This window comes from Diadema antillarum, unplaced genomic scaffold, assembly GCF_040938485.1.
Source record: "Diadema antillarum isolate AM-2024a unplaced genomic scaffold, OU_Dant_1.0 seq00001808_RagTag, whole genome shotgun sequence".
NCBI lineage: Eukaryota > Metazoa > Echinodermata > Echinoidea > Diadematoida > Diadematidae > Diadema > Diadema antillarum.
The window spans coordinates 286,130-350,341 of record NW_027272483.1 but is presented as its reverse complement, the minus strand read 5'-3'; the positions used below and the strand labels follow the sequence as shown (position 1 = coordinate 350,341).

The window sequence follows — 64,212 nt, the reverse complement described above, 5'->3', positions numbered from 1 at the left end:
CACTGCTTAATGATATGTCAAATGAAGAATTAGACAGAGAGATTGAAATATCGGAAGTTGTCAATCAAATGAAACGACTTAAGAATAAGGCAGCAGGCCTTGATTTGATTTTGAATGAACTTCTGAAGAATAGTTCAAAAAATTTGGTCAAGTTGATAACCAAATTGTTTAATCTTGTATTCGACAGTGGCATTGTCCCAACAGGTTGGGTAAACGGTTTGATAAAACCATTGTATAAAGGGAAGGGCTCACGAGATTGTGTTGACAACTACAGAGGTATTACATTATTGAGCTGTGTTGGGAAGCTATTCACGGCAGTATTAGATGATAGAGTAACTTTGTTTGTAGAATCACAATGCCTGTTAGGAGAGGAACAAGCTGGTTTTAGATGCGGATATTCAACTATGGACTATGTATTTTCATTACATGCTTTTCTTGAGTTTTATTTACAGAGAAGGAAAAGGGTGCATACAGCTTTTGTTGATTACAAAAAAAAAGCTTTCGATTTGGTTGATAGAGCTTCACTGTGGTTTAAATTGTTTGACCATGGAATTAATGGTAAATTACTCCTGGTCGTTAAGGATATCTATAGAAAGTCAAAATCCTGCGTTTTTTTATAACAATTCTAAATCAGATTTTTAAAGAGTAACATAGGTGTAAAACAAGGCGAGAATTTATCACCAATATTATGTTCGTTGTATCTAAACGATTTTTCGTCATTTCTGTCTCAGAGATACCTTGGCCTGGATTCTCTTTCGTCAGGTATCAATGAAACGTGTTCTACCGAAGAAGTGAATATGTTTATTGATTTATTCACATTACTATAATATGCAGATGATACGATTGTGTCGGCTGAAAATGCTGAGGAACTCCACTTAGCTCTTGATGCTTTATTTCATTATTGCCAATTGTGGCATCTGACCGTTAATACTGCTAAGACTAAGATAGTTAGTTTTTCCCGTGGAAAAGTTAGAACAGCTCCTACCTTTCTTTTCAGAGATGACAAAATTTGTGTCTGCGATTGTATGTTTACTTAGGAACGACGTTCAATCATAATAATACTTTTAAGAAAGCTATAAACAAACAAGTAACCCAAACCAAAAGAGCGTTGTATTCCATGAAAAGCAAAATTTTACCTCTCCTCCTTCCAATCGACGTAAAACTATAGAGCTGTTTGAACATTTGATCATGCCTATTTTGCTTTACGGCAGTGAAATTTGGGATTTTGAAGACCTCGCCTAAATTGAAACTTTCTTTTGTAGATATTGTAAGGTACTTCTTGGATTACATAAGCGAACTCCGAATTGTATGGTTTACGGAGAAATAGGTAAAGACAGATTACAAAAAAAAAAAAAACAGTGACCCTTCGGATGTTAATGTTTGGTTTAAACTTGTTAACAGTAGTATGTCAAAGATAGCGCATGTTTTGTATAATTTTCAATATGTTTTATCGGCGAGGCAAGAAAATTCGATGACATGGGTAATTAGGATAAAATAAATATTTAACAACTTAGGTCTAACTGCAATTTGGAACAGCCAAGCATCACATCTCACTTTAGCTGGCTTCAAAAGTTTAGTTAGTACCAAATTAAATGATATTTATAAACAAGAGTGGCATAGTAATGTAGACAAAAATTCTCAATGTTTAAATTATCGAATTTTTAAGCAGGATCTTCATTATGAGAAGTATTTTCGACACCTTAATGATTCACAGGCAAACATTTTATGTAAATTCCGTTGCGCTAATCATAAACTACCAATTGTTTCTGGAAGATACAATCAGAGTCCAAGAAACGAAATATTTTGTATCCATTGTAATGAAGAGAAAATTGGTGATGAATTTCACTACCTTTTTCAGTGTAGACTCTTTAATGAACAACGAAAGAAATACTTAAAAAAATATTACTGGAAATACCCAAACACTATGTAGATGGATCAATTGTTTAATTGTCAAAAGAAAACAGTCCTTTCCAATTTACCAAGTTTTGTAATTATATAATGACACATGTTTAGCTTATTAGTATCTTTTATCCTTTTTGCAAATACTACATGCCTTTTTTTTTTATAGGCTGTGCCTTCTTTACAATTGATATATAACTTATTTGTCTTTTCACCCTCTCCTTCTTTTTTCTTCCATCTCTCTACTTCTTCTTCTTCTCGTTCCCGTCTCCATATTTCCTTCATTCTTGTTCACTTAGCGTATGAATTCATTTCCGTATGTCTTTGCGTTTTTCTTTTTTTTTTTCTATTTTTCTTTTTTTTCCTGAACCAAAAGTCACTCGTATATCTTTTGTTAATTCACCAGTCTTGTGTCCTTCTCACTCTCCCTCTTCACCTCCATATCCCTTCTCTCTCTCTCTCTCCTCTCTCTCTCTCTCTCTCTCGTACATATTTCCCTTTCTTTTTTTCTTTTTTTTCACCATATATCGTGTATATTATATTGTATATTTCTGTACATTTTTTCTCTTTTCATCAATCGCATTTCATTCTTATTCTTTTTGTTATATTTGTTTTGTACACTTTTCAGAGTTATTTGCAATTATTATTTATTGATATTATAATGTGCTATATGTTTTTCATTGGACTCCGATACCCAATGTTTGGGTTGTGAGTAAATAAACTTTCAACTTTCAACTTTCAACCAAAGTGGTTTCACAGAGTGACGATACGAGCAGTGCGCAAAGTCAAAATTGCTTTGTGGCGTCACAAGAAAATACTCGTACATTTCACAAAGTGACTGTATGGCGCTGTGCGCGATGTCAGGATTTTTTTTTTGTGATGTCACAGTTGCTTTGTTAAAAATGTTGCATATCACACCACGACGGTACAAAGCTGCGCACAATTTCAGAATTGCTTTATTGTGACATCCTAGTATACTATTTGCAAAATGTCGTCGTAGAAGTGACGTCATTTCGCAAATATAGGCCTACATGTACATGCAGCTCTTCATGAAGTGTGAAATATGCCAACATTCTGACATAGTAACTGTTGAAAACGCCGAAGCTCCTTGAAAATACCTATAATCACATAAAGCTCTTTCACCCAACCACTATAGAGAATAAGTTTTGACCCAAAATATAATAGTTATTATGCTAATGTTAAAATCATGCAGAATCTAATGTGCTGTTGATAGAATAAGTTTTGGGATACAAAAGAATGTGATGCCTTTAAAGAGTACTGGACTGGTTGATTATGAACATAGATGTTTACTAAGACGAAAGAAAAAATGCAACAATCACCTTGACCTATTGATTTAGCCCATTTTGGTGTGTAGGACATGATGTGTAAGTTGATGCAGTTTTGTTGGACTAAGACTATAACGAACATGGCATTGTAAAAAAGGTGTGTTTCATAATTTATATCTCAATTAATGTCAAATTAAAGCTCGCATTTTACGTTGATTTAAAAGATAGGACTAGTTATTCCTTCTATTTGTGTGATTGTAATCTAACTGAATGCAAAGTCTAAATAAAATAGCATTTTAGTCTGTTGATCATAAATTCTGACAAGACTCTCACATCAAATATCATAACTTTTTTGTTGATCTTGATATATCATTGTAAGTTCATCTCTGAGTTTATATGGAGCACACAGACCTCGATCAAGTACATCACTACATGTATCATCTTTTATATGACGAATGCGCATACAACTGATCAAGTGAATCATTCAAAGTCAATCTTTTCTATTGACGCAATTATTCTGAACAATTAGTTTCAAAATCTATGCATCTTTTGTAGTAGTGTACGTTTTGTTTTCTTAGAATCTGAATCGCCAGCAAACATGTGTTATTGCAAATAACATTTCATTTGAATTGAATTGAATTGAATTGAATTGAATATTATTTCTACTGCTACTGAAAAGTAAGAGTGTGTTATTTAATTTTCCCTTTCTATTTTACAAACAACCAATTCCGGTCTTTTAATCACTGAGTAACGATGTTTTGAGTGTTTTCCTTTAATAAATACTCGCAAAATATGACTTTTGAACAACATATACATTTTTTTTATTTGAAAAAGTTTTTTACGGTGGGAGGGGTGCTGATTATACTCGTATTTCTTTTTTTTTTAATCTTCTTGGCTGCCTTGTTTTATATCGTGGCCTTGTCTGTGCAAATTTTCCACCAACCCGCGTCATTCAACTAAGATTTATATGATAATTATAATAGCATTATCACCTAAGTCATTTTCCCTGATGGTTCCTCCAACGGAAACATTCCTGGGGATAACACGCCTCGGAGAGCTAGAAGCCGTCGTGGCTCAGTCTATAAAACCATGCAGCTGATCTGGAGTCGATCTTGAAGTCCATGCATGCATGATATCATTTGAGTCTGCTCGAGACAGAAGCGGTTGTGAATGTTCCTATAATAGGCCCTTTATCCCCATTGCATGCCCAATCCTTCAGACGGGACTTAATCCGTCAGTCCCATTAATAGACATAGATGGTATACAGCTTTCTATGTCATTCACAAGGGGAAATACGTACATTGAAAATAGTTTTTGTGAAGAAAACAGGAAAGTGAAAGTTTGATTTAAAAAAAATCGATGAAACCCGAGAAAGTGACAATTTTTGAAAATCAAACAAGAATTGGAACTCTGCGACGTCACATGCAAATTCACCCCTTCCTTTTTATCTGTCCATAGACCTAAAGAACAAAAAATCATTTAAAATTCCCAACCGTATATTACTATACATGCATCCTATAAAGGATAATATAGTTTTGGTTGAGATGGGGCTTCAGGTTCCCAACTATTTTGTGAAATAATTAGAAACTTCTTATGAAATACTAAGAGCATATACGATTCTACGAGGAATTTAGTTATTTGATAAAAAAATGGTTTTGATATGGCTGAGCTATCCAAAATACAAAGAGGTCCTATATTAATGTGGGACCCATGCACCTTTTATTACAGGAACACTTTGTTTTACCATTTTTTTTTTTTTGGGGGGGGGGGATATCTCAATCATTTCAAAACAATTTTTTTTCAAATAAACTCTGAATTTCTCGTAGAAATCTATATGTTCTTTTTATATTCATTAGTGGTTTCTAGTTATCTCGCAAAGGTTAAAATCTGAATCCCCCATCTCAACCAAAATTGTATAATTACTTTAATGCGGTCATTTTGATTTTTTTTTTTTTTGGGGGGGGGGGGGGTCAAAAGGGGCCTGATGAGCTTTCGATCCTAGCAGAATCTTTGTCAGAGGCAAAATGAAAAACAGGCAGGGAAAGCAATCACAAGGACTACACACAAAAAGAACAGAAAGGGGAGGGCTAGGGACACAGAACAAAAAAAAAAAGAGAAAAAAAAGGAAGAGTTGGAGGTCATTTTTTTAATACAACTAATTCTGCACGCAATAAAAAGGCCACCAATGACGGGAAAAACTGATATTTTATGGAACTTTATGCACAGGGCGAATGGAAGCTCACATGAGTTCACATGCTATATACACCACGGAGATGCCAATTTGTGCTTAATTGATCACAACTTTAAACATTGATTACAACTTTTAAAAAAATCAAACTTCGAACATTGCTTCACTTTGATCAGAATTTGCTCAAACTTGCGCTGTTCCGTTCCTCTCATTTTTCTGTTTCTATTCACACAAATTAATTTAAAAGGTGGTGAACTTCCCCTTTAAGTGCTTCCTTGCATTGTGGTGGCCACTTAGAAAAGACCTATATCATAAAACACCCAGATCGTTTGACTTTCACGTTGTTTTGTGTATTGCAGCACTGACTCAACTCCTACATAATGTTGAATGCTATATCATGTCATATCACACACTTCCAAAACCTTCATCGCTTTTATTGTATGAGTTAGGATATTTTGCGCCTCTCGGCAATGAATTCAGTTTGGAATCACCTCTCAATAGTTTTTACCAGAAATTGTCAAGACAAAGTATGTATTGTAACAGTTATTTTGGATTTTAAAAAATAAACAAAAGAAGGGGAAAAAATAGGAATCGATAGCTGGCGCTCTATTGGTATCCTACCCAGTGATCCTATAAAAATTGGAAATTGAAGCATGCACGTAGCCGTGGCAGCGTACCCATTTTAGGAGGCAGGCATTCGAATTTTCAGCATAATTATGGCCGCTGAGTACTGGTCAGGGACGGATCCAGGAATTCCGTTAAAGGAGAGGCGCCTTTACAAAATCAGGGCTGCCAGCTCTCACTCATTGAGAGTGAGACTCACTCATTTTGGTCCTTTCTCACTCTAAAACTTTATTTCATTTGCATGCATTTGATCTCACTTATTTTGACTCCTAAATTATAGCATTGGCCTCTGGGAGTCTCACTCTCAACTAGTTTCCAGTGTTGGCAGCCCTGCAAAATTAAAGGGGGGGGGGGGCAACCCCCCGCATTTTTCCTTTTTATTTCTTTTGTTTTTAACAAAAAGTAAAGAGTGCGCCCCCTCTGGATCCGCCACTGCTGCAAGGGTATAGCAGGTTGTTTCAAAAGTGTGTGTGCGCGCGTGTGTGTGTGTGTGGGGGGGGGGGGGTGGGTGGGGTGGGGACACTTCCGGGTTTCTTCGGCTGACAAGCAAAAAAAAAAGATCCTCAGCTCGTCTTTCTCCTCCCACTTCCAGGTTCCAGCTGACAAGCAAAAAAAAAAAAAAAAAAAAAAAAAGTGTGGGGGCCCAAAGTGATGACACCTTTTGTATTCCTTAATGGTGCACAAAAAGTGTGGGGGCCGATCCCCCACGGCCCCCACGGTTCCGCCGGCCATGCATAATTCGTGAAAGTTGATTATTCATCACAAGAGTAGCTGTAACATCATCTTAAAAAGATCTAAAAACAAATAGTGTATAATTTGGAAAATGTCGTCACTAAGAGTGTCGCCATTTTCAACATTACTTCAAGAGTGTCAAACATGGTTATAACATTCTGAAATATTTGAAAGTACACACTCGTAATCGTAATGGCTCTTTCAATCATAACTAGAGGACATTTTTTTTTTCAGAACAGACTGTTTATTTTGGATCAAAAAACTGCATCACTTTAGTGATTCTGTAGTTGAAAGTGTTTCAAGTGATTCATATACTTTGCAGAATTTCGAAGTGACGTTTGGAGGCCCGTAGTTTTAATCAGAAACCCGAAATTAAGCAGAATATTGTTTGTTTTATATTTGCGATCAACAATTTAAACAAAAGAAGGGGGAAATGTGAGGCGAGAAGTCGTGTAACTTTGTGGTGGGCGATGTTGCGTTATGTGAAACAGCGTATCCGGGCAGCGATACCCCCGGCTAAATACTGTTTAGTGGTAAAATTAGAGCAAAGATTCCAAGGGTTAGGGTTACGTTTAAGGTTGAGAGTTTAGGTTAGGGTAAGGATTAGGTTCAGGATTAGAATTAGGATTAGGGCCAGGGGAAGGGTCCGGGGTAATTGCAAAAGGGGTAGTAATTGCCCTAGACCCGTGAAACACCGCGCGACTTTAGAATTGCTTTGTGATGTCACAACTTTTATTGTTACATTTCTCACAGTGACCGTATATGAAGCAGCGCGCGATCAGAATTGCTTTGTGATGCACTATTACTTTGTGACATCATTTTACAGATAGTGCACTATTTGGAAAATTTCATAGGCATTGACGTCATTTTTCAAATAATAAACAATGGAATGTAAAACAGGCCAATATTCTGAAATAGTTTAAAATATCGTAAAGTCAGGTGAAGCTACTCTTTTAACAAATCACGAGAGGATTTTGATCCAAAATATAATTTTCACTATTTTAGAATTTTGGCATGTTTGACACTCCGTAATGATAACAATAATGATAATAATGATATGGAAAATTTATAGCGCTTAAGACAAACATGTTTCGAAGCGCTTTACAATTATCAAAAGAAGGTATAAATCAACTACGAATACAAATAATCGACAATACATTATCATCAGTGTACTGTTCTTGAAATAAATGGGTTTTGAGTTTCTTTTTGAAAATGTCAATGGAGGTGGAGGACTGAATATGACTAGGGAGGTTGTACAAGGGAAAGGAAGCACAAACGGAGAAAGTGCGGTCACCATAATTACAGTAAGAGATCCTAGTTTGAGCTGAGCTGCGTATAGATGATGATCTGAGGTCCATGCGTGCAGCCGGTTTGGGTTTCGATGAGATTAGGTCAGTTAAGTAGGCCCCCTATGAGGGTGAACGGTTATGGATGATGTTGTATAGGTGATGAGGACTTATTTGGAACATGGTTGCCTTTTTACGAATTTAAATGACCGACGAGATTCCGTCGCCGACTTGAAATGAATTTGAATACTCATTTGCTGAAATGCGTGCTCCTGCTATCTAACAATTAATTGCTCCGATAGTGACCGGATTTTGAATTTGATTGCTGATTCAGCGAGCGTGGAATGCGTGAAACTATAATGCTCGGAATAGGAACTTGAATGACAAGATTATGAAATAAATTGACTGGTAAAACCTATACCATTCCTCCTGCCTTCTGAAAGAGGCAAGTCATCTTTATCATAAGAGACAAGTGAAAACAACAGGGGCGGATCCAGAAATTCCGTAGAGGGTGGGGGGGGGGGGCGCACAGCCCCCATTTTTTTTCTTTCTGGATCCGCCACTGAAATGATTATGTTAAATTGTCTTTATATTTCTCTATTTCGTTCTATTCATACGCATGTGACATCATAAGCTGTAGTAGTCTTCTCATCCAGCGATGACGGCACTGAAACTTCAAAAAATCATACATTTGAACGGATTGTCCCACTTTTCTCAAACTGTCACTCGTCTGTGTAGTGATATTGCTGCAATCTCTCAATTGTAATGAAGGTGAACTTGTCCTTTAAAATCATACCGCGAATACTTGCGACATTTATCGTCGCAAATGAGAAACAAATGGTGGTGTGAAAATTATATTTCTTCCTAAGTAGTAACGAAAAATTTTAAACGTTAAGATATATCAAATTTTGTTGTATAGATCACAGATGATTTATTACCCACATGCACTTTTTGAATTATTTCAGAGTGGTCACCATATAAAAACGTAGACTTTCATTCAAACTCTTTGATTTTTCATTGATGTGGTCATATTAAGTGAAACATTTATCATGAGTGATCATGGAATTTCTCAGAGATTTAAAGATTATTTTACGACATGATATATGCTAGGTAAGATGATGATCTCCAAGAATGTGTATCATATAGTGTGAACCATTTTCGTACTTGGATCTAAACCTTTTTTATGGTACAATGACTAACAGATCAGAGACTACGCCATCATACGCAAAGTGGAAATTATACCCAGAATGCAGTGCGCGTATTCCCTGGCAACTGTAAATATGGCGATGCCTCGACGTAAAGTGAATTTCCTGTTATAATCGGACATTACTTTACCATTCCGTTAAATGACATCGTAGATACCCCTAATACTGACGAATTGAAGGCCCAAGTTTTCAAATTTGTAAGTCAGGTCTCTTATGTATTTGAAGATAACTGGAACGATATATTATCGTATATTTGTTGACCGGGTTGCGGAATTGCACCGCGCTGCCCGTCATTTGTACAGCGATAGCTGTCGTCGTGCGGCGCCGGAGCTCTCGGCTTCTTCGCAGCTCAGTGGCCGTGGTGTTGTAGCTGAAAGACGCAGCTGAGCAGTTCTGCCTATCGTACACAACACAAAGTCGGACGAATTTAATGGAGAGGACATATGCGTTTATTGGATTAGAGAACCTATTTGTTGTATCAACGGATCTTCGCATCAATATCGCAATACTTTAGTAGAATCTCTTTTTGGAGATCCAACTCCATTCTGGAATCTACTCCACATCGTCACTCTTCTTCACTTGGCAGTTTACCGCCATCGAGTTTTCCGATCATCCGATGAAACGGTTGATTTGAACTGATTCAATCGGAAGTGTTGAGTATCACAAAGAACAATGACAACTAAATTACAACCCAAACCACCTGTGCCTGTGCCTGTGGTAGGGCACATCATTACGGATGAAGAGATGGGCTTGAAGCAGGTAAGGTTTTGTAGTCTTACTCTTAATAATAGTATAGAGTCTACTAACGTTAGAATCAAGCCGAATGAATAGCTAAATTGTTAAAGTAAACGGTAACCGTAAGTTTAATTGTTTGTAAATTTAGATTAGCTTAGACACTAAAAATGTGATTGTGAATGCATGGTTATATACTATAGTTATGGGCGATATCGCATCCTGAGAGCATCGCAGTGTTACAGTAAATTTAGACCGATTATAAATACTAATATAGAAATTGTTAGCAAGAGTCACTCTAACGTTAGAGTAGACAAGAGAAGTGTCTAGTGCAGATTGTTAACTTTGTACAATGTAGGCCTACTGTATTATGAAGTATGTCAAACTATTTTCTACCCTTGTAAATTTACTGTCTACTCTTGGTAGAGAACCCTGTTATTGTTATTTTGCAGGTTTTGTAAAATATGACTATAAGTATGGTTGGGTGTTCATGATACCGGACACCTAACGTTTTTCTATCAATAGAAACGTGAAAAATCTCACAATTTGACTGAAATTTTACTCATGTGTGGAGAAAATACTCCGGATTCACAAGCGCGCACTGAAAATGCGATCTGAGGTACGCGCTCTTAGATGGCGGCTTCGAACGCGTGGGGTGTCATTTTTTCCGCACTCAGTTGCCCTGCTCATTTCAACCGACCACCCTGACAATGCGTATAAAGGGCACTTAAATGCGTTTTTTCGACAGGCCGCTGTTTTTTTTCTAGCCGTCATTTTTTCCCCAATAATATTTGAATATATTTTGAATCCTTCGATATTACTTTTGAAGGACTGTTTGATGAATTTGACTTGATTTTCATTAGGAAACTTTTCATCGTAATTGAAATAAATTAGATGAGTCGGTTTGTTGTTTCACATTCATTTCTCGTTTCTGCATCAACTCGTACGGTCGTAGCGGGCGACAAAATATTTATGTCATGTACGCCATGTATATGTGTAACGTGTGTGCACGATCGTACAAGCGGCGGTGACAATTTTGCGGTCAAAATCGTCAAATTTATTACGGAAGGATACTCTACATCTAACAACGAGTCAGCAAAGGTAGGCCTAGTTATATGTAGTTACACGATAAACCTTACTCGATTTTGCTAAATTTCGGTAATTTAGAGGGAATACTTAGTTGTTTTCGCCACATTTTACTCGGTAGCGTAGCCCAGTGAAGAATCGAACACCGTTGCGCGTAGTCCCATGCGTACATTTTCTTTCTGTACGCGCAATGCCATTATAATGCGCGGCCGGTCGTTATGGACCCGGTCGGTAGGTTGGACACCTACCATACTACAGGGTACCATAGATCTACAAGGTAGGGTTGGACCTACTACTCATTGACCGCCTAATGTTATTTGCTTGATAAGAATATTTAACACTGAAATTCACGTAAAAAAGTTGACCTACGTGATTGAGAAAATCCAGCTCTATCAAATGCCGTTGTTTCCTTTTCGATTCGAAGTTTCAGTGCAAAAATATCGCCGACGAACTTGCGTGGCCGCGTTTCAGCTCCCCGCGGTAAATCGTGTTATTAGGATCGACCGCTATTCTTGCATTGACAATGCACGCAAACCGAGTTGTATTGAACACCGTGTTGTACAAAGCTTTTTAGAAGCCTTTTAGAAACTTCCATAGACATTACATTGTGCTATCATTACGATTCGGTGAAAATATTCATTCGAAATTTTGTCCTTCATTAAAACCATTAATGAACAATGAATTATCGCGTTTTCCCACACCATCCTCATCTACATTCAAAAGCCAATCCATTTTTATGTGCTTTGCGCGCAGAGAAGTGCGTACTAAGTGTTCAGTGCGCGAATTATACGCGGTTGGTTTAAAAGAAGGTGGTCGATATGTAGTAGGGCTACCATACATACACTACAACAAGGTACAACTTTGATTAAGTGTGGAGATTTAATTTTATTTACCTTGATTTACCTTGATGTTGGGCATAACTGGACTTATTAGCCCCTCTTCATCCTCTTGAGACTTGCTGCAAGTGTTATTCAAGCGCTACTATTTGCATGCGTAGGGCAGGAGCATCATGGGAATTCAGTATCCGGGTAACAGTTGAATTTATGTTTCCATGACTTGTCTTCTCAAGATTTGATTTGAAGGTGTTAATGCTGCTGCTATTGATGGCTTCAGGTGGTAGGCTGTTCCAAAGGTTAACTACTCGGTGTGAGAAATTCCTTTGCCTTACATTTGAATTTGCGTAGGGTTTTCTGAGTTTGAGTATATGACCTCTTGTCCTGGAATGTGTATATTGCTGGAAGAAATCTGAGCTATGCCAATCATCTAGGCCATTCAGGATCTTAAACGTCTGGATCATATCTGCTCTGCGTCTCCTATATGACAATGTTGGGAGACCTAGTTTCCTCAGTCCTTCTGTGTAGCTCTGGTTTCTCGGGCCAGGTAGCAGCTTTGTTGCTCTTCACTGTACATTCTCCAGTTTGACAATGTCCTTCTTTAGGCATGGGAACCAAACCCTACTACAATATTCCAGGGATGGTCGAATGATTGATTTGTATAATTGTACTATGCCTCTTCCATCCATGTTAGAAAAGCTATAAGGATCTCCTGATTAATCCCAGCAGTCTATTTGCCTTGGCACATACTCTGTCGACATGGTTAGAGAAATGCAGACTGCTGTCGAATATTACTCCAATCTGATCATTCTCATGATGAGTTACTGTCAACAGTTCTGATGTATCGTCAGGGTTTAGATAATAAGTCAATCCAGGGTTTCTCTTTCCAAAACACATTACTTTACATTTCTTTTGGTTGAAAGATAAGTGCCAGTCTTTGGCCCACGATGTGAGTTTATACAGATCCTCCATGGACTGTAGATTGTTATCATCAGTCTCCTCGTGTCATGAGGCATACAGTTTGGTGTCGTCGGCAAATAATCTAATACGTTGGTATCGTTGGCAAATAATTCAATACAAATAATAAAATGCATTGTTCATTAATTAATAATTAATGAACAATGTATTTGTATATTATGAATGTGAAATTAATATGGGTGTTCAACATCAAAGAATATTTTCTACAATTATGTTGTGCTGTCACATTTGCATGGAATTGTATATTATGAATGTGAAATGAATAATCCTGTGTTCAACATCAAAGAATATTGTCTACAATTAAGTTGTGCTGTCACATTTGCATGTAAAATTTCAATTGCTACTCATGCACTTTATTCCACTAACTTTTAATTACTTTTCACAGGGTGTAAAGATTCAACCAGTCAATTTTGCTAAGGTCATCAAGCTGTTGACAGATCCACATTCCGTGAGTATTTTATTCTTTGCTTGTCATTTTATTATGAATTCATTTTCATGTTTAATGAAAGGGAGGACTTTACGGGGGGGGGGGGGGGGGGGGGGTGAAAGGCAAAAAGAAATCAACAAGCTTCTTGAACTATTCAAGAAATCATATTTCCATTTGTGCAGTATTCTGCAGATGTTTATTATGGACGTATTTTAGAAAATAATTTCTTGAAAATGGTTGGCTAGTTAAAGTGTGAGGACATGTGCAACCAAAGAGGGTCCATCTTCAACTACTGGTTACATTCATTTTTGCTGCCCTGTAGTATGCAAACAGTGTGCATTGCAGAAATTCTAATATGAAAAGAAATGAGATCAATATTGTCTGCATAATAATGAGGATACCTGTCCTGCTATCAAAATAATGTACAAGACAATTGCAAATAATGTATCACACTGAATTTCTCATGTGTTGTTTAAAAAAACCCTGAAAGCCTCAGTTAGAATGGTGATACGTTATGAACAAACCCACCAGTGTCCCAAGTACCCTTAGTTTTATATGTACTTACAAATATTATATATAGTCTGAGAAAACAAAAATGCAGTTTGCAGAACAAATACATGTAAGGAATACAACTGCATTTGAAGGTTTGGAAAATCAATATTTGCCACGTAGAATGCAGAATCATTGATATTTCACGATGTAGGCCTACTTGTATCACCAAGGTGTACCCAGTATTCAGAACATGTGTCAATTTCTAAAGCACAAAGTATAATGTGCACAGTATACAACTGCATTTCTTTCCTTATTTCGTTCTAGGTTGCGCTATATGAAAGACACAACCATGCTCTTCAGAGGCTCATTCGTCACTTCAATGCTGGCTTTGTATCCTTTACTATATAATCCAACTTGATATGGCTGAGTGACCTCATACCTTCACTTAAAAACTGTAATTGACTTTAAAAAAAAAAACGGAAGAAAGGAAAGGATTTTGTAGAAATAAGAATATGCAAATATGTGTTATCTATCGTTGAATACTGTATACATGTACGCCATATATTTTGCGAGTCTAAATTTTCGCGAATTGGCACTTCCCGACAATTTTGCGAGCGGTTAAGTTCGTGATCGGGGAGTCCTGTACTGAGCAATGTATACGCGAACGTCACATTCATATCGGCATTAGAGTGAATATTTTCACGTGTGTTTAATTTGGCGAATAGCAGCTGACTCGCGAAATTCGCGAAAATAAATACCTCGTGAAATATTCAGCGTATACAGTAGTTAATTACCTTTTCAAATCACTACTTACTGGTCAATGATCCAATGACCAACTGACAGGAGAAAGATATTAAAGGTGGTAATGCATAATTTGAATAATCTATTTGACATACATTACATTCCTTTGTTGTCAATTTGCTATTGCCCTTTATAATCATTTTTATGGTCTTTATAGTGTCATCCTATCTTTCCACAAACATATATTGAACTATTTCATGTGCACTTCATGTGCACTTCATTCACCTTTATCGGGACTTTTGTTTTGCTTGTCCATGCTATTAAAAATGTATAATGGAAGCTCACATTATCAGTCATCAGCAACTAAGCCAGTTTCTTTCAAGATAAGACTTTGTACCTTAAAGTGCGCTGGGGCTATGAACCTAGTTTAATTTTGTCATCGGAATGATTTAATTGCTGGAAATGATGGAGACAGGTTTGTTGAGCAGTGCAATCAACTTTCCTTCCACTTTTTCTGCATTGTTTGTCATTTTTCTTTTCATTTTTTTTTTTTTTTTTTTTTTGGGGGGGGGGGAGAGGGGAATGAATGATATGATTTCAGATATTGTAGACCAGTGCAATCATCTCAGAGGCTTGTGATAAAGTCAAATCACACCAGAGAGCTTGTGTAGAGACGCATTGTCCCTCTAGTCCCATTCATACACTTTTGTGTGTTGTCCTTGACTCGGGTCTTCCTAAACACCTATCAGCTCCTCAAAGACCTGGTGCAGGTGTTTAAGATCCTCAATGTGTGTGCCGACCGCAGCCACGAGCAGCCCATGTACATCAAACCCATGATTGAGATGCTGCGGCTGTGTAGCATGCCCTTCCTGAAGGAGAAGTCATCAGATGAGGCCACCTACTCGCAGATCGTCATCGAATCTTTCTCGCAACTCGGTAAGCCTGCTAGATTTGTGAGGACATTGCTTGATTGTAGATGGATAAACTTTGTGCTGGGTGCATAGTGGTTTATAATGGGACCTTATAGTTAATTGAATATTATCTCCAGTTCTACAAACAGCTAGTGGATCATACTTCAAGCAAAATAAATCATAATCCAATAAGTGTAGTGTTCACTTTGAGCTTGAAATTTCTCTCAAATTTTCCATCCTTTCAAACTATGAAAAAATATATCTCTCAGATCATCTTATGATTTGCTAATTTTTCTCTTTCAAATATAAATCAATATGGACAGTTTCCATTAAAGTTATGCTAGTGTGATATATGATTACACCATATTGAAATGTAATAGTTTTGTGAATTTATGAATGCCTTGTGACCAATAGTTTTCCCCTAGTTATAGTTTGAGGAAGAGAGGTTTGCAGTAACAGCACGTGTTAGTAGTCCTTGAAAGGACTGTTGTTTGGCATAAGAGGACCCTAGCCATGCAACAGTTTATTCAAGGGCCACATGCACATGATGTTACTGCAAACCTCTCTTCCTCATTTACATCACCATGCAAATTTTCAAATAAAACAAATTATAGCTTGTCGGTAGGATGCTCAAGATCCAACATTTGGAAGATTCGGACATGTAAGACCTCGCAACTTGCATCCAATATGTGTGTGCGTCTCCGCTTTGTGCAGGATACCTAATGCGAGTTCCCAGCAGAGAGGTGCGCATCCAACTTGCCGACACCCTGGAGGCCATCTACACCAGCAGCACCAAGGGGCTGCAGGTGCAGGACCACCAGCCGGCCACCCGAGCCTACAACGTGGCCATGGTGGAGAGGAGTGACATTGCGGAAACTCTGGTCAAGGTAATCTTTCAGCTTACTTTGCTTCGTGAGGAAAGGGGGATGGAGGGGGAGGCGTATTCTCCATAAATTGTCAGTTCATGGCTATTATCTCTTTAAGATCACTATCGTACGTGTGATCTCTACTGTAGAAGCTGTTATTTTTAGGCGGGATTGATTTTCAGGAATATCGCAAATACTCTCGTGGGCCACAAATATCGCCACCTGATCTCGATCACATTAGATTTGGGGAGTGAACGGACAGGCATTAGTGCACTTACTATAGCCTCGGTCTCAAATTGTAAAAAAAAAGACATCTCTCCAAAATGTCTGTGACCTCATTTACGAAAATATCTGTATGCAAAAATAAAAGTTTGACTGTATGTTTTGTCTTTTTCAATTTCTTGATCCTACTGTTCCTGTCATTTATTTTGACTTAAACAAAGAATAAAAATGAATTACAGAAAAGCCTATAGATGGATTTCTTGCTCAAGTTTGCTTTGTCATTTTCCTCCATCTTCTTTCAGTCACTGACCTTACTTGAGAATGACCTTGAGGTCAAGTTGCGTCTGATGATCATCCTTCAGCACTTCTCCACATCCTCGCCCATCAACTGTAACAAGATGCTCTCAGCGGACGCAGCCAGCCGCATTGGCAGCAGGATGAATGACCCTGACCCATCTGGCAGGTCAGTCAGACTTTATAGCGCAACTCGAGTAGTCGTCGTAAACCTTTACAGAGTGAAGAGAAAGAGGAACTCTACTCCGTGTTTAAGTTTCTTGTAATAAGTGTTCTGTGAGAGAGTGAAATATAACAAACAGAGCTAAAATCAGTTTGATAACATCTGGGGCCCTTTGCATAAAAGTTACAATTGTGGTAACTTTGCCATCCAATGGTAACTTCCATGGAATTCTTGATTTTGATTGGCTGTCGAGTATTGCTACCATGGTAGTTACCATTGGATGGCAAAGTTACCATAATAGTAACTTTTATGCAACGGGCCCCAGATAAAGATAGTTCTTCTGATGCTCAGTAGAGTGATAAATCTAAGTTTCTCAGTTTATATGAACTCATGTTCTGTGATGTATTGCTCGAGGCATCCGTCATATTTTCAGACTTTTATGCTGTGAAAGGCAATGCAAAATATCAATAGAGTAATACTGGTTCCACCATCTCTAATCTGTAAAATGTTCCGTGGGACATCCTTACCCAGATGTTAAAGTACCACATGTGTTAGCATGAATTTGTCTTTAACAATTTCTGTTTTCAACTCCAAAGATTTGTGGAAGCATGTGTCAAGCTATAGGCAAGTCAAAAAAAGTCAAAGGAAGTAAAGCAAAATTTTCAGAAATGCCACAACCATTCTCACAGTGTCGTTGACTGAATCTTGGCAAAGGACTTGAAATGAATTCTCTCACAATGGCTTCAAGGAGCCTTCTAGCAGTTAGAGTCCATAAGCCTGACCTAAAAATATGCCTCTATACTCTCCTACAGATTGCTATTCCTCTCAATTGAAATCCTATGGAACCTGATGGCTAATGGAGATAGGTTGGAAATGGCCAGGCAACTGAACTCCTTCATTTGCATTGAGTAAGTATAACACTGTGACAGACCCTATTCTACGAATACACCTTCTATCAGACCACCTATCTAAACTTGCCGTCTATATTGATTCTTGGCTGGTCGAATTCCGGCACTAGAAGAACAAACAAAACCATGAACGAAAATCCCAAGGAAAGCTTGAGAAACATTATTCATTTTGAACGTGAGATGAATGTAATGTAGGTAGTGATAACATTGTACAACACCTATTCCCTGCTGTAAATTACCAGGCGAGAAATGGCCGAGTGAACAAATGAATTAGTTATCGATGGATCTATAATTTGATAAATGAACTGAACAAAGTAAAGAATAAAAACAGCAGGAACGAAGTCTATGATGCCCTACTTCCTAGCTTGAAAATTCGTCCACTTCAATGATACCTACCATGGGACAGAACATACTTATGATTTATTAGAATTCCAAAACTAATATTCAGTGGAATTAGATTTGACAAAAAGTTTATCTGTATGCTTTTATATTTGCATTTTCTTAGAGGATAAATAAGAATATGAACATTGTTGTGTTGCAGTGCCCTGAAAGATGCCTTCACACATCAGATGACAAATGGATACAGCCATTACGACAGACAACTGAGGTATGCAACTTAAAGCCAGCTTCTGTCAGACCTGACATTTTCGTATGATTTATTTATCTATCTATTTTTGGCCCTCAGCTGGCTGAGGTGAATTTTGTGTGTTTTCAATTTCTGGATGGTCAAGACCATGGCGCAAACACTTCAAACAGCTAACAGCTGCTAGATCTGCTTAGGGCTTTGGCAGCACATACTGTTGGTGATAGGTAACTGGTCAGCATCGTGAAAGTAAGTTCACTCACGGTACAGGACTAGTGAATGTGAAGAAAATTGCCAATAACATAATAGCTATACCCCACAATACACCTACCTTGAGATTAAAGATGTAAGATACTGTATAAGCTGTTATTTTCGCGAATTTCGTGAATCATTGTCGGGCCGCGAATTTAATAACACGCAAAAATGTCACCATACGCTGTGACAATAGTGCACTTACAGTAGCTTCAGTGTTGATTCAGAAAACAAACATCTTGCGAAAACGTCTGTGACCTCCTCATTTGCGAAAATTACAGCTTATACAGTAATGTATGTGCAGTCAACTCTGCGTAAGTCAAACATGATGGGAGTGCCAAAGGAAATGCATCAACTTCTGCTTGTACAGAGGAATACACATGTTGAGCTATGAATGTAAATTAGGACTTTTCATTTTCACTGACCTAGCCAATTATTCGACTATGCACACTTGACTTATGCAGAGTTAATTTATAACAAACAAAGAGTTGCACACTTTTGTGCTCATTTCATGTCGCATGAAATGCATGTGTGAACATTTCTGTTCTGAACATGGGTTACACATATTCTGTCATTTGCACAGATGTTTAACATGCAGTTTAAGCAGTAATGTCAATGTTGACTTGTTCTCTTTTGGTAGCACACAATTCTTTGCATACTTTCTGTTCAAAGAAGTTGAACTTGTTTGTCTCTTTCAGGAATGACCTTCTGGTCATCACTACACTGGCTGCAGCAAACAACCCAGAGGCACCATTCATTGTAAGTTAAATCATCATCCAAGACCAGGACATTTTGATTATGAATATTCGCTGTTCAGTTGCTGTATTCTGTAATATAATGCCTCTTGTTCTGTTGATATGGTACAGTGTGTTCCGATCAACCCCTGTGATCAAAGATAGCAATGATTAAAGATAGGAGATTTTCTTAGAGCTTTGTTTGTCATCTTATTTGGTTGTCATGGGACTTGTGCATTTTGTTGGTCAAATGGAAAGCTAATCTGTTGATATGAAGATAAGAGATATTGATTTATTTCATTCACTCAGACATGGCTTATTGGTTTATTCACTCATTCATTCATTCATCCATTCATTCATTTATTCATTCATTCATTCATTCATATAAAGTACTTTTACTTTCTTTACCTCATAATCATGATGAAAGGTTGTCCATTTACTAACAGGTGTTTTCCATTGGGTCATGTTTAGGGAGTTAAAAACTTGTAGTGTCATAGGTCAAATGCGACACATTCAAATCAGAGGTGACAAGAGTGTTCATTATTTCAGTGAATGTACCAGATATGATTTGTGTAAATTACATTTGGCCATACGTTTATGTATATGATCATTTCACTAACTTTTCTCTCTTTTTTTTTCCTCCCACACTAACAGGAAACTGGATATGCCAAGACTTTGATTCTCTTTGCCACATTCCAGGAGGTCCGCAGTCATAATGCATTGGTGAAATACCTCAAGCTAGGGACAGTAAGTCACCTTTTAATTCTTTTATTTTTTGGGGGAGAAAGCCCCCCCCCCCCCCCCCCCCCCCAAAAAAAAAAAAAAAAAAAAAAAAAAAGAAGAAGAAAAAAGAGAAAAGTCATATTCTACCAATAAATTGATAGACCAAAACATACAAGAAGCATTTTCTTTTTTTCATGATTATCATTCCAGCATTTCAATAGTGACAACATTTATCTTTGTTGTAGCAGACAGACACACAGAAACAGCAACAAACAGTCTAGGAAAAAAAAAAAGTAATACTCAAATGTATGTTTATAAGCTGTGGTGACTTGTTTATGTATTGAGCTCAGATGTGACTTTTATAGCTATGATATTTTCTGTTTTTGTTCTTTTGCCAAGTCAGTGTTTGACCGACAACATCAGTTTTTTTAAAGCACGGAAACTGAGTTTTCAAGGTAAAAGAAACCTTGTCATATTTGCCTTTACTGTATAATATTGCTCAAGCCATTTGTATTGTAGGGGCCTGAATTGAAGGCTAACTAGCTCCAGCTACTGTTACATCTTTTTTGATTGACAAGCTTTTCTTGTTTTGTTTGCTATAGAGCCCCGAAGACTTTGAACTGAAGAAGCTTCTCATCAACGTAGTGGTTGTCCTGAGTCAGGAGCCGTCCGTCATCCCAGTAAGTACAACTGAATCATGACATTGCAATTGATTGACAAATTGCCTTACATCAATGTAAATATGCACCGATTATTCAGTGTTTTTGCAGTAGTAGCCATGATTTAAAAAAAAGAAAAAAAAATCATCGGTATGCATACTCGTGTTGGATTCAAACCAACGATCTCATGATTACTGAACAGGTGCTGTATCTAGTGGACTACCGAGCTTCCACTCGACAGCCAGTGCTAGTTCTAATCATGATAGTGTGCATTTATTTAGATTAATAAATTCTTGCGTCAATATGTTTTATTGCAACTGATTGACAAATTGCCCTACGTCGACATGAATAAGCGCAAATTATTCATTGTTTTTGTAGTAGCCATGATAAAAAGAATTCAGATTTGGATGAATCATGATACTTCACTTGAGATATATTAGGCAAGATGTAAAAATGGTGTACATGCATTGTATGGATGCAGAAACATGTGATGAATATAGGTGAGTGAAATGTAAAATGCTTAGATCGCTGTGCTGTGCTGAAAGATGTTGTATGCCAAACAGTTATTAGCTGTTTTTCCCTGCAGGCACCATGCTGTCCAAAAAGTAAATAATGTTTATCAAGTCTTTCCTTTCATCTTTTAGATATTTTTTTTTTCACTTGTAGTATGCTGTATTACCCTAAAGCTTAGCAGATTTGTACTGTATTCATGGTAAACAAGTGAGGTCGGGTGAGGTCATAGTCACCTGTAAGCACCGTATTGGCAATAATGATATTTACAAAATAATGCTGTTACATAACGAATGGATTCCATTTACGAAAAGCAACGATATATGCTATCTCAGGATATGTTTTTAACGTAGAAGTTTGTCAGTTGGTAAACTGATATTGCCTTTTTTTCTTCCTTTTGTCTGGCCACACACCCACCAGCTGCACAGCAGAGGCCACCAGAGAGTAACAAAATTTGGCCTTTCTGTCATTGTAATCAGCCTGCTTTTGTCATCTCAGTGACTGTTACTGATAATCATATGAAGGTTTGTGGGGTCGGGTAATCGACTTAACCGTTTTCCTCATTTCATCTGGCCCCGCCCACCTGTCGGTAGTCATCAATCGTTCGAGAATGGGAAGAATTACCTCCGTGGTCATGACACGCAGCTGCAAGTGTCATCACACCCCGTGTTCATGCTGCGGGGGAAAGTCCCCTGCTACTGGACTTTCCCTTCCAAAACCGTTGAGTGGAAACTCACTGAGACTTGTTTCTCCATCCCCACAAAGTAAATAGGGTCCCCTCCGAACAAAGTTTGGAGGGGAGAGTGACCTTGGGTCATAAAGTGATAGCGCCCAGCTGTATAAATCATCAAATGTGCACACGAAGTCTGATGTCAAGTACAGGGCTTGCCCCAAGCCCCGATTTACCTCGCAGCTGGGATACGGTTGAGAAAACAGTGTGGACAATCAGTTGTAAAAGAGATAAGATCTCTCCTGACTGTCCGCGGCAATGCAGGGTTTAGTGTAAAGGTTGGCACAGTGTCAGTCAATTTTGTGTGAAGGTATGTCTGTCACAAGATCAGCATCACTCTTTTTTTTTCTCTCCTATTCTGTCTGGCTCCGCCTACCAGCTGCTGAGCGAGGGTCACGTGATCCTGGCCCTTCTCTCCTTCATCCGCAGCAACGAGAACTCCAGCCAGCCCCAGGAGTGGAGCCCCGCCCAGTTTGAGGAGATCCAGCTGCATGCCATGGGGGCGCTGTGTTCCCTGGCCCCACTCTGCATCCAGGACTACATGACATGCCAGGGCAACACCAGACTGCTGCTGCTTCTGGAGTGGTGTGTGGGCAAAGGTAAGCTGTGCCACCAGATTTCTCATAGCTTCTCATAGAGTCATTGATTGATTGATTCGTTCGTTCGTTACTGCCCAGTCTTCTTGAGGGGACATAAGCTGGCGGTCCTGTGGCTACTTTTACAAGCATCCATTGCTTCTGTAGTGACCTTGTAAAACAAATCATATTTCAAATAAAAATTCAAATTAAAAATTCAAATTCATTGTGAATTCTTCTTATTCTCTCTTGTTGTATCAGATGATTTTGCTGGACATGGCAATGCCTTTCATGGGAAGGGTGGCCGCGGCAACAAGCGAGCCCAGATGCGGTACTGCCTCCACCTCATGAGGAGCGTGGTATCACTTAACGATGCTGAGGTCAACCAGGACCTGGTTGACCAGGGAGCCATCAACCAGTTGCTAGGTAAGGCAAGCAAAAAAGTTTAAGAAAAATTAGTTGATTTACTTTTGAAGAGTTTTGTGGCGGACACAAGTGAGGTCTGGTCAGAGGCTGCAAATTTTGACATGTTTGTTCAAGTTCAAGTTCAAGTTCAAGTTTATTTAACCAATTCATTAAACATTTGACATTTTACAAAAGGATACAGCATTAAGAATAATGAATGGTTTGGGACCCCAAAAGAAGCAGAGCTTGTAAAAAAGGGGTCCCGGATAAACATATAAAACAAAGCAAAACATACTAAAGTTTTAAACATATTAACAAGAAGTATAATAGTTACATATTTACATAGGACAGATGCAACACAAGCACACACACACACACACGCGCACACACACACATTCAATCACACAAACATGTGTCACAAAAACTCTCATGCACATACATATAATTTACATGAAATTGCAGAAAGATACTTTCTATTTTACTATACTTTTAAATTCAGCTTCCCTGATCATTCTTGTTTTACAAATTTCCCTCAAGATAAATGCGACATGTACGTTTAAAGTTGGATAGTGATGAAGCTGACCTAATTCTCAATGGCAAATTATTCCATTCTCTAATACAAACATATACAAATGAATTTTGGGCAGTTTGAGTTCTTGCAAAGGGTTGATGAATGAGATTACTTTTACGCGTATTATAAGCATGAACGGTAGAATTTAACACAAACGCATCCGTCATGAAAGATTTCGGATCACCTTGTGTCTTAAACATAAAAATCAAGCAACTCAAGATAACTAATTTTTCAAATGGCAAAATATGAAGTTGAATAAACAATGGCAAACTTGGACTTCTAAAGTTTGAATTTGTAATATACCTTACAGCTTTTTTCTGAAGAACAATCAACTTATCTATATGAGTCTTATAAGTATTTCCCCAAGCTACATTACAGTACATTAAATGAGGCATAACTATGGCATTATACAGAGTAATTAAGGTTTCTTTTGGTAAATAGAGACGTAACTGGGATATGATACCAACACTACGAGAAACTTTAGTACAGACGTAACTGACGTGGTCTTTCCACGATAAATATTCATCGACTATAACGCCTAGGAATCGTACATTTTGGCTTCGATCAATCTGGTTACCGCCTATATCAAGTGGAACAATGTCATTTTGGATTCTTTTCCCTCTTAATCTAAATACAACATATTGAGATTTGCTAGTATTCAATAATAGTTTATTACATCAAAACCATTCAAATATATTACCAATTTCATCATTTACAGAGTTTATTATTTAAGGGTAACAAATAGTTGCGGTGGGCAAGTAAGCAAGTGTCATCTGCAAAATAACTCGTACTTCACTAATGTTTCTTCTATGTTTTGAGATAGTCAAACTCATTCAGGTTGTATGCATAAAAGTGAGAAGGTTTCAGTGTATACAATGTCAATTATGAGTGGAAAATTGAGCAAAGAAAATGGAATTCCATCGGGATTCGAACCTGAGACCTCCAAAGTGCTAGCCCGGTGCTCTACTGACTGAGCTATAGAAAGCCCTAGTTCTGTGTTCGTCCCAGAAACCCTAAATTCTCAATGCTCGAATGGTCAGAAGCCATAGCAGTGTGTTTGTGTGTGACACACACGTACACACTTGAACCTGGCATAAACCCGAAGGATAATTAAACTTGGGGATAAATGTGAGGGATCACCGAAGTGATGCAGTTTTTTTAGTATGTAACAAACGCAAACAGAAAAACTGACCAGAAATGAATAATATTTATTAGTGGAAAATTGAGCTAAGAAAATGGGATTCCATCGGAATTTGAACCCGAGACCTCCGGATTGCTAGCCCGGTGCTCTACCGACTGAGCTATAGAAAGCCCTCGATGACAATCTTCTTTTGTGTATAGCTCATGTTGTTTTATAATGATACCTCAAAATCAGTATACAGTGTGAAGAAGAGTTTCTCTATTATTAATGATATAGAAATGTTGTCAAGTATGTTTGAACTCTTTGAATATCGGCAGACATCCTACTGAGTGCGACGAGGTCCAGCATCGAGGACGACGCCATCGATGTTGAGATGCAGTGCGACATGCTCTTCATCCTCTCCGTTCTCTGTGAGGGCAACATGCACAGAAAGGTAGGAAACAGTGTATACACCACTCTAGGGTGAAAATAGCTCACTCTTCTCAAGCTGGTATTGCTGGAAGGAAACTCACAGCATCCGTAGCATTTCTTATTTTCATTGTACATTGTATTGCAAGGGTGCGACCAAATCACATAGACTCTCCCCTAATCATATTCAAACTTCATGCAAGATTCGTTTGATACAGTCACCCATATCAACAGAGTTCATAGAAATGCATTGAGATTGAAAGAGAATAACATGAGTTGTATGCCATGAGTGAGTATCAAATTCATCACTTGTGTTGATAGAATTTAAAATCACTTTTAGTACAGAACAATATAGATGTTTATGAGCAATGATTGTCATGAGATTAATGTATTCAGATATATAATATAGAAAGTTCGCTCTGAAAGTAAGTGCCTAAGTTCACTTGAAGCTGTGCCTATCTGAGTGATAATCAGCCTTACTTTAGAAGAAAAAAGCAGCACATATCTAAACCAGTCTGCAGGAATTACGTAGCAGCTTTTTTTTAAAGACTCATCTAGGTTGCCTGTGAGCCATCAAGTCATGGCACCTGAATGTATTCTGATTTCTTTTCCTTTTCTCCCAGGAGCTGTATGGAGAGAAAGGGGTGGAGGTGGTGCGGCGCTACCTCAAGACCGATGCAAAGAAGCTGAATCGGGGCCTGGGCCACCACCGCCTCATGCTGGCTGCAGTGGACAACATCTGGTGCTGTGTGGTTGGAGCCTACATCAACGAGGACCAGTTCCTTGAGGGACAGGGGGTCTTCCTCCTTCTGAACCTACTTGAGGTAAGGCGATCAGGTGGATTTCTCGTACCCTCCTTTTGCTTAGTAGAAATTTTGGTCTCGGGTCATAAAACTTGTAATCAGTAACAACTGCCACATTTCTATAACAAATTTTCTCCCAGCCAATCAGACGCAAGGATTTAAGTAGCTTGTAACAACTATCGTAACTTGTTGTTGAGAACATGTTTTATAAACAGGGCCCTGGTCTCGGGTGAATGTGGAGGACTGTAAAATGAGACATTTTTTGTGTGCATTAAACTTTCACAAATTTGGCAATTAGCCAGAATTTGTGAAAGTAAAATGTACTCAAATGTTTTTGTCTTCACAATGTTTTTAGTGCCAGTACCATGCTGTACACCATTGTGGTTAGCAATTTGCACAATTTGCATGCTGCAAAAAAAAAAGGGTCATTTCTCCAATTCACATTCAACAAATTTCTGTCTGGGATTGTTTCCTGTTGTTGCTGGGACAGGAATGGTAAGAATTAAATGTTCAAGTTGAATCATTCTCTCTTAATGGTAATCTAGACATAAGAAACTTGTTGGTTCTAACTGTGAATAGAGAAAGATGAAGTGCATTATGATTATGATGATCCCTCCGTTCATCCTCTACAATGCAATTGACTCCTGGACCACGTACTTCCACAAAATACGGTGATCGTACTTTTTCTACAATTGCCCCTTCTCTCTGGAATTCTCTACCCGCCTATATACATCAAGCCACTTCCGTTCATCAGTTTAAGACTTTGCTGAAGACTTATCTTTTTAGTAGATAGTCCTTTGGAATAGTCCAGTTGTGGGTCGGTCGATGGAGGTGCACACTGATTTTGATTTTCATTTTCATTTTCATTATTTATCGTAATTATATACTGTATCTATTTTTTTTGTTTTTGTATTTTTGTACTTGTATTTTGGTATTTTGGTATTATTCTGGTACAAATATTAATTTTTCCGGTAAACTGTGCGCTTAGAAACATCTGTATTAAGCGCCTTATAAATGTATTATGTTATTATTATTATTATTGGTGTTTCAGTTATGTAATTCAGTTAGGATCACTTATTAGTCATTTTCAAGCAAACCAAACCACCATATATTTCTTCTTTTTGTGTTTTACTATAGTCCTCGCACCGGAACACACACAACCTGATTCTGGGCTGCCTGACAGACCTGTGTGAGAACCCGAAGACGGTGGGCCACCTGCTGGCCTGGAAGGGGCGTGAGGAGCGTGGCGTGGCCAGCCTGCTGGTAGACGTCTGGAGGCAGGAGGAGACTAACATAGGAGTTAGACGGGATGAGAATGGGGTCCTAGCAGGTGAGTGGTAGGATGTAGTGATTTCATGAGCTCTCCAGCGTCTTTTTGATCAGTTTTCTGCTTTGTTTTTCAAATGTATTTTCATCTACAGCTCATTTGTACATATCAGTAAGCAGAAGGAAGGTAGGCTTACTAGAAGAGGGAAACATCATTTCTTCATAGAACAGAAAGATGTTTAGTTGTGAAATATGCATTGAAGACATTAACCCGTTGAAGACGAGTTCTGAGTATACTCAGGCAGGTGTCTATGGGAAATGCGTATTGTAGCAAAATCAGTCCATCTTCAACGGGTTAAAAAGGATAAAAGGGCACAGGGCTTTTTTTTAATGTCAGTTGTTACATTATCAATATTTTCAGCTTATTTCAAGTATTGTATTACACCTTTTCATGTACCTGGTATTAATGCTGAAGGTGCTGCTTGTGCAGTCCTTACTAGCCAGCCAGGTATAGCAGCTCTGATTCTATCTTTCAATGGCATCAAAGAACTTTCCACACCATCTCTGATATCAAAGCAAGCTTCACTTTCCCTTTGTTAAAACCTAATGAGATTTCTTTGCTGGTCAGAGTACAAACAACAGAGCTTCCTTCATTGATTGACTTGGATGTCAGGAAACTTATTGTCAGTGAATGGAGATTACCTAATCCCCCAGTCCCCCTAATTTCTATTGTGTCACCAAGGTCTTCATATTGCACTGAGGCACACTGCTACACCTGAGTGAGCTTGCTAAACCTTACAACCAAGTCAGGTTTAGAAGGATTAGTAAATGCTTTTGAAAACGTGTGGCAAATTAAGCTTTGTGCTCAACATAAAGGGTTAAAAAGCAGTGTGTAATCTGGGGGCATTTCATGAAGTGTTTTGTCTGACAGATTTGTTGGACAAATTTGCATTCAGCCAATGGGACCGTTTCATGAATCTTTTTGTCAGTGATTTACACTGTCAACTGTTAAAAGCTACTGAAATCATTGCGTCTGATTGGCTGATAGCAAATTTGTCGGTGAAAACCTCCGACGAACTCGTTGATGAAACGCCCCCCAGATGTAAGGATTTCAGTAGCTTATAACAGTTTATCAGAAAAATATCTGACCTATACGCTCCATGAAATGCCCCTGTGGTGTCTTTCTAGTCATAATCAACCTCTCAATTTCGCAAGCTCTCACTGGCTGTAGGTGTGAAGGGATTGCTTATTATGAGCAGGAGACATGCAGATATACACCTCGATATTATTCTTTCACCCAATCTGCCACCCCAGATGCCAGCATCCCCCTGATGGGGAGCTTCCAGCTAGAGGCAGGGATTCAGCCACTCCCAGCCACTCAGCCCAGCCACGCCATCACAGACATCTCGGAGAACATGCGGGCCAAGATCTACTCCCTCTTCTGCAAGATGGGTAAGTCCGATGCACTGTTTCACTTAAATGGGAACTACCTGGTATATCGAGCTAACAATGAATATGAAGTTGGGACAGATTCAGATCTAATCTAGTTGGGAAGGATACATAGATATTCAAGATTGTTCTAGAATTTGGCAAAGTGGGTGCAAGCTGTTGTGCCAAAATGACTAAGTGAAACAGTTCTCAAATTCTGAGGACTGATTTGATCTTGAAATTATCCCTATAAGAGCAGTACAGAGCACACTTTAACATTTTTATGTGGTTACTGAAGAATTGAAAATAGGTGTGGCATTTGTAGGAAGTCAAGCCTCTTTTCTTTTTTCATATTGTGAGATTTCAGGCACATGCATGCCTCATTTGAATGAAATCCACAGACTCAAGCCCTATTTATATTTCAAGTACTGTAGTGAAATTTTAGGTATTCACACACCTTTCCAGGTGTTAAATACACATTCTTTATGAGTGAAATGACAGTATAGTACAGTGGAAACTCGATATAACGAGATGGTCGGGACCGAGTCGTTTTCCTCGTTATAGCCGATATCTCGTTATATCAGTAGGCATAAGAAAGCATAACATAAAGACATTAATTTGCACATGTGGGACTACCCATCATCTTTCAATCAATACTGATAACTTGATAATGAGTGTGAGGTAATTACTCACCTTTATGGGTAAGAAGATGTTTTTTCGCCAGTGAAATCTGATATCAAGAATGTTTTTCTTATTAATTGTAGATGTTTGAATTTGTAATTTATAGCTTGCGATTGTGTGAAGATCGCCTGTGGATTGGTGTGTGGTTATGGTATGGGTGTGTTGTGTGTGGAAAACTTGAATATGGTCTGCACAATGCTGTGTGTCTGTGTGTGTGACACATTCTGTATGTACATTATGACTGCGTGTGTGTGAAGATGGGGAATTCCCTACGTGGAAAGCCAATCACAGCATCGGATTGCCTCACACTTGCTAAACGTCATGATGATGTCATGTATACGGCCGTCCCACCACATTTTCTGCATGTATCACACACACACATTTCTTACACGTACAACATGCGGTGCTAGCTGTAGAGTGAACTGAAGAAAATATGTGTGTACAAGACAGTTTTTGGCGCATCGAGCTTTACAATCTCGGAACATGATAGCACAGGTTAAGCTTTACCCGAAGACATTTTGCTTTACCTCGCTATATCAGGTTTGATTTGCTATGTTTTTCTTTGTTTGGAAATCACAAAAATTATCTCGTTATAGCAGTTATTTCGTTATAGCCGATCTCGCTATAAGAGTAGCATTTCACATAGACTTGTGTGGAAGGAAATTTGGGACCGGGAAAATTTCCTCGTAATAACCGATATCTCGTTATAGCAGTGTTCGTTATACCGAGTTTAGATCTGTAATATAGATATGTCATGACAAAATCAAAAGCCAGACATTGTCAACTAAGACCCATAAGGGCATTAACACTGAACACTGTTCGAAGTGAATCAAGGTTAAAGCACTCCTTGATAGAACATCATGTATTGGTCATCTCCATGTTGCAAGAGAGAAAAGGTGCTCACACGTTTGAGTGGTTTGTACGGTGCACAGGTTTCGATAACCCCAAGGGCCTGTCAACCGAGGAGCACGTCACGCTCATCCTCATCAAGAGATTCATGGACTTCAAGGAGGGAGAGATCTGGAACGAGATCGCCTCGGAGCTGGACCAGGAGAACGTCAGGCCGGTCACACCAGATAAGGTACACTCCTTCTCTATCTCTTCTCTCTATCTCTTCTCTTGTTCAGTGTAGAAATCATAATGCAGTAGTAGATCACATGTTTCACTGGACTTGGGGCCTGTTGATTGAGTTTTTATTGAAGTCACTAGCCCATAATCACGAAGGTGGTCTAAATTTAGTTACTTAGTTTAGTCCATTGACTAAATTTGAACCATGGTTTTGATTAATACCACCTTTATGAAAACAAGCCACTGTTTATGTGTGTGTAAGTTTGTGAGTGTGCCATTTCGTGTGTGTTCTACACTTACAATTGTACGTCTAGAAGAGAAGTTTTCAGTTATTCTACAGTCAGTTCAGTCAAGGTTACGAAGTACTTGTTAAATTTTCTTTGTTCTGCATGAAATGAGTAATTGTTTATACCAAGTCAATGTGTAGTGCTTCGATCTGTTTGAATATCTGTGGCAGTCCTGAAATTAAGGCGGCTCCCATAGACATCATCACTGTTTGTCTCAAAGATATCGTAAATGTACTCTGAGAGCATCTATAAATATGTCACACTGCTACAGTAGGGTCTACTGAGTGTAGTTCACGTGAAGCAGATTTCTTGTCAATCTATTTCTTGGGCAGCTGAGTTCAGTTACTTTTTTTCTGCAAAGATAAGCAGTTGTTACCATAACTTCTGAGATAATATTACAAAGTTAGAAAATAGCCTAAGCTGTTATCTTACCAGAGGAATATTGTATCATTGAAATTTTTGGGCTGTAGAATTTTTCGCGCATTTAATGCGACATGCAACTAGCGAGAAAATAAAATCGCACAAAAATTTTGTTTGCTGTATGTAATACAAGTTCATATTTTGAATCTATGGAATTGAAACCATGTGAAATTCACCTCACTTGGCTGAGCAGGAAAAACTACTCAAGCAAAAATGTCTACTTTAACAGTGCCTGACTCAAGAGTTTGTTCAGGGCTACCATTTGACCTTTAAAATGTACCATTTTGTTCCCCCCCCCCCCCCCCCCCGCAGGAGTTGTTGGAACTGCTTGGCCGCTCCAGCCAGGAGCTAGCGGAGTCCATCACAGAGGAGCAGAATGACCTCCTGGATGCCCAGAGGCAGCAGGCTCTCCTGGAGGAACAGGAGCTGTACTCAGAGGTGGGCCTTGGGGAGTAGGGCGAGACCAGGGGGCGGTGGGGGGTGGGGGGGGGGGAAGGGAATGCCTTGATGGGTACCCATCGGGACAGGGCAGGGGGAGGGGGAATGGCTCAATGGGAACCCATAAGGTCACGGTAGGGGGAGGGGAATACCTCAGTGGGTACCCACCAGGGCAGGGTTGTGGGAGGGGGAAGGCCTCTATGGGAACCCACCAGGGCAGGGTAGGGAAGGGGGATGCCTGGATGGGTACTCACCGGGGTAGGGTAGGGGTAAGGGGTAAGGGGTAAGGGAAGGGGAGGTAGCTAGAGTAGATGTGTGGTAGACAGCCCTAGGAAGGACCTATGGAGCCGTTCAGGGATCTTAATGATAAATAGTGCAAGGGTTGATCAGTCAAGAATATTGTGGCAACCAGAAATCTCCCTCCTCCTCTTCTCCTCCCCTCCCCCTTTCTCACCAGTTATGCAAATGAGAGATGCTCATTGATATTATTTTCTTAAAAATTCAGATTTATTTGCACAAAATGATATTTTAAAGCTCAGTGTGAGTTAAAGTTAAAACCTGAGTTTGACTTTACTTGTACTTTTGTCTCCTTTCATTAATCTGTGTGCATGTGTTAGCATAGATGCAAGACATTGATTATTCATATAGATTTGCCATATTTTTTTAATCTTCCTCTTCATAGCTTCCAGACAAACACATTTAAAGCTTTCATGCTTTATGTTCAGTGCCAGAAGAAGTGGGTTAGTGTCACAGTTGTGGTGCAATGGCATCTAATAATATTTCCTTTTTAGTCATTACCACTGACTACGCTCTGTGATGATAGAATGTGGATGGCAAATAGAGTTATTCTGTGTTTGTTTCACTCCCAACAGATCAAGGAAAATCATCGGCAGCGAGAGAAGTCTATCAAGAAGTGGAATGACTTTGTGGCAAGGACTTCCAACTATGCCATTCTCAAGGTGAGACTCTAGCAATTTCTCTTCTTTTTTTTACCTTTGACCCCCCAAAAGGAATGTTTGAATAATTTTGAGACCCGATACCTCTCCTTCAAAAGTTGTAAAAAGAAAAGAAATAGAAAACAAAACTCACAGTTTTCTGCTTGTTCATGACAAGTGTGCATGTTTATCAATAAAAGTGACAAATATTACAAGCTGTACATGAACATTTTATCTCAACCAGTGGTACAAAGTTAAATCTTGCTCCAGACTAATTATTCATTCTTTCCGTTGCTTTATTTTGGTCACTTCCTTTCCTCTTCTTTTTTTAAAACTTTAATGTTCTCTTATTTGAGCTTTGACATGATACTAAACTTTTTTTTTTTTCAACATGATCATAGTAGTAATATGGTTATGCTTTATTTATATGATTCAAATATCTGACTAATGAAAGTTCATCAAAGACTGCAAGCACATAAATTAGTCAATTTTAAGACATGTGTTCCAAAATGTTAATATCCAGTGGTAAGTCTAATCAACATTTGATCTATTCTACAGAAATATTTTCACTTTGCACATCAATAAAAGCTTTTTGTATTAAGGTATTAAATTTTTTCTTGTTTCATTGCTGCAGACGTCCAAAGGTAGACAGGACATCGCCATTGACCAGTCCAGAGCAAAGCAGATGGACACAGAGTAAGCTTTTCCACTCCCTTACATTTGACCCATTGTCCATTGTGCATTCTCGCTTTCTTGCCAATCGCGATATGATTGATTCATAGTGCTGGAGAGAGAGAGCCAGTTGCATCACTTACAGGGGGCTTCCTGTCAGGCACAGAATGTTCCGTGTTGAAATCCTAGGGAAGATTAATCCAGAATGGATAATGCCTTGCATTATTTGTACAAAGCTTCATTCTGGGGGGTGTTTCATGAAACTTTTTGTCGGTGATTTACACCGACAACTGTTAAAAGCTACTGAAATCCTTGCGTCTGATTGGCTGATAGCAAATTTGTCGGTGAAAACCTCCGACGAACTCGTTGATGAAACGCCCCCCTGAAGTCATCAAAGCATAAAGCTCACTGTGCTCTGCAGTTTTAAGCAAGTCAAAATTGTCAGTGGATAAAAATTACTACATGTACTACTACCCCGCCGTCGTATTGTAGAATCAAGAATTTTGTGTAATGTTGTTTTTTTTTTTTCTGCTCAGTTGGTGTAAGTAAGCCGAATTTTGTGATTTAGATTTCCAAGCTGTTGTCATGCTTCTACTGATGAATGTAAACTCATGTTGGCATCTAGTTCACAAAATGTATCTGCATGGCTGTCATAATTTTTTGCAATGACGTAACATTGTGCAAAGTGTGTGAAAATGTCCACTCCACAGGATACTTAATTTGTATTATGGCAAACATTTTTATATCCATGTTGTAACAATAGTTGCTATAACTACTTTACAATTGATTAGTTGCATTCTGTGTATTTTTGTTTGCATTTCAGGCACTCATTCCACGACGTTGATCTTCCCTCCCTGCAAACCACAGTAAGTTCTGCTCTTATATTGACACCTATTTCAAATTGACTGACGTTTACAATGTATTTTAATGCAATTATGCTTTGGATGTTGAACTTTCTGCTCTATGTAAATTCAATACAGAAGGGCCTATTTGTGTTAACTGTACTGAAAGGAGTTAAAAGTACCTGTGGTATCAATATATCTGGAATCACTGATTTCAATTTTGCACTGCCAAATGTTTCTGCCACACATACATGTAGTTTTAGAAAGGGGAGGGGGTTACCATGTTATTGAGGGTAACTGTGTAAAGAATTTTTAAGAAATGAAAAGGGGGCTCGAACACATACATGTACCTAATCACACTGTTCTACAAAAGTGTGTTCTAGAATAAATGCTAAAAACACAATTTCCCATTCATTTTATGATCCCAAATTTTTTAATAATATAGCAGACGAATCACTCTTTCAGAAAATATGAAAAACTCAAGATTGTCTAAGGTGACCCGTTTCATCTATTTTGAGTCCTCCTATAAATAAAATCAGGGCTTGCGACTTTTTGTTGGTTTTGTGATGCACGGTCAAATATGGTGTCTCCTTGTGTAACACAATTCTGAAATCTATTGACTCCACTTAACACCAACCGTTCATCGTCTCTTCCCCCGCAGACTTTCCAGGGGCGCAGCATCATGGTGGACAGCACCCCTCGAGACATCCTGGATGGATCCACCCTCATCAAGAGCCACACGGAGGGGGAGAAGGGCGTTACCCTCAGCAACCAGACGTCCATCATCGTCTCATGATAGCTTCCAACCTAGGGACACTCAATACAGCCGAACCCTTTGAAATTGGGAGTTTTACAAGATCCGACCTTATTACCCTCGAGCACTTTTTTAAAGAGAAGGACATTTACCAGTATTACCCATAGTGACTCAGCGAACACCATTCTTTATGATGGTGATGCACGATATTCATTTCAATCAAATTTTCAGAAAATGTGACATTGGACTTTCATTGGCTCAAAATCTCATCAGCATTGTTACTTACAGAGAGAAGGCTATCACCGCTGCAAGCAGATGTCCATCATTGTTGTGTGTTACAGTCCCATTCAATACTTTCTCTTCATCCTAGAATTGATCAAGGAGAACTTCAATTACCATCCAGGCTCAATAAGTTCTCATATCACCCTCAAAACAGAAATACACCTCTGATAGTTTAGATGTCTGAACTTTAGATGGAAAATCTTAAAATTTTGCATGTGTTTGTTGTGATGTGAGAAACTTAAAGCTTGTTTTTTCAACTGTAATGATGAAATTCTCAAGAAATTCAAAGAACTTCAATGCGCTTCACCAGCTGCCGACATGGAGATGAAGGTGTTATTTTTATTAACCAGTCATGCATCATAATGCAGTCACTGTGATAGCATTGCTCACCGAACACGATCTAGGCAACAGTTCAGCAGAAAAGGCCCATTGTGTGGATTGGGTAATACGAAGCTTGTTCAAATCACATACTGCTTCAACTGCACATGATGGAACTTGACAGTGATGTACTACATGATGTATTTCTGAAACGATCAAAAGATCTACACATACTAATCACATAACCCTAATCAAACATGCGACTACCATATACTACACATTGTATAATGTCACTATCTGATATCTGTCTGTACGTATGTACGATGTGTACATATTGTTGTTGCTGGTATGAACTGTCTGCTGTCTTTGTGCAGAGGGAGTATTTCTATGTTGAAACAAAGTGGGCCTTGCTGTGGAAAGAAACTGATTCTATCACACTACTCTCTGAACAATGTATGTCTTGCATTTGCTGTGTGTACAGAAATGTAGCAGAAATGTACAGAAATGACAACACAAGGAAGAAAAAAAAAATTCCATTTATGGCACCATTCTTGTCGGAAGGCTCCAGTTTATTTGAAAATCATAAAGACAAATTTGTCGTGACAAAATAAATCTATGTCCAGCTCAAACTCTTGCATCACAAAAAAAGACAATAACACATCAATCCATCGATCAATGAATGCAATCGGGCAAGGCACTGATTTTAGATATTACTGCCAGCTCTGTGCAGTTAAAACACTTTGCTACAGTGAAGCATCTACACAAAGTAATTGCTGGAAGATATGCTTTTACGATCTTGTCATTTTGGCCAGTGATCAATGATTATGCATAGAATTTGTAAGCTAACTATGAACACCAAAATGCTGTATTTTTGTTCTTTAACACATACATACATACACCAGTTCATCACTACTGGCTAAGAGTATGTTACTGGACTTGAACCACTCATTTCAGGGGTTTATTTGCATTTTGCAGCATCACACTCTATTCTGTGCCTCTTACTTTCCAGCATTCCAACTCTTTAATGTGACATGCAAAGAACTTCATTTGTGCTGCATTTACCCAAGACTGATATTCATGAAGAAAAAACAACTGATTTTCTGATTTTCCCCAAAATATTTCTGCCAGGAACAAACACTTGTACACATACCAAGCTTCAAAGAATTACGGTACAAGGATAACCAAGGTGCATTACATTCACAACTTGACTCTCTTTTAATAGAGTTGACTGTCAAACAAGCAATTGAGTAATTGTGCCAACTGGTCGATCAGTGAAATTAGTTAATTATGACACACGAGTCCTTTCCCCTAGCAAATTTAAACCAAAGTGTATGAACAGAACTAAAAACCCCCAAACAAGTAACTTAATGTAGCTAAATAATTACTTTCTATTGATTACTCTTCAATACATTTGGCTATGGGACACACATTCTTACCCCTTTACCCGGTATCTTGTACTGCACACCTCTTTTGAATAGGAAAACACATCCTGTAACAAGTGTACATATGATTGTACATAAGCCACATGTATATTTGTAAATATTGCAGCTATAATTCTATACAGCTTCCTTAAAGGACAAGTTCACCTTCATAAACATAAGGATTGAGATAATGTATCAATATTAGTAGAACACATCATTGAAAGTTTGAGGAAAATCAGACAATCCGTTCAAAAGTTATGAATTTTTGAAGTTTTTGTGCAGTAACCGCTGGATGAGAAGACTACTCCAGTGTATGAATAACTTAGATGTCACATGCGTACAACAATATAAGGAAAATATAAAGAGAATTTCACAAAATGCCATCTTTTGAAAAAAGTACACATTCCCCTGACTCGTTACCGACAAATGTTATGGGTAATATTATTCCCCCTGCCTTTAGAAAGAGGCAAGTCAAGAGCTCTTTTATTATGCGAAAAAAGTGAAAATATGTTGAATTTTCTTTTACATTTTCTTTATACTGTTGTACGCATATGACTCACAAGCTGTAGTAGTCTCCTCATCCAGCGGTTCCAACTCAAAAATTTTAAAAATTCATAACTTTTGCATCGATTGTCCAATTTTCCTCAAACTTTCACTGATGTGTTCTACTAATATTGTTGCATTCTCTCAATCCTTATGTTCATGAAGGTGAACTTGTCCTTTAATGTATGAAACCTTATAATTATTTCTCAGTGTAGATTGTAGTGTTATGATCTTATCCGTCCTTTTGTACTATTAAAGACACTTAATGTACAAAATTATGACTGTCAGCAAAACTTTGTGTACAATAAAAGGCCTTGTCTCAGAAAAGTTCTTGTTCTGTTTTGTTTTGTTTTCATTACATGTTTCTTGTGTTTGCTGCCAAACTCAATGTAAGTGAATCACAGCATAACATCATTGTGCCTTCACTTTCTTTGCATGTTTATGTCATTTCTGGGAGCTTAGGTGTCATGTCTACATTAAAACAAACAAACAAACAAACAAACAACAAATGTCTATGGAGGTACACATATCATGTATCGTATTGGATATCATATCATACAAGCAAATGTAATCAAGTCTTATCCACTGGATTTCTGATGACTTAAAAATAAACAAATATCTTTCCTTACTTACCTTTCACTTAAGAATATGCAACTTCGTACATACCGGTATTTCATGCTAACTTCGCATGCCCATAGTGATCTTTTACGCAAGCATTCAAGACATGTAAATAATATTGCAGGTCGATGTGAATATAAATCAGCTTGAACGATGCCTACATTTATGTAAAAAACAAATCTATGAACACTTCTGATGACTGAACAAGATTTATCCTGCAGATTTATTTCACTTCTCCTGAAAACCCCACCCAACGCCCACTGAAAAAGCTAAAGAAAAGAGTAAGATTACAGTAAAATAAATTGGGTATATGTTATTTAGACGCATACACTGTATCTTCCAATATTTCAGACAAATTTGTGAAACTCACAGGCAATAATTTTTGTACTGGCAGTACAGCTTTACTGAAAAACTCCACCATTTTATGAGCCGTAACCCTTACAGCGACATCATGTCATAAAATACCACACATGATTACAGTGCACTCCCGTTACAACGAACACGGTTATAACGAAATTTCGTTGTAACGAAGTAAATCTTCTGGTCCCAAAATTATCACCATTAAAGTCTATGGTACAAAATTCGTTTATAACGAACACGGTTATAGCGAAATTTCCGTTTTAACAAAGTCTTTTCCGAGCGCCACAGACAAAGAAAAACAAAGAAATGTGCTCCGTTATAACGAAATGCGAATTGCTTTCGAAAATACGTAGCGGAACAAGCATTTATTGCGTCTCTGCACGGGTAAACGCTTCACACCACTGTGTGTTCGCTCCTTGTGTCACGCACAGTTTCTGAGGGGAACTTGCGTTTATTATTGTAATACAGTTATCCAATCACATTTCACATAGCTGTGCAGTGTATGATGAGTATTTAGCAAACAGAATATGATATATATATACGTGGTTTCCTTGTTTTCGTTATATATGGCATTTGTTCGGTTATAACGAAATTTCGTTATAACGAAAGAAAACTGCCGGTCCCGAGCATTTCGTTATAACGGGAGTGCACTGTATATATGAAGCTCTGCAAATGATGAAAAACAATTTTACAACAACAGTGTCTGAAACTGTGTGTTGACAAGAGGTCAAAGTTGAACAAACTCATGCATGCTGGGTCCTGCCTCTAAAAAACAAACAAAAAACAACAGTAAATGTCCTCAAAAGTTTCATGCATTTCCCCCCATCTATGACACTTGCTTCTCATTTGAGTTCAAATTGCACATCACAAGCAGGGACAAGTACTGTTTTAAGTACATGTACGTAACATATTTGTTGCTTACTGGTCGCATGTACAGCAACAGAAATAATCTGCCGTCGTAAATTCTTGGCACAGGGGAACTTGTTCACTACATTGAGTTGAGATGGAAGTACATTGTCCATTCTATGAAAGTTTGAGGTAAAAAAAAAGTTTTAGGCAGTAGCACTCCAGCAGTCATCAAGATAAGTGATAATTTCATGCAATGGCATTTCCATTTATCAAAGTAGCACAGGTCACATTGCTCAAACTCACTGAAAAAATATTTATAATATTTCTAAAATCTGCTCTCATCTTTCCAAATATGCTTCCAGGACATAGCAGTTGCCTTGGTACATATGTCTATATATATATATCTATGATATATCTGTGAGGTTATGTTCGTGATGGCCATGAACTGAATACTGTGGTGTGTGTACCCCGTTTATCAATTTGCAGAGCAACTGTTTTCTATGTCGAGCCACCTGCCTTGGTTTGCTCTGCAAAGGCATATGTGCTGCCAACTCAAACCTGAACCATTTGACAGACACTACACAGAGAGTACCTGAACACTATGTAACACAAGAGTTTGTTCATAAACAAATTTGTACTTGTTATCCTGCTCTGACGTACACTGCATGCCTCAACATCCATACACCGAACACATTTAAATACCTCATCTGAAATGTGACGGGCGTGAAATATTTCTCGCATAACGCATGGCATTCCACGATGGCTTCATTTTTATAACTGCTCTTGAGAGAAACAAAATCTGGGTATACGTCAAAATGATGCAAGACAGAAAGACTAGGTTGCGACTCTGCCCTGACTAGCTCGTCATGTCGAAGTAGTCAATGACTTTGTCCTTGGAAGAGGAGGAGCCGACTACGTCCGTGGAATGCTTGATGGCTTTGGCAGCAGATCTGGGCAGGAAAAAAAAAAATGCAAAAGGCTTGGAGGTAAGAATAATTGTGACCCTGCATCACAAAATGAACACAAAGTCGCCAGACATGAAATTTTAGTTAAGAGCATATTATGAAAGACCAGACTTAACGCTTTCAAATGATGTATAACTCAAATCAAATGGACTCTCCTAACCTATCCTAATATTGGAAAGAAAGCACACACTCGGGGAAAAGTGTGAACTGAGAAAAGAGGCTCAGAAGTACCATGTCTATTGAAGCGCTAAATTTTTACCAAGCCATGCTGGCTGTGCGATGAATGGGACAAAAAACAGGATGTAAACCACCAGAGTAACAATAATGAAGGGATTATCAGATTAAACTGAAACTGAGCATGCCATATCAACACATTCTGTCCATTATTAATCTCAACTTTCAAAGCAGTAGCATCATCCTTTCATAAGTTATTTGAGTTGAAAGTGAAGAGTGTGTTCACCAAGATTTTTAAGAAGTGAAAAGGGGACTCTATAGACAAACCTAATCACACTATTCTACCAAAAACAGTTCGAGATAAACTGCTATAAAACACACTTTCCTGCCTGTTTTATGATCCCAAATTTTAACATAATGTAGAAGAAGACTTGCTCTTTCAGAAAATATGAAAAAGTCAAGATTGGCTAAGTTGACCCATTTCATCTATTTTCAGTCCTCACACAGAACCAGTGTGTGCGACTTTTTGTTCGTTTTGTGGTGCACGGTCACAATTGTGGACTAAAGGGATTATTGACATATCATTTGAGTGGAAAATGATATTAATCATTAAATGGAGAGGTGATCTATTAGCTTCTATAAATTTTGCCATCTTGATGAAGAAACAAACTTGTGATGAAAGGAAAGAGCAAAAAGTGAAAGGTTTTCCCAACAAAGCTAATTCACAAATATCTTGATTTAAAGTTGTCATGGTACTGTAAAACAAGGAAAGTTCGCATGCATTTTAATTTCACGAATTTCGCGAGCGCCAAGATTCGCGAAATTAAAATGCACGCAAAATTTCTTGTTTGCACTATACGCATTGAACGCCTGTGGCAATTCGCGAAAATTTCATGCCATGAAAAAGGCCGTCGGCTCCAATTCGCGAATATTTTGTGCCGCGAATATATCATGTTTTACAGTATACAGATCTACAATTGTACTTACTCCAGTCAATATTTGGATGTTACAGTTAAAAAAAAAAAAAAAAATATGTATATATATATATATATATATATATATATATATATATATATATATACACACACACATATACACATGTACGTATATATTCATATATTTACATGCCATAAGAAATTTCATGTAAATTTAAGTGCATGAGCATGCAAGTGTTGGATGAGAAACTCCACAAGATGTTTGACTTGTGAGGAGAGTAATGTCAAAAAAATGGTACAGTGAAACCATCACTTAAGATTCTATAAGTAATGGTATTCTAAGGTTGAATGAGTCACACAGCGTTTGACTCCCCTTCTCCTAAAATTTCATGTGTTGTGCATACAATTATTTTAATGAAAACATATGCAACCTCAATGACTTCTAATAACTTTGCTTATTCAATCTTGTTCCAATGCACGACTGTGCACGAACTGATTGAAAAATTGCACTATGCTTCAGTACATTGAAAGTGTCATAGCCACAGCGTTGTCATAAAATTTACATCAGAGCAAAGCTTGCAATGTTCTCTGCAACTTTGCTGCACTGCAATTCTAGCACACCCACTTCTGTGAAAGCTCACATGGCTTTGAAAATCAGAATATTCACCAAAAGCACTCATGGCATTGCTGTCTCAGAACTACTCCACCAAGCCAGCACCTCATTTTCACAAAACATGCATGCAAGTTCCCAATATAGAAGCCTTTTGTTTATGTCATTGGCAGAACATGTATTTCAGTGCGCATACAGTATGTGCATGTAAACCTCCAGAACACGCAGCTAGAACTTCCAAGTTATTTGACCCTATATGCTAAAAGATAGAAAAATCCTTTAAAAATCCATAAAAATTTTATCATCTATTCCTTGTGTCATTATCAACGTTTCCTGTAAGTTTCATTCAAATCCGTTCACAACTTTTCGAGTTTAATATTTTGCAAACAGACAAACAAACACCAATTAGCACTTAAAACTCCTCCTTGCTTGGCAGAGGTAATAATGTGGCATACAGGGAGTTTGCACCATGGCACACAATGGGTTAATAAGTATCAAAGCAGCTGGATCTTACCTGATTTCGTCCTCTTGGCTGTGATGGGGGATCGGGAGAGGGGCCCTGGGGTTCAATTCTCTCTGGATGACGGCAGTCAGTGTCATGGCTGGCATAAAACATCTACCCCTGGTGGATAGAGGAGGAGGCATCAGTGTCAGGAAACAAACACAAACCTCCGCCATAATGCATGGTTCTCCTAATAGGTCTATAGTACAATGTCTTGACAATGTGTGATGACAGTTTCACACAATTGGCAAAATATTAAAATGACAGGTTTGACACAAATGTGCTGAATGTTCACTTTCCTAGAACTAGGTTCAATTGGATGAATGATTAAAATGTCAGAGTGCAGGTATTTGGGGAACTGATAATTTTTACTTGACTTTTGACCCTTTTATAAGTTTATGCATTGAGTAATTTTCAAGGTATTGAGAAAAAGTATAATTTCAGTATCAAATGGGAAAATAGCATTATCTAAACCTGGCCTTTGACCTTCGACCTCACAGTTCCAAAGAGAATCACTGTTAGGTTGAACACGCATTAATATGTAAGTTTCATGATGATACCTTGAGTTACTTTCGAGATATGGAGGAAAAAGTGCAATTTAGCACTTTCACTTGACCTTTTACCTTTTAACCTTTGACCTTTTGGCAAGAAACTTCCCCAAAAATAAAATCACTGCGTATGCCATATATTTAGCAAGCCTAACTTTTTGCGAATCGGGACTTCCCCACAATTCTGCGAGTTGGCTGCAAAATTCACGAACGTGAAATACAGTACAAATGCATTACTTCGCAGCTTGTTCATGTACTGTGTTCTGCGTACCAATACACAGTACGTACTCTGTACTGTATGTGCGCACTTTGCATTCTTGTTGGGATCAGAGACAATATCTTTGCATGTTCTTGTAATCACGAATAGCACCCGGGGGGTGTTTCATAAAGCTGTTTGTAAAGTTAAGAACGACTTACAAGCGACTGGTGATCAGTTCTTGTGCTGAATTATGGAAATTCTGATAAGTATAGCACATCAAAATTGATCACCAGTCGCTCGTAAGTTGTTCGTAACTTTACAAACCGCTTTATGAAACAGGGCCCTGGCTTGTAAAATTTTCAATAATAAAAATCTCCTGAGATATATGGTGGATACAGTAGTTACAGTACAGCTGTACTTCACTTTTCAAAGATTTTTCTCTCAAGAGACACATCTCACACATTCTTACATGCTCATACTCATTAACCATCACAGAATGAATATCTCAAACCCCGTTTTGTGGGATGGCATATATAATTAAAGTACAACACTGTAATTAAGCCCCGTAGAAATATATCTTAAAGTATAAAAACTTGTACAATATATACTGCACTCTGACTAGTGCATACTCTGACAAGCATATATTTACTTAAAAAGGTATTACAAAGTGCTACTACTCTCATCCATATTGATGTAAATTCTGCTCATTCATCGAGTCGAAGTACAAGATCAATAATTAGTTGAATAAAAAAAAATAAAAATGAGAATCAAAAACCAAAGAAGCCAATTGATAATTGGCGAAATGTTGCAACAGTGAGTTTGTTTTCCAGTTGTTGTTTTTTTATTATTCAACTAATTATTGAACTCATCCATATTATTGGGAAAGGATCACATGAATAAAATGATGCTTGTACTGGAGAAAACGACATACAGATGATCAACCTGGGACAGCAGACTCACTTTTTCGCCGTGGTGACGACGTTCCTCTTTGGCTCTTCATCGTAGCTCTCCGACTCGCAGCCGTAGAACTCGGCTAGTTCGTGGATGATGCGGCGATGGTTGCGAATCATCGACGGGAAGGCGTGACTGCGGCTGGACTGCTTGGACTGTACAAGAAACAGAGAGAGGGAGGTGAGTGTGAAATAGTTTTTGTGATTCATTAAAAAAGACAGGAAATCTATACATGCTGCTAGTCATCATGGAAATTGGAATGTTGGATTTCAGAGATAAACACACATTTATGTTTATAAAATGTGTTTTAATTGTGGTTAGTTATGTGGTAAGTAGTACTAACAGGGTAATTTTAATTGGGTTCTAAGTGCAGGTTTAAATAGTCTGTTTTTGAAATTTGATAAGAGTAATGATGATCCTTGTAATCGTACATGTATGTAACAATATATTATGTATATGTGTGTAATTGCATACAAGTTTGAATGATTGTATTTGAGTACTATATTTTTTGTTGTTAATATGTCACCAGTGAAAATTGAATGTCTGTCTCCATGAATGAGCAGACGGTAAATACTCATATAATATGATATAATATATCACATCGCATCACATCACATTACATCACATCATATATCATATCATACACTGTATATCATATTATACACTTGTACAAATGATGCACAGGATAGAGTGCGTTAGTGGAGATGTAGCGCACTCGAGGGTATTTACAATTGTGAAACATGCACGAGGCGAAGCCGAGTGCATGTTGCACTACAATAAAATAGTTGTTTATATTCATCAAAGAGATATCTCTTTTTTTTTTTTCATTTGCAAAATCATGGGAAATTTTTCATTTTCAGGTAGTAATTTTGCAGGGTGGAAATATTGAAGCATATCCCAAATATGAAATGAGCACGATTATAAAGGAAAAATTTTGTTTCCTTGTTCTATGCAATTTAGTAATTCGCATTTTGATTCTATGGCATTACAAACATGAGAAATTCATCTTACCAGGCTGAGTGCGAGAACCTACTCACAGAAAAATGTCAAATTTAACAGTAAATTCAATCCCAAACACTGATTGTAAGAATAAATGATGTCATCCCTTTTTACTTACATTCTTTGCAGACACTACAAGAGCAGATAATTCCTTCTCAATTGCAGCTACAAAGCCTTGGTGCTTCCTGCAGCGAAAAAACAACAACAACAACAATGAATATAATAAAGTATAGACATGAAATCTAAAGTAGCAGCATCAGACGAAATGGGGACGGGGGGGGGGGGATACCCTTTCTGTAGCTTATTGTGAATAAAGGAATAAACAGAGAAAATCAGTTTAAATTTCAGAAAATAGACATGGACAAAAACTCACATTTCTTACCTTATTCATTATTGTCCAACAGAAACATTTTAGTAATTATACTGCTATTTGTCACAATGTGCAGTAATACATTCATAACAAAGTCCTTGAATAATATCTTTATTTCATTTCATTTCTATATCTTTTCATGTAAATTCTCAACAAAAAATACATCAAATAAAACAAAATAGATCGAGAAAAGGACTCAGAGAGCGCAGACCTCCGCCAAGCAGGTCATTTCCACCCGTACATGCATGCTGAAAATCGTCCAATTTCCCAATGATAACGAAGCCGAGCATTTACCTCATTGGCTTCCCGCTGCGCGCCGCGCCTTGAGCAGAGCACTCGCATCAGTGCGCGTATGCAAACCTCAAGTACGCGCAGCTTGAACGCCCAAGTTCATTGACCCTATTTGCCAAAAGATAAGAAATCCTTCATAAATTCATACATGTATTCCCGGATCATTACCAAAATTTAATAATCTATTCCTTGTGTCATTATCAACTTTTCCTGCAAGTTTCATTCAAATCCATTCACAACTTTTTGAGTTATTTTGGAAACAAACAAATACACAAACAAACAAACACTGACAAAAACATATCTTCAAGATACCTTCAGTAGTAGTACCAAAAGCCTGTCATGTCAATTTTCAGTACTATTAAAAACTGTTATGGAACCATACATGAATGAAAGTCACAAATTGAATGCTATAAATATATGTTGGTCTACAAAGATTAGTTTTCTTACCTATTCTGTGGTACTGCATGGCCTTTCTGATGCTTTCATTTGCATCTCGAGAAATTGACCAAATTTATACTGTTTGCTTGGCAAACAGTCGAAAATGCCGAGAGTATAGGTGAAAGAAAAATACTGCCATCAAAGACAAATTTTAAAGGTTTGGCCTACTATTTAAATGGAATATCTCACAGTGCAGATTTTTAAAAATGTATTCAAATATGTACAGAAATATTCTCACTCACAAACTCATAAACACATGAGCTTCATTGAAACGGGAACAGTGTCCCCCCCCCCCCCCCCTCTCTCTCTCTCTTTCTCCAGGAAAAAAACAAAACAACAACAACACACACACACACACACACACACACAATATTGCAGAAGTTTCTTTCACAGTATCATATTAAGTATGAGGTCTGTCTCCCCAAACTGACCTGGCCTGCTCCTTGAGGAAGTCACTGTAGTTGGTAGTCTTGATGGTGGAGGAGAGGTCTGGATTCTTAATCTGAAGGGCCTCAGCAAGGCGTCTATGTCAAGGAAACACAGATAAAACACGGATTTACTTAGTTTTTGGATATCTCAGCCATTTCAAACCTGATTTTCATCAAATTTAACATTTATAAATTGGTTTCTGAGCATGTCACAAAAAAATAAAAGCTGAATCCTCATCTAAACCAATACCATACCATCCCTTTAATCCATTGAGGACGAGTCACAAGTATACTCGGGCAAGTGTCTATGGAGGTTGCGTGTTGTAGCAAAATCAGTCCTTCCTCAACAAGTTAAACTAGTATCCAACAACACAGGAACCTGTGAAGACTTTCTGACCAGCATGTAACACACCTTCTGCAATAGCATCAGACTTTGGGGGGGGGGGGGGGGGGGAAGACAACTGAATAGGATGAGTTTCCCCTTGGTGGTAAAAGCTGTTCTGTATGTGCTTATCAAACATATATACTTCTTTTATATCAGGTGAAATGAGTCACATTCTAACAACAAATTAATTCATCGGACACTGTCACTAAGAAACCAGAACACATAGATCATTAGTTCAGGCAATAAAGTTTGATTCTTCTCTGAAAGTATTTGTCCTGCAGGTTCCCTTTAGTTTGACTGAAAACTCAGCATGGAGCTAGGTCATTCAATGCCTTTGTTTACATAGAAATCATATGTTATGGGAGAGCAACGTTTTGCAGCCCCTGACATGAATATTTCAAGCAAAATTTAGAGACACAAACCTGTTCCTCTCTTGGATACTGCACTCCTCATCACACTGAAGCCTGTTAACAGTAAACAATACCACACAGAGTGATCAAGGGCTAACAGAATGTGCGCATGTTTGCCTTACCCAGCCACAACTCCCTTTCACACATCTTCCCCTTACATGTACTGCACATTCCTTTGACTTTCCTGTTTGGCTCAGAATAAAAAACAAAACAAAACTCTCATCACTAACATTATTGTGAGCTTTATTCAGAACAGATGAGTACTTTTCTTTTGGCAAATGCCTACTGATTTTTTTATTATTATTTTTTTCTTTTTCTTTTTCTTTTTTTTTTTGGGGGGGGGGGGGGGAGGGGAGGGAGGTTGCATTAATGTGAAAGTCTGAACCAAAATCTTGTCAGAGAGATCATTGAAATCATGATCAACAAACTGAAGTATTCTTCTCTGCACAGCCAAACACAGGCCATCCAAATCTTATGAACATATACATCAAGTCATTCTTATGTTGACCATGATTACAAAGAAATTGTATAACATGCAAAATTTAATCGTGAACTACATTTCGTCGGGTGCCCGTGCATTGGCCGCTAACGCAATACAATTTGTATTGCATTAGCGGCCAATGCACGGGCACCCGACGATTTGTGAATCGTCAAATAACCAATGCATTTGGCACAGATACATGGTGTAAATGTAAAAACTCAACTAATAACACACAGGAAAATGCAACCTAAGAGTTTACAAGAAATATCAGAATCAATCACAACAAAAGTCAGGTCAAAAATAGTAGGTAGGGCAAGACTCACAGAGGGGCTTACCTGCTAGCCCTAACAGACCCCTTGGCACCTGTCATGTCACGAATGTCCAGATCTTCATTTTGCTGAAGGGTCTGGATCTTACCAGCAAGCTTGGACACGGTCAACCTGGGGGACGGGAACAAGGTTTAGAAAATCATATATCAAAGAAAGTGATGACTGAACACTCTTTGTCGTTTATTTCATCAGAGCGTGCAGGAGGTCTACACACTGTCAAAAACAATACCATAATTTATGGGTAACACAGTTTAATCACAGAGTAAACCTGGACTAGGTGGATAATTGCACAATTTCATTTGAACATTGACTGTGTGGACATCTGACATAAACACATATCACAAAGGCACAAAAGGTACTGCATGTCTACATGATAGTGAACTGAAATAGTTATAAAAGTTTTGCAGCATTTTTCTGATGACTTCTAAAAAGATAAAAATGGCTGGTTATTTATCAGTAAGCTCTTCATAAATACAAGAAGTCCTTTGTTATTGTTGTTGTTATCATCATTAAACTCTTGAGGCTCATGAATGCTGTTGTTGTTTCTACTTTGCCTCTATCTGATCACCATCGCCTTTACTACCATCATCATTACTACCAACACCACTACCATCAACTTCATCTTGATCAACAGCATCACCATCATTATCATCATCAACAGCATCACCATCATCATCATCATCAGCAGCAGCAGCAGCAGCATCATCACCATCATCACCATCATCAACAACATCACCATCATCACCATCACCATCACCATCACCATCACCAACATCACCACCATCATCATCATCACCATCACCATCACCATCACCATCACCATCATCATCAACATCACCATCAACACCATTACCATCACCATCACCATCACCATCATCACCACCATCATATCATCATCATCAGCAGCAGCAGCAGCATCATCACCATCATCATCACCATCATCAACAGCATCACCATCATCATCACCAACATCATCATCATCACCACCATCACCACCATCATCATCACCATCACCATCATCATCACCATCACCATCACCATCACCATCACCATCATCATCACCATCACCATCACCATCACCATCACCATCACCATCACCATCACCATCACCATCACCATCACCATCAACACCATTACCATCACCATCACCATCACCATCACCATCAACACCATTACCATCACCATCACCATCACCATCATCATCATCATCACCACCATCATATCATCATCATCATCATCATCATCGGCATATCAAAATGAAAGGAGTTTCTTGTTCACTGGGAGACTCACTTCTGCATGGCCTTGGTGATGGTATCATTCCCACTGGCCTGACACTCCATCATCTGGCTGCGTCTACCACACGGACAACTCATTTTCACCTGTGAAGTGGAGAGTCCAGAGGGGGTGAGTGAGATTCATGGCACTTCTCTCTGCTCTCTACATTATCAACTACAATGCTGAAATGCATAAGTGTCTATGTAATGAACCCAGCTAATGATAGCCACTACATTATGCAATCATCCCTACATGTACATCGAACTTTAAGCACTCATTTTAACATATGTGACCCTGCATCACAAAAACAAGAAGTCGCCAGACACGGATTTTTAGTTAAGGGCAGATTCTGAAAGAGCAGACTCTAAGCTTTAAAATGATGTATATCTCAGCTCAAATGGACACTCCTAACCTATCTAAATATTGGAAAGAAAGCACACACTGTGGAAAAGTGTGAACTGACAAAAGAGGCTCTGAAGTACAGGGTCTATTCAAGCGCTTAATCTTTAGCAATCCGTGCTAGCTGTGCGATGAATGTGACAAAAAACAGGACGTAAACCATCGGATAATAAACAATTAAGGAATTATCAGATTAAGCTGAAATTGGGCATGCTTTATAAACATCCTTTGTCCATGATTACTGCCAACTTTCAAAGCAGTAGCATTATCCTTCCTAAAGTTTTATTAGAGTTGAAAGTTAAGAATGTGCAAAGGGTTTTGAAGAAATGAAAAGAGAACTCTTCAAGACACACCTTCTCACAGTGCTCTACAAAAAAGTGCTCAAGAAAAACTGCTAAAAACACAATTTCCTGACTGTTTTATGATCCCAAACTTTAGCACAATAAAGAACAAGATTTGGTCTTTCAGAAAATATGAAATACTAAAAACTATCGAGGTTGACCCATTTCACTTATTTGTGAAAGTCCTCACACAAAATCAATGCATGCAACTTTTTGTTTGTTTTGTGATGCACGGTCACATATGGACAGTCTTAGAGGGTCTCAGTTCTATGGATCTCCCCCGTCGTGACTAAATTTACTCACCTTTGCCTTACAGGTGATTTGAGGGCAGGGCCATCCCACATGGCACGTCACACCACAGGGGTGTCCGCAGTCTGGTCGACGCACTTTACAGGGCTGTTTGCACTCTGGGTTACACTCCCCCTGGAAAAAATTGAAGATGCTTGTTATCACTGGGCAATCTCATCTGCACATTAGCTATCCTATTTCTAGGCAATGTCTTATTTCCATAAAGCAGCACAGGCAATGACAAGATACGTAACTATTTTAGTTTTCAGCACACAAACACATACAAAACTACAACCACGACCAGGGCCACAAACACAGACACAAACACAAACACAAACACAAACACAAACACAAACACAAACACAAACACACAAACATAAACACAAATACAAACACAGAGAATCACATTCATAAACACACACACACATACATACTCACACAACAAAAAAACTAGCACAAGCACAAACACAGACAACACAAGGAAGCACCGACACAGACACAAAGGCAAATTTATATGAAATGCAGTGTCTGTGGTCACAATACTTACTGCATGACACGTCTTGAGGCACGTGTGGTAGCCACATGGAAGCTGTTTGCCACAAGGACGTCCACAGGATATCCCCTGGACATGGCATGGAATGTTGTAGCGTACCTTAGTGCCAAAAGGGTCACAATGGACAAAGTGGTTGGACAATGGACTAGGTGGTGTGAATAAGATTTTCTACTTTCACTTTCACAGCAATACTACACTTTTTTTTTTGGGGGGGGGGAGGAGAAAACTAAAATGGCTACATGATATTACATCTATGGTCATTCCAGATTAAACATACTGTTAAAGTGGAAATTTTCACCTTTTTTTTTGGCAACAAGAAATTAGCACGAAAATAAAAGCGAGCATGTTTTTTTTGCATGTTATTTGATATTTTTGATATTTGATATTTGATATTCATTTATTTCTGCAATTTCATGACAAACATATTATAAAATACATTATTCTTTTGTAAAACTGACAGGATTTTTGAAGAAGGATTAATAAACTTGATGAATACAAAATATTGACAATTATGCAATATTATCTTATTTTTGATTGCGTGGAATGAAACACACAAAATTCATATCACCTGGCCAAGTATCACAACTTTTTGTGGAAAAAATTTATGCTTTTTCAGTAATGGATTCAATTACAGTCTTATGCACCCTCACTAATGACAAACAGGATTCTTAATCACATCTCAATGCTCCATACTCGCACATATCCATGTACTGCCTCCTAAGAATAAATGCAGTCATCACAATCACCACTATCAGTCCTAATATCATCATTGATATCAATCATCATTATTACTATCATGATAAGTCCTGTTCTAAGCATTACTGTCATACATATTGATAGTGACAATCCTTTGCTGAAAAGATGAAAAATTCGAAGTGTTGTTACCTCGTGACCTCCAATACAAGTCTTGCTGGTCAGTTCGACGCAAGGCGGACACTTCTCGTCGCTATGGCAATGGTGCCTGACCGGATGCTGACAGTCGTGCCGCCGGTTGCACAGCTGGCGGCACTCTGGGGGCGGGGTCCCGCAGGGGATCGGGGGAAACATAACCTCCGTGCCACAGTGGCAGGTCAGCTCATCAAAACCTGGAGGTTAACAAAGGTAGGAGTGGCATGTATCAATCATGATTCAATACAGGTCTGTGAGAAAACGGTCTTCGGTGCGTTCGAGCACTCAAAAGCGAACCAAAGAGAACAAAACTATGGTGTACAATACCGTGTTGTGCCAGATTTGGAGCGTTCGAGTGCTCTGTGGAGAAGCGTACCTCATGAGTTATTCTTAGTGGGGGTCACACATTTTGTGCCAACAAGGTCATTCACCTGGCGTGCTACGCTACTTACAGATTTCCCCGAGCAAAGACAATGATATCTTTGCATGATGACGTATGTGTGTGTGTTACGTGCATTCTTCACATGCCAACTTCTGGTACCATTTTGGTACGCTTTTGGAGCACATTGGGAAGTGGTCCACTTTTGGCTCGGTTCGGTTTGGTACACCAAATACATGCATTAAAGCATATGCTCCTCAGTTAACGAAATTCTTCAGCTGTGTATGTACTTACAGAGATCAGTGATAAAGCTGTAAACAATTTGTTATAGGGATTCTCAAAGATATCCGAGCTGGGCCAGCCTTCCCATTCCATGGTGTCCCCATGCTACTGTGAAAGTGGATATTTTCGCACGGCTAATTTCTCGCGCTTGGCCAGGTAAAAAGAGTTTCGTGTGTTTTTAATTCCGCGGAATCAAGACACCAAGTACAGGAAAATATGGCAAGCAAAAATGTTTGTGTGCTTTTATTTTCGCGCTAGTTTCTGGTTGCACGAAATGCGCAAAAATTTCAACACAGTGAAAATTTCCACTTTTACAGTACCAGGTCTTTATGATAGGGATGTTTAAGTTTATGATAGGGATGACTTACTTGCATGCAGGCACGGTGGGCAGTTTCCAATGTGGCACGGCTCCTCACATGTGTGTATTCCACACTTGAGCTTCCTCCCACACTGCTGAAGGCACAGGTGTTCTTCCTCCTGTCATATGAGCAAAGGAGAAGTTGTCACAAAGTTTGCAGAATGGTACGACAGTTGAGGTACTTTTGTGGCTCAGTGGGATACGAACAAAGACTCTAAACCTTAAGGTTTGTGGTTCAAGTCCCTTGGCGACAATGGTGGTGTCTATAGGCACTTCATCCAGATTCATCCACACTTGTACTGCTAAGGGGATGGAGAATTAAAATCTGACGGTCCCTGGGTGCTTGTCTGTTTTATAGCATTAATATCAATGTAGCAATAGGTCTAGCACTTCATTTGACTAATAACACTTATTTCTACTTACCCTACTCCAAAAAACAAAGATAACTGACAAATTACCCACATGAAAAACACAACCTGTAAATCTTGGCTACACTGTGATAAATTGCTTTTTTCTGGGTTTTTTTATTGTTCTATAATCAACACTTTACAAGTAAATCATAAACATATCACATACTGAATGTGCGAATTGTGGCACACAACAAATAGGAGAATTGATAAACACCTTGTGTATGAAATGGTGACGAAACATTTGCTCCTACAACAATTGCTCCAGTCTTATTTTCTCCAAGGACTTTTTGTTAGGGTTGCGAAAGCATTTTAGGTTTAGTTTGATGTGAGGATTAGGATTAGGCTTAGGGTAATGTTTGTTGGAAGAATTTACGTTTGGCTAAGCGTGCAGATATTTCACAGGAGCAACTGCTGCAGTACCAAATGTCACGGAACAGTATGAACATATAAAGAATCTACATAGAAGTACTTGCTTTGAAGGGTGTAACAGATCCCACAAGAGTATATAATTTCGGAGAGAATATACGGCTTGCACTGCTCACCACACAACACAGCTGGCCACACTTGTGCCGTCCACACTGTTTCTTCTTGGTGCACTTCCTGTCGCACAATGGGGGCGCCATACCGCCCTCCGCCTTCACTGCCGCCTGCAATTCGCTGCAGGCCACATCGACGAAGCGATGACCGCACCGGCACTTGATCATGGACGTCTGCTCACAGGGTGGACACGGACCGGTGTGGCACGTCTGTTCACACTTGTGTGTATCTATGTGTAAGAAGTGTATGGAAACAGAATCGCTCAAAAGAATAATAGATGGTAGTAGCAGTGATTTATCGCACATCTAGAAACCAAATATTGAGCACTGTAAGACACATCAGTGAAGTACAGCTGAAACATGATTCATTGTTCATGGCAGAAAAGCCTGATTTTTCTCAAAACAGAAAGTCCTTTCAGATGATACCTGTGACTTCAAATCAGCGGACATTCAAAGGACATGATATGAAGAGTTTGTTCTCAAAAACCAATAAGTCCATTTTTTAAGATTTCGAAGTACGGTCTCTGTCATAAAGTACAAAATAATACCTTTTAAATGATATATTTGTCACTACATATAAAGGTACATTTTTGAAGTTATGGTCAAAAGAAGCAAAACTTTTCTTATTATTCTCTTTATTTTTCTTGACCTTTAATTGCAAATATCTCCATTTGGCAAATATGGACTTTCAGGTTTTTGCAAACAAACTCTTCACATATCTCCCTGTTGCTCCACTGTGCTGATGGAATATGATTTTCTCCTTCAGGTATATTCTCCTCTACATTCATGATACTTATACATAATATTAGCACATCATGCCCTGTCCAATGGCACAAACTGTGTAAGTTCTGCAAAAATTCTCAAGTCTGAAGGGAAGCAGACTACTTCTACGAAGACGAAGTAGGGCCTACTTTGTATCACATAAACCTTTACTGCACAGGGAGAGAGAGAGTGAAATAAAGAAAGAAAAATTGAAGGAAAGGGTTATCATGATCACTAAAGATGTTTTGATACAGACCTCTTCCTCCGCAAGGAAACATCTTGCCGCATTTCTTGTCACAGGTGGGGACGGGGTCTGTACACGCGGTCCTCTCAGCCCCGCCCTCAAGGAGTGAGAGGGGGGTCTGACCACAGGGGCAGTGGGTGATGCGGGCGGGGTCCAGACCGCACGGCTCGCAGGGGCCCTGGTGGCAGAAATCCTCGCAGCTGTGGTGACCACAGTCCAGTGTCCTGTCAAACAAATCCATGCATTAAAAGGTTAAAGGTTGGTCAAAGACTCAATGCATTAAGGGCAACCGTCATATAAAATATCATGAACATGATGAACTTTGTGGTAACATAACTCATAGTGCTCTGCTCTAGTGGATTGTTTACAAATCAAGTTTCAAATTATATGTCAATACAAAAATGTTGTAATGAATGCAATAGATAAGTGATGATGGTTACAAAAAAAAAGTTCATATTCACTATGGCAATTGTACAGTCTAATTGTAAATTTCTTGGCTTATTTCCTTTTGCTGATGTGTGCCATTGGAATGCACACGAACATTAAAAAGCAGGAAGAAAGAAGTAGGAGGAACACAAGGAGAAGTGGAGGATTAATTCCACTCCCATGGGCACAATATCAAACATCACATCAGGTTGTAGCAACAAATTGATTTAATCACTTCATATTCATTCCTGTAAAGTCATAGACAAAACACTCCTTAGCCAATTTAAGATGTTTGTTTACGTCCTCGTCCATAGGTACATTCACTGGAAAAAAAAAAATCACTTATTAACTTATTCATTGATGAATTCATTTAATCATCAGTCCACTTGTTGCTAATTCATTCAATACTTTTTCTTACACATACTTTTTGATGACTCACTGGGTTTGATTTGTTGTAAGTTTTTGTTTGTTTGCAAGTTTTTGTTTGTTTGTTTGCTTTTATTCCATCTTGTTTTGTACGGGGGTGGGGGGGGGGGGGGGGTGTGTGTGAAAGAGTGCAAGTGACCCCTCCTGCCTCCGAGGTCCAATTTGAGAAATGGGACTCACCTGCCGCAGACCGTCATGCAGGAGTAGCTCCCAGCCGGATTCTCCCTCGCAGTCTCCTCTGTGCACGCAACCTCTCGCTTGGCTCTTCCACAGTAGCAGGCTGGAGGAGAATGGGTTACCATGGAAACGCAGGAGAATCAATGCACCACTAGTTTAGCACTCAGGGAGGAGGGGCTGACAGTGAGTTACTTTGGGGGGGGGGGCATCCTTGGCTACATGTAAGCCTTGAACAACTGACCATAAATGAATCAAATGTCCCTCTTAATTTTCGATGCGGATGTCATTTAGATGTGCAGCGTACTCTTAAAAATCTTTGCGTATCCAGAACATCCATTCTTTTTTCATATTCACCTACACTTCTAATCATCGACAAAGTAGTTACATTGAGGCAAAAATTCATCAGGGGTTGTCAAAAGCTATGGTGTACAACGCATTTCTCACAGAAAGAATACCAAGCTAGAATAAAATGATAGCCATGCATAATTTGACAAACGTTAGATACAACCTGTATAATAATCGATTTATAAACCGTAAGTGGTAGAATAGTCTAACCAGCAAAAGGAAAATGACAACAGGACTGTGTGAAGCTGAGTGTAATACATACATGTATATGTGTGGAAGCACAATGTATCCTTGCACATGTTGCACCTGCGCTTAAAGTTCTAGTTGAAGCCAATAAGGTACAATCAGATACACAGAGCTGTATATAAACGCTCTATCAAAATCTGACATAAAATACGAAAGTTACTGAATTCAAACATTACCAGTGTATTCATTGAATCACAATATTGGTTGCAAAACACATGCAAATCAGATGAGAGTGATGATATCACGGTCGTGGAGTTGATCTGCACTTTAAAAAATCACAGATATGTACCTTGCACCACCACCTCCTCACAGGGCTGGCAGGGTCCCGAGTGGCAGATCTCCTGGCAAGAGTGGCTGCCACAGTTGAGGAGTTTCTCACACGGCTGCTGGCAACGTATCTCTTTCTGGCTGCCACATCGCACTGTCTGCTGTGTCTTGCCTGTGTGGCGGGATCAAGAATCAGGAGGAATTACTTTTAACCTTTGCACATACCATGTGCACCTTAAAAAATAATTCTTCCCCCCCCCCACAATAAAAACCCAACAATAACAACAACAAACAGACTGTAATGAATACCACTGGTGAATCAAGGCCCTTGGTCAGGAAAGAGACATGTGACATTTGAACAAGTACAGAAGGAAGTTCCAACATGTTGACTCCAAACAACAGTGAAGTAGCAGGAAATAGCATTGAATGGGGAAACCCCAAATTGCCATCTTGGTTACAAAACTATGTCTTTGCGTGTATCGACTTCAACATACACTGTACGTTATGAAAATAGCCCACTCAAAACATATTCTGGGCTGCACACTAACCCATTTTTTTTTCTACTGGTCCAATGGATAGGTCGAACCAGTAGGTACCCAGTTTTTCCATTTTTTTACTGGTCCATTTCTGAGAAAGTTACTGGTCCAACAGTGATTTTTTACTGGTCTGGACCGGCGAACCAGTGCCAGTGTGCAGCCTTGATATATCTACAAATTTATACCATTTTCTTCATTCTTATGATGGATTTACTCATACAAACTGGCAAACAAGTTTTAAGTCTTGACTTTAATTTCTTTGCTGTTATGGCTGACACACAGACTCTAAGCAAAAGCAGGCAGAGTTCTGTGGCTCTACCTGTCCTAGACAATACAGACAGGTTGTTTATCTTCTTGATATCCAGGGGTTTCACAGACTGGATGACCTCTTCATAGAAAGACAGAACTCTTCCCCCCTCCCTCCCCCCCCCCCCCCCCCCAAAAAAAAAAGAAAAAAAATTATTCCGGTACACATTGTCAAAATGAATGCTTTGCCTACCTGCCTACATCCTTACTAACAAAAAGGGAAAACAAAAATTAATGTTTGATCACCAAACACAACTCACCACACAAGCACTTCTGTTGGACATTGGAGGGACAGGGCGGGCAAGGGCCGGGGTGGCACAGAATGTTGCAGGGATGGGGGCAGGAGGTGGGGCGCTTGCGACGACACACCTCCCCACAGCTGTGGGGTGTCTCCCCAGGTTCCCAGGGGGGCTCTCGCTGCTTGCCGCAGAAGCAGAAGTAGACGTGCGGGATCTTGATTTCCACCCCACGACAGGCCGGGCATTGCCAGCCATCAGTACCTGAAGGTATATGAAATGAAATGCTAAATGTCTCATTTGAAGTGAAACTATAGCACTGTGGAATGGATTTTATGCTGCACATTTCTTCATCTTTGAATACAAAACAAAACAGACCATACCACACAGGTTTTTGACATACCTATTACAGGCACAGGTCACTTGAGCTGAGAGGACACTACGATGCTAGTGCTCTGTGTTTTGAAAAAGCTCAAATGCATGATTGGGAAGTTGAATGGTGATTTATACTTTTACCCTCTGCAGCACAGTAAAAAAGTTAATGAAAACTGAGCTATTAGCCATGTGACTTGTGACTAGTCTGTTCTTTCCAGAAACCGGTGTACAAGCAGAAAAATTAAAAAGTGAAGCTCCATTAATATCTGACATCAATGCCCCTCTGTTCTGAAACAGCACTGAAATGTATCCTTTTTGTCTCCCAACTATCTTTTAGATTATATGCCACTGACATAGTGATGGTCATGAAAACTGCTGATGATATTTCAACAATAAATCTACTGTCATCTTGGACAAGAAAGAGCAGAGATACATGGACAAGAGCAGAGATTATTGTCCAATTCTTGGACAAGAAAGAGGAGATATTAAAAATTACCTTCAGCTGTTGCTGCAGGTGACTTAGCCCACTTCTTGATGCAGCCAAGATGGAAGACCACGTAGCAGGTTTTACAGCTCCACACTCTGGCCTCACACCTGACCCTATCGCAGCACACGGGGCACTCGTAGGTCCCTGACGTCAGGTGCTCAATGAGGGCGCCGGTCTGAGTCTCGCTGCTGTACTTCTTGGCAACTTGTCGGCCCTGGGCAGATTGCCTCCCCGCACCGCCCCCGCTTTTCCTTCTGTCCTGACGCTCTCCCTTCTGACTGGCGTTGGATCCCGACCTGCTCCTACCCTCCGCGTCGTTGAATCTGTTCCCGCTGTTGAGGTCGGATTTCCCTCTGGGTCGATCCTTGTTACCTCGCCTTTTGTCCATGCCTTGAGAAGTGGCGTTTGACTCTGCACTGCCAACAGACTCCCTGTCTGATGAAGTTTGCCGCGTAAAGAAAAGCTCCTCTGGGTGCTTGTACTGCCTGGAGTTGGCTGATCCATCAGCACTTCCACGATTATTCGACTCCCCATACTGAAGATTGTACTGGGATGTACCAGTTTGAGGGTGGGTTGCTCTCTGCCCTCCTCTTCCCCTCCCCCGCCCTCTCGGCTTACCACCCCTCCTGCCCTGCTGCTCATGGCGTTCATTATACCCCGTGTTGTCTGCGCCGCCATATGAGTCCTGTCCAATCTCGGAGTCTGCAGGTCTTTGAGGATATCTGGAGTGCGAATCTGAACCTCCTTCTGTCTGACTGTAATCCTGGTATTCCCGATTTTCTCTTGTTTGCATTTGAGGATTCCTCGACTGGCCCCTCCCACCTCTACCCCTCTTGCCCCTCCCCCTCCCTCCCCTCCCCCCTCTCTGGTCTTGCCTGCTGTCCTGCCATCTCCACCTCTCTGTTTCACCTCCGGCTCTATCCCAATCTCTCTGATCGGTCCTCCAGTGATCTGTCTGCCAATTGCCATGGCGATAGCCTTGCTCCTGTCCATAGCTATCAAACGGTGCAGCATCTCTGCCATAACCACTTCCACCATCATAATAATTTTGTCCCCTGTCCCGGTAATCTCTTTGATAATTCCCCTGGTAGCCTCCTCCTCTACCATAGCCACCATAGCTGCCTTGTGGATATCTCCCTCTGCTGTTCTGTCTACCGTAGGTTTGATCCTGTTGTGACATCCTTCCTCCTCTGTCTCCCTCAACAAACTCTAAAGATGAAGCCATGATTTTCCGAGCAGTCTGAAAGGAGAACAGCAATGAATACTTCTCTATAAAACTGATGATGATGATGATGTTATATCAACTTACAATTATCCACTTCATTTCAAAACTGGATGTGAGCACTGATGTTATATCAACTTACAGTTATCCACTGCATTTCAAAACTGGATGTTAGCACATCTGATAATTTAATAGGATCTATTTTATCTGGTACTTCAAAACAAAACCAAGTCTGTTGATGGACTAAAGTTCAGACTAAATCATCTGCTGCCACTGCCACTGCCACAACACAGGCCCAGAGACTCCAACTCTCCCGTTTTCGACGGGAGATCTCCCGCCGAAAGCCCATTTTTGCACAATCTCCCGTTCTCCCGTTTGAGATTTGATTTCTCCCGCCCTGGCTCTGTGTCTCCCGGTGGAAAGCATTTCTTACTTATTTCTATCGTATGTTGAAAAAATAAGCCTTAGATAGCACCAGAGAACATCTAGAATCCTAGGAACTTCGCGCTTCGCACACATCAACTTGGAGTCTCCCGTTTGCTAGGGGTGTCGGGCGGGAGAATCTCCGGATCAGAAGGTGCTTGGGGTTGGAGTCTCTGCAGGCCTGGCACAAGAAGATCATCTACCACCTTTGAGATAGAAGTCAACAAGAAGGTAATTTGCTGCATGTCTGCTGGATACTGTAGTCTGTACCTGTACACCGACTACAATCACCGACACCATGCTATACAGTACAGTGTAAATTAGATAGCCCATGAATTTAACCTCATCACTCTGCTCATCCAACAAATGCAAAGGCCAACGTGGCAAAGCCATGTGTAACACTTACATAACAGCACCTAACGTTAGATTGTCAAACATATTCGTAGTGCCTGGAGGAAGGTTAGGAATTTGTACACCACAACTACACAAGCACAACAACAGAAGTCAGAGACTCCCACTAGACAGTAATTACTTTCATTATGAACGCTAGAACGGGCTAGTGGGGTATTGTTGGCATGTCTAGCTAGGATAGATCACTGAATTCATCGTTACTTTTTGTTGTTATATTGCACTGCACTCCTAACTAGCTAAAGGCAATGTGGTAGAACTGCACTGACTGACTGACCTGATCAGGAACAAACGAGTAGGCCCTTATTATCATATACGTAGCATGCACGCAGTGCAGTGCAGTGTCAGTGAGAGTGTGCTCTTGATCTTACCTCTTTTGGCCAATTCTGTACGCACGTTTACCACCTGCTGTAGCAGAAAAACGCGTCAAGTTGTCGGAAATGATTTTAGGATGACTGAGATAATTTTTAAGTCTACGCTTCACTCTAAATCGACCAGCAACCCGGATAATTATGGACAATGACGTGATACTGTCACCGTCCGGATTGCACCATACCACCGTCACTAGATAGCACTTGTCTCTTTTTATCGCCGCTTTTGCAGACCGACACACCAGTGCCGAGATCATGTGTGTACAGTACGCACGGCACGGTGACATCGACCGGAATCATCAGCACACACTCATACGGTACAACCTTCCCGATCCCACCATGCACACACAGCTCTTTGACATACACACACATTCTCACACATTATCACACACAAACTAGTGTGTGATAGTCTTCTTTAAGACGTAATGTTAATAATAAATTTCACGCCCACCCTATACCTACGAGCATGTCTTTCAACTTTTACATTAAATGTCTATGTTCATTTTCATCGTAACTAACAATTTAACACAATATTATCCCCTGTAACTGCAAACCAATCTTCAACACATCAAAACATCATTAATTCTAATTTAGGCTAGAGTAAAGGCATAAATAATGATTCGTTTTTTCAAGGGGTGGGGTTGAGGAGGGATGCAGAAATCTTTAGTTTCAACAAACTCTCTTGGAAAATAATGATTGTAATAATATTATACAGTGGTATGCATGCTAACAGTGAGCCATTAAAGTTTCCTTGCATATCCTCCTCTATACTCTTGAGACATGATTGATTATGTATCAAATGGCTTAGGTGCGTCATGATTAGTTTGACCAAGATAACAATAGGCCTAATAATAATATTTGTTTATACGACCAAAATCACACTGAGAATGATCGCACAAAAGAAACAATCAACTAATGTTCAGGTGGTTTATTAACAGTGATATTGTGGGTACAGACAATGATCAATATAACAATTACATATATATCTGCACAATGAGAGTGTGATAACTTACATGAATTACAGCCAAATCTTAAATCTTGAATGATAATGATATTAGTTAAGATGAACAAAAACGAAGATAAACCGATGAGAATGTATATCACCAGGAATCTGCAATGTAAGTTATTTCCTTGGTATCAAATGCAGTGTCTAAAATGTGACTTGAACAATATTGGAGTGCTCGTGGTTATTCATTTCAAGGATCAATGCTTTCCCCGTCCCACGCCTCCCTCCCCCTCCCATGGAACCTTTTGAAAGTCATGGGTTTTCTTGTTTTGTTTCGCCCCCCCCCCCCCTGCTCCCGCGGATCCCCTGTCCCTGTATGATTATATCATCTATTGTTCCTGTCGGGGACAAGGGTCAATACCCGGATTGGATTAAATCCCCGGAAAGTTCCTGGTCTTACTTGCTTTATATCTTCCGATTGTTTCATTTGTTTTCATTCATATGTTTATTTTTTAATCTATTTATCTTTTTTTCTTCATTATTCTATTTTATCCTACAGGGTTAGTGAGCATAATTTAGTTTTGCAAAACTTTTTTCCCCAAACTTTTTAGCCCTCCATGGACTATATTTCATTATACAACTAAAAATACAGTGTATTCAATCATAATCTCTTTTGTTTTCTTAACATTTCTCTCGTAAACATTTACACAAACAAATGTTGGAGTGACTGCCACTTTAAACTGAACTTATATACTGAGAGTACCAGATACAAAATAAATATTATCTCTCATCTGCATAATATTAAATAATTTTTTTCTTCATAGAGTTAAACCTAGGGACTTTGTTTTTTAACTTTTGTACAAACAGTTGTTGCTTAATCAGAATCACAACACAATTTAGAGCGTTATTTCTCTTTTCTTTAAAAGCAAAAATAATATTATCCAGATTAAACTTTATCTGTTCTCTAGAACCTTCATTTATAATTTTTTTTAAAGTTTCATTCCAGATTGACTTACTAGTCTCACATTTTATTTCGTTTCACTCTGGACAATGGGTTGAGATATTTTCAGTATAAAATAGTGAATAGGATTTTGTTTTTAAATGAGCAACTGTACAAAATGTACAAAAGTTAGTAGTGATAAATTAATATTCGTTTTGGAAAGAAGAGTTGGAAGATATTGTAATACAAAATTGCCTTCCAAAGGCACCCTTAGGTGTATGGTTTGCATTGATGTGCATGGCATGAAGGCGGGGGCTCAAGCCCCCAGTTTCCTCCTCCCTAAATCTGTCGTCCAGTAACCTGTGCTGATTGTTGCCACTAATTTTTCTTCCTTTCTTTCTGTCTTTTACATCGCGCAGAGTACTGAGTACCGGTAGTTCGTAACAAAGATCGATCAAGCTATACCTGTAACTGCGTCAACACTGTATACTCTGCCAACAGAGAGCCCTTTATTATGACAAAAAGGGCAGCTCTGTCTGTCAATGTAGAAGTGCGCCATCTTTCGTCCGTCAACCAGTCCTGTCAGGGACTGGCAATCAAGCGAGTTTCACTAACTATGATGATGGTTGTCATAATGGATATTGTATCTTCGCTTGTATTCCATTAAAAAAAGTAATAATAATAATAAGCCTGGTGTGTGAGTTAACCTTTTTTTTTTCTCTCTCTCTCTTAATAATCCTTTAGAGGTCAGTTTTATGGTTATATGAATAATAAACGTAGAGACTTTCTATTCACTTGTTTTCTCGTATTAACTTGTCATAATTATTATATCATTGATGAAAAAAAAAAAAAGATGCCGGTGTTTTCTTCTCCAAGTCCTTCGTATCTATGCCCCCTTCCTCATCTAAACATCATCAGGGTGAGCCATGCAAGACGTAGCAGGTCACACATGCTTGTACTGATCATTCCCTTTGAAAGAATCCTCCGTGTTTTCCGAAGTGGTTCATAACATACAAGCTTGCTTTTTGAACTCTCAATTCTTTTTTTTTTCTCAACTGAAGCATAACTTTGTATTTTTGTTTTTGCCAGTATGCATTCTTTTGTTTATCTGTATCATTCATCTTTTGCAAAGTCGAATGTTTATGTTTATGATGTAATTCCAGATTTATTATGTGTTATGTTTTCTTGGAAAAAGA

At 38.9% G+C, this 64,212-nt stretch overlaps 2 protein-coding genes across 2 annotated transcripts; one reads left to right on the top strand and one right to left on the bottom strand.

Moving 5' to 3' along the window:
• Window positions 1-9,892: 9,892 nt before the first annotated feature.
• On the top strand, window positions 9,893-34,877 carry LOC139712451 (cilia- and flagella-associated protein 69-like). Its single transcript, XM_071624267.1, has 23 exons — window positions 9,893-9,979; window positions 13,235-13,297; window positions 14,093-14,158; window positions 15,259-15,445; window positions 16,135-16,307; window positions 16,811-16,971; window positions 17,778-17,873; window positions 18,415-18,480; window positions 19,407-19,467; window positions 20,097-20,189; window positions 20,768-20,845; window positions 22,444-22,663; window positions 22,901-23,065; window positions 25,074-25,189; window positions 25,788-25,988; window positions 27,105-27,297; window positions 28,548-28,685; window positions 30,275-30,423; window positions 31,430-31,555; window positions 32,428-32,514; window positions 33,125-33,186; window positions 33,986-34,028; window positions 34,666-34,877. The coding sequence occupies exons 1-23, from the start codon at window positions 9,893-9,895 to the stop codon at window positions 34,798-34,800; spliced, it is 2,766 nt and encodes a 921-aa protein (XP_071480368.1). The 3' UTR covers window positions 34,801-34,877.
• Window positions 34,878-39,941: 5,064 nt separating this feature from the next.
• LOC139712453 (transcriptional repressor NF-X1-like) lies at window positions 39,942-61,267 on the bottom strand. The gene is made up of 19 exons (XM_071624270.1): window positions 61,131-61,267; window positions 58,716-59,946; window positions 57,869-58,108; window positions 56,789-56,938; window positions 55,912-56,011; window positions 54,892-55,103; window positions 53,880-54,103; window positions 52,938-53,046; window positions 51,906-52,105; window positions 51,015-51,119; window positions 50,483-50,602; window positions 49,455-49,543; window positions 48,171-48,275; window positions 47,367-47,408; window positions 46,563-46,655; window positions 45,151-45,217; window positions 44,043-44,188; window positions 42,348-42,455; window positions 39,942-40,099 (listed from the first exon to the last, which is right to left on the bottom strand). Exons 2-19 carry the CDS (start codon window positions 59,929-59,931, stop codon window positions 40,006-40,008), a joined length of 3,420 nt encoding a protein of 1,139 aa, XP_071480371.1. The 5' UTR covers window positions 59,932-59,946; window positions 61,131-61,267; the 3' UTR covers window positions 39,942-40,005.
• Window positions 61,268-64,212: the final 2,945 nt, after the last annotated feature.

Bases quoted from the DNA above. Each gene is read 5' to 3' on its own strand.
- LOC139712451 (XM_071624267.1), top strand. From the start codon at position 9,893: ATGACAACTAAATTACAACCCAAACCACCTGTGCCTGTGCCTGTGGTA. The intron at 15,446-16,134 runs GTAAGCCTGCTA...CGCTTTGTGCAG, and splicing joins CGAATCTTTCTCGCAACTCG to GATACCTAATGCGAGTTCCC. The intron at 34,029-34,665 runs GTAAGTTCTGCT...CTTCCCCCGCAG, and splicing joins TTCCCTCCCTGCAAACCACA to ACTTTCCAGGGGCGCAGCAT.
- LOC139712453 (XM_071624270.1), bottom strand. From the start codon at position 59,931: ATGGCTTCATCTTTAGAGTTTGTTGAGGGAGACAGAGGAGGAAGGATG. The intron at 56,012-56,788 runs GTACATATCTGT...ATTCTCCTCCAG, and splicing joins TGAGGAGGTGGTGGTGCAAG to CCTGCTACTGTGGAAGAGCC. The intron at 45,218-46,562 runs GTCAGTTTGGGG...TTTTCGCTGCAG, and splicing joins TTCCTCAAGGAGCAGGCCAG to GAAGCACCAAGGCTTTGTAG.